A 70,676-nucleotide genomic window follows, 5' to 3' on the forward strand; every position below is an offset into this window, starting at 1 on the left:
CTGCCAGGCTCCTGTGTCCCCTCTTAGAGCCCCTTCCAATCCGACAGGGGACCAGTGCTTTTTCAGTCTTTCGCTTCATTCTGGCCCAGTCCACAGTGCCTCCCCAAGGCTGGATGCCCCCTTGGCTGGGCTCCTTCTGCATTTGAACTGTTCTCCCAGTGGCCACCACTTCTCATAGGCTCCAGACAATTGGCTGTCTGTCTGCTATGCCCTATTAAGCTGATTAGATCCCCGGCACCAACTCCTTTCATGTTAGCACAGGGAAACGTGTTCGCTTGGACTGTATTCGTAGCCTGTCTGAAGTTTTCCCCAGCCAACCCCCTACAGCAGCACCTCTGTTGCCGTCTCAGTCTGGTTCTATCTGGTTATTTCTTTTCCTACGTGGCCCCCGTCACTCTGAACTAGATCACTATCGCAGAATGCAGTAAGGTGAACGGGGGAAAGGCTCTGGACCCCTCTGCAGGGCACATGCCTTTGTTCCGGCTGTGTGGTGGGAGGCCCATGCACACTCACTCATCCATCCCTGATTGACCAGCAGCACAGAGCAGCAAGGGTGGCCTGGACTCTGAGAGCCACTGATAGCTTGAACCCCACACACTGATCTCAGCAACCTAATGCTCTAAGCTCAGCTCATTCACTCATTCAAAACAGCATTAGTGTTAGGTGTGTGCCTAGCTTTGTCATAGCCACAGGAAGAGTTATGGAAGGCTGTGGTGTCAGGGTTGATGCAGGCCCTGACTCTTTCAAAAGTCTGGACTTGGTCATCTGGCCTCCCAGGGGATGGCTGAAACCGAGGCAGGAAGGCCAGAGCTTTGGGGGATCTCCCCTCCAAAGAGTGTCAGAGTTGAGGTCAGTCTAATCGAAGCCAAGGGCTCTTGCCAGGGGCAGTGGAAGACGAAGAAAGAACGGGGCCCTTCCCTCCCCCCTCCCCCCTTCCCCCCCCCAACTTTGGATAAATCAAGAACTCGGCTATCAAAATAAGTCATGTGTATTGCTAAACCCCTCTACACAGATGAACTCATTTAATTCCCAAACAAGGCGATGCAGTCAGCGTTTAGATCATCCCCATTTTTGAAGATAAAGAAACTGAGCCTCAGAGAGTGTAAGGTCTCAGAACTGGGTCAGGATTCGAAATACTTGGTGCCCACCCCACCCCACACTGTCACTGGGCCCTCTTTCCTGTGGGTCCTGGTGACTCACACTCTTGCTTGGCAGACGTTGTGGTTTTTGATAACTCGGTAAATGAAGTCATCTTCACGCTGCTGCTTGTGCTTGTGCTGTGCCCACTGGCCCCTTGTCCCTGTGCTCCTCGGGCTCCTCGCTGCTGGGCTGGAGCTCTGCAGCCAATGGTGCTGTTTTATTATTATTATTATAGTCTTCTTTGAAAGAATCTGGACTGGGTTCCCCAGGAGCTGTGCCAAGGCCATTTAAATGACATGCTCGGTTATCCGAGGAGTCTGTCTTATATATCAAGGACCAGTGTTCTTATCTCAGGGTGAGTTTCCTGCCTTCCTGGAGCCTCCGACGCTCACAGTACTTGGGGTAGACTTGCATCTTTCCATTTGAAGCCTTAAGCCTGGTATGTCAGCAGCCTGATTATCATCCCAAAGCCCTTTACCTTCTTCTCCACGTCCTCCTAGCCCTTAAGAATATGACGCCTTGGTTGTCAGTGTCAGTCTCCCAGAACCCCCAGGGTGAGTGTGCAGGTAGGAGCACGCTGTGTCCCTGGCCGGGGAAGATGTGGAGGGAAGTCATAGCAAGGAAAGCTGAAGGCGGCTAACGTAGACTGAATAACTTCTTTTTTTTTTTTTTTTAATTTTTTTAAATGTTTGTTTCTTTTTGAGAGAGACAGAGACAGAATGCGAGTGGGTTAGGGGCAGCGAGAGAGGGAGACACAGAATCCGAAGCAGGCTCCAGGCTCCGAGCTGTCCGCACAGAGCCCGACGCGGGGCTCGAACGCACGGACCGCGAGATCGTGACCTGAGCCGGAGTCTCAGGACTCCGGACTGAGCCACCCAGGTGCCCCTTCTTTTTTTTATTTTAAGTTTCTTTATTTGTTTTGAGAGAGAGAGAGAGCGCGTGCGAGCAGGGGAGGGGCAGAGAGAGAGAGGGAGGGAGAAAAATCCCAAACTCAATCCCACGAACTGTGAGATCATGACCTGAGCCGAAAGCGAGTCAGACACGTAACTGACCGAGCCCCCCAGGCGCCCCTGTACCGAATAACTTCTCTGACCTAGGGCACGGTGCCTCCACACATTGTAAGGTTTTATCACAGCAGAACAGCAGTGCTCTTGGCCTCATTTTGCCCTTGAGGAGATAGACAGAGGTTGGAGTAACCTACCCATCGAGGGCAGAGCCAGGCTTCTCTTGATCCCGAAGTGGTTTTAACCCTTGTGTCACACTGCGTCGCCCTTGAACTGTATCCATTAGACGCCGGGGAATGACCGACGGTGCCAAGCAGGAAACTAAGATGCTAAAGGAGGGTTTTCGAAGATTCATCTTACAGCAGCGGGTGGGCTTGGTGGGGAGAGAGGCAAGGCCAGAGCTGTGGGGACGAGTTTGGAGGTTACTTCAACAGTACCGCCCTGAAGCCCCTCCAGGGGGGTGGCAGGAGCAGAAATGAGGGACGGTTGCAAGGGACACCGAGCTCCTGGCAGCCGAGTCGTCCCAGATGTGAGGAGGACACCCTTCCTTCTCTCTGCTCATTTGGGGTCCCGCTGGCTGTTGGTGGCCGGTGCCACGGGTGACACCCAGGTGTCGCTTCTGCTCAGGTGAGTTCATCCGGGAGCAGAGGAGCACAGAGATGATGCGTTGCTCTGCCCCCCGGCAGGGCTGGTTGGGAGCCCTTCCTGGGCAAGGCCTACGCCTTTGAAAGGTCTGTTTATCCAGCGCGGAAGATGGAGTCATGTGTGCTCAATAAACCGTAATTGGCGGTGGTGAGCTCACAGCGTCTCTAAAGGAGAGAGTGAGCAACCGTCATTTACGAGCAAACTCCTCCCCTCAGCTGGAGGAAGGAGATGCGCCTAATGACTCTTTCCTTACTGATGGGGAAACCAAGGCTCAGAGGCCCCACAGCTTTCCCACGGTGGCCTGGAGAGCCAGAGGGCAGGGCTGGCGTTCAGATGTGCAGTCTCCGTCTTTGACCTGGAGTCCCGTCGCTTGCCCCAGCTCTCCTCTCTTTGGTGCCCGAGAAACAAGGGGAATTAATGACCAGCCTTCCCTCAAGCATGGTAGTTTACCGTTCACAAAACAGCTTCCGGCCCATGATTGCATTTGACCCTCACAGCAACTGGGTATTATTATGTTCCCTTTGCAGATGGAGAAACTGAGGCTCGAAGAATCTAAGGCTGTGCCCGTTCCTCTGTGAGCAATAGAGCTGGGATTCAGAATGAGGTTTTCGGACTCCAAGTCCTCGCCTCTTCCCAGGAGCCATGGGAATAAGGAAGCAAATGGAAAACAGAATAGCAAAGAGGAGAGAGAAAGGGGTCAGTGGAGGGGGGGGGGAGGGTGGCAGACACAGCTTAGCTGATGCCTCGGGGCCTTCGGATTAAACATAGTAAAAGCTTCTCGACATTAAAGACTGTTCACTCCAGGCGTGAGCTACTTGCGGGAATCGGTTTATCCGCCTGAGGAGTGAGTGTGGTTCTTCCTAGAGGGAGATGGACGGAAGAGGTGACTTCTGGAAAGTCTCCTTGTTTCCCACCCACGCATCTTGTGAGGAAAGAAGCAAGAGGAACAGGAAATGAATGTCAACAGCTGTCTTGTAGTGCGGAGTGAGAGAGCGTTTGCATGGATGCCCGGATGGGGGAACTGCGCATCTATCTACTCAGGTAACACCCTCCCTATCCCATGGTCCGTTGACAACTCTCTCTTCCCCTGCCCTTTAATGCATCATTATCTCATTGATGGCCATTGATGGCCATCCCATTATCTCATTACAAATGGCCATCCCAGCCCAAGAGGAAACCATAGGTGTAGCTTAAGAAGCTGGGAAGTAACTTCCTTTGTCCCAGAGGGTTGAGGAATGGATGGAATGGAATGTCTCTTCCCACCTGTCCCCTGGTTGGCTTGAAGTCTCTCAAGCCCTGCTCTGGATGAAGAGTCAGGACTCCTGGGTCCCAAGCCCGGGGGAACAGCCATCCTCCCACAGGGGGGTAGATATGGCTTTTGTGGTTGGGTTTAGAAAAGTAAAGAACCTAGAAGGGCCCAAGAGACTAAGAAGTCTACTGACTTGGGTTCCCTTTACTCTGCTCCTTCTTTGCCCACCTTTCAGAGAAACATGGCAGCGGGAGCCCCGTGAAGCTGGTGAGAGGTAAGGCCAAAGGGTTGGAGATGGTCCACATCAGGCTGTTTCTTGGCTCCGTGCTCAGCCTCAACCACCACTTCTCACCACTTGAACCAGTAAGTCTGTCCCACAGGCCACAGGGGGGTCTTGGCATAGATAACTCAGAGGTCTGGGTATTCCCACCCTGTGTTCTGGGTCTGCCCAAGGTATAACACAGCATCTGTAGATCGTAGACACTCACTAGATATCTGATGAAGGAGTGAGTGAAATAATTCGCTGTGATCTTGAGCAGATTATTTCCCCTTTCTAGATCTTAGTTTCCACACCTGTAAAACGGGGATTATAATTCTGACCCTGTCCATCCTTCCAAGCCATCCTCCCACCCTTAGGAGCAAATGAACAGATGGACGTGAATGTTGTTTATACGCCGCAGGTTTTTGGGCCACACCAGGGACGACACAGCAGTTGGCATCTGAGCCGCCTCCACTCTGCCGCTCTTGTGCACCTGCTGTATGCGAACCAGGTCGCCGCTCACCTACCCCGCTATACTCCACACCTGGTGGACCCTGTTATGCTCCCCCTTGAAATGTGGCTGTCCCATGTCTTCTGCCTTTGGGGATCCATGTCCTACGTTAACCTACCAGGGATACCATTTGCCCTTCTTGAATGCCTAATATGTGCCAAGCATTTAGAACATGATCTCCTTCGATTCTCACGTGAGTCCTCTGTGGGACTCACGAGTGAAGGGAACTATCCAAGGGGGCTCAGCATTGAGTGGTAGAACCGAATTGTATCCAGGTCTCTGTCTGATCCCGCTGCAGGGGGGCGGGGAGAGGGGGCTCTGACCTTCTGGTTGTGCTTCCTGGTGGTTGATAGCCTGTGGGGGGCGGGCACTCACTGCAGCAGAGAGAACACAACAGTTAGAGATGACAGGCCTGTGTTCAAGCTTTAGCGCATACTAAACTGGGTGTCCTCAAACAAGCTATGTCCTATGTCACCGTATTAGCTCTCCTGATCTTGTACTTGTGAGGATCAAAAGCAGGGGTGTGTTCACACCACGTAGTTAGCGGGAAAGTGTCCCTCAGATATCGATAGGATTTTTACAGATCTTCTAAATGTGTTGGTGTCGCAGAAAGAAATGGCTATAGTGGGGGGATTTCAGAGTCCATGGCACGCTGGTGTCATACTGTGGGGAAAGGTGTCTTTTAAAGTTCCTCAGATCGGGGCACCTGGGTGGCTCAGTTGGTTAAGTGTCCAACTTCGGCTCAGGTCATGATCTCACAGTTGATGGGTTTGAGCCCTGCGTCGGGCACTGTGCTGACAGCTCAGAGCCTGGAGCCTGCTTCAGATTCTGTGTCTCCTCTCTCTGTCCTCCCTCCGCTTGTGTTCTCTCTCTCTCTCTCTCTCAAAAATAAATAAACATTAAAAAAAAAAATAAGGTTCCTCAGGTCACATTAGGAGAACAACTCTTTGGTCCACCTTTTGTTAGGAAGGGCTCTGTCCTCAGTCTCCCCAAGGTCCTAACCTAGGACAGAATCCTAACCTGTGCTGGAGCCTGAGCGCAGATCCACTCTGTAAATGAATCTGCACTTCCTTTCTCCCTTGATGAGCTGGCCCACCTCTGGGGAGAGCACCCCAGCACTTGGAGGTTCCCTCCCTGCCTCCATTCCCTGCCCCCCCCCCCCCCCCCCCGGGGGCCTGATGCTGGAAAAAGAAACAGCTCAGTTATAAACTCATCCCAGCTGGGCCTCTTCATGGAAACACTGACAGACCCTTCAAGACTAGCTGCCAGCCCAGTGTGCCTTTCCAACCCCCTGGCTCTGAGCTAAATATAGTGGTAGGAGGGAAGGTGGGGTGGGTTTGCGGGGTGGGGAGGGACTCAGGAGAGGGAGGGAGAGAGCATGGAGGAGAATGGGAAGGGAAGGGTGGAGGGAGAAAGGAGGCAGCGATCACTTAGGGAGAGACAAAGAAAGAGAAGGGAAGGTGGAACAGAAGCTGAAGAGGTGGGGAGGAAGAGGCGCATGCAGGAGTTGCAGGGAAGGAGATGGAGACCTCCTCAGCTCTGTTTGGGTGAAAGGCGTGAGCGTGGGGGGTGGTTTGGGGGTGGTGGTGCACAGGGTGACACACAGGGGGCTCCAGGCTGGCGCCCGGCCCACATACCCCAACCAACCCTGGGCGACTGCTTACCTGCTGCAGCGATTAGAACAGAGGCAGCCGCCTCTCTGCATCCCTGCCTGCCGCTTCCCCACATCCTCATCCGGAGCCAGGCCTGCCATTAGCTGAACCCCAGGGCAGCACTTCAGGCAGCTTAGGGTCCCTCGGGTCTGCCGGTGGCCTTGGGTGGGTGGGGGGAGCACTTCCTGGTAATGGAGGTGGCTGGTGCCCTCTGAGTGGGTTTCCAGCACGGTTGAGCGAGAGGGTGCAGCCTCAGAGACTCTGGGGAGAAATCTGCTTCCCGGCTTCCAACACCAGCCTGGCCTTGGCCGTGGGGGTAACAGGCAGGTTGAAGCGCTGACTTGGAACCCAATCAGGAGGGTCTGACCCAGCCGAGCAGAACCAGACCAGGCTGGCAGTGTGAGTGGGGGGTGGGGGGGGGTGGCGGTGGGGGTGCTGAAGCCCCAGCACAGGGGAGCGGAGGCAGGAACTGGGGGGCTATCAGAGAGGTTTGGGAAACTCACTGCACTTTGGTCTAAAGTCCAAAACCATGCTCACATCAGATGCAACTAGGTTTGCTTTCCCATCAAGTCCTTTGGAGTCTATGGCTCTGACCCCTCGGGATGTGGAGTGAGGCTCTGATCAGGGCCCCTGACTCCCTGGGGCAAAAGGTGGATTTGGGGTGTGTGTGTGGGGGGGGGGGAAGGGTGGCCAGGGTTTGCTGCTCTAAGTGAGCAGCGCTTAATAGCTGCTCAGTAAACATTTGGGGGCGGTGGTGTGGGGCAGGCATATTGAAAGCCTCAGGGGAAGCAGGCAACAAACTCGCCCCTCTTCCTCATCCCAGTCCCTTCTCACAGATTCTGGGAGGCAGAAAGGGGTAAGGGAAGAGGGGGAAAGAGGCAAGAGGCGCGTGCTCGCGCCAGCAGGAGAGCACAGGAGGAGATAGATAAACGAGCCTTGTCACCCTTCTCCCAGGCTCCACGAGAGCGGAACAGTTCCTGTCCCCCGCGGGAAGATCAGCCATTATTTATGAGCTGTCTGGAGGGGGCACTGCAGGTATATCCAGCTTGGCTCCCCTCCCCCACTGGGGCAGGGGTGGGGGAGGAGCTGGTGGTGCCCGGAGGCTTGTGCTTTCTTAAAGGCACAGGAGGCCGCCGCCCAGCCCACACGGGAGCCCCCGGGCAGCTTCCAGTCGGAGGAGAGAGGTGAAGCCCTCCGATGGCAAGTGAGCTGACTGCTTGCGTGCAGGAAGGAGCTTGGGGGACCCAGAGTCCTCAGGGACAGCTCCTCTGGGCTCTGCTGGTGCTGGCCCCACACAGATGGAAACTCACCCGACCAACTGGCACGAACCAAGAATTGCAGGCTGGGGGGATTCGGGAAATGGGTAGAAGTCTGGGTACAAGAGGAAGATGGGATAAAGAGCGCCCTATCCCAGGAAGGGGTGGGGGCGGTCAGGAAATGCCACCCTCTCTTGGTTGGAGAGAGAATACAGGGTGGGAAGTTAGAATGGGGGGGGGTGGCTAGCTAAGGAAAAGTAAGAGGGGGTGATGGACAGCCAGAGGGACAGGCATTAATGGAAGAGGCAGAGAGTGACGGTGACAGAGCTACAGGCAACAGGCCAGAGAGGAGCCCTCCTAAGGAGCAGAAGCGAGGCAGGGGCACAGGAAAAGAACAAAAAGAGGGAAAGGCAGGTGAGAGGAGAGATTTGGGGAGTGGGGAGTGGGGAGAGGGGTGGGCGCCTCAGGCCCCAAGTCTAGCAGGGGAAGGTGGAGTGGGGGCGGGAGGGCCACCTCCCAGCAAAGCAGAGATTGCTGCTTTCATTTCAATCGCTATCAATAATACATTCCCGAGGAGCTGCCTTTGACAGCAATTAAAAAAGCATTTATGCTCCCAGAGAGAAATCAAAATGATTTCCTCCCACCTCCCTACGCTCTCTGGGCAACGGTCCCTAGCGATGATCATCTCCCTGATTGTGCGCAGTCCAAACGAGGGACACATGAGGGAGGGGCTGAACAGGGGCCAGGGAGTATTCTTCACCCCCTTCCCCAGAGGTAGAATATCTGAATGCTTTATACCAGGCTCTGGGTGTGTGGGTGGTTTGTGGGAGATGGGGGTGCAGAGGCTGGGGATTTTAAATATGGCACAGAAACCTTTCCCGATTACCCAGTCTCTGTGAGCCTGCGACGGAGGCCGGCCGCCTCTTCAGCCTGCTGGCTGCAGGTGACCCTTGTCTCTCTCTGCTGAAGTACCCAGATTGGGGAAGGTTGAGCTGTGAGGGATACATTCCAGAGCTGATTTCAATTCAGCAAACCTTTACCAAGCCTCTACCAAGCCTGAGGGTGTTTCAGAAGTGATTAAGAGGGTCTGTGTTTTCTAGAAGCCTATTACCTGGTGGGCAAGAGACACAGTGAACTCCACGAAGAACTGGGGTGTCGGGCAGATGGTGTAAGGAGTCCCTGGGAGCACAGCGCATGGGACGGGAGAGGAATGGGGAGGGCAAGAGGGCCGGTCAATGCGGGAAGTTCCTTCCCAGGCCCGGGGAGCAGGGGAAATGGTCATTGCTCTGTCTCCTCGGTACCTCCATGAGCCAGGCTTTGTGCCGGGCGTCTTGCTTACATTGTCTCTCTTACTTGAACCCTCACAGCTACCCTGCAAGGAAGCCAACACTTTAACAGACTAGAAAACCAAGGGGTAGTGAGGTTCCGTTATCCTTGCTGGAAGTCACACGGCCGGTAAGTGACAGAGCCAGGGTGAAGGGTATCCGTATACCGTTCACCAATCTATTCTGCTTCCCGCTGCTAACGTTGAATTCCAGACCCTTCCTTCCTCGGCGACTTTACCTCTACGAATTTATCCCACAGGTGTCCTTGCAAATGGGCACAGTGACATTACCTAAGCAGTTTCTGGCAGCAAGAACCTTTTTACATAGCAAAAGATCGGAAACAACCCAATGCCCATCACGGGGGACTGGTTACATGGATGGGTAGACCATACAATACTGTGCAGTCTTCGAGAGAAATGATGAACGCTTGATGTATGGATACGGAATACTTCCCAGAACACAGTGTTCAGAAGAAAAGACAAGCACGGGGCAATGTGTGTTAAGATCCTGTCGTTTTTTTGAAAAAGATAGGGGAAAGAATATTCCAGACAATGGGGGTTATTTCTGGGAAGAATAACTGCAGCTTATCAAGAGCGAGAATGGGAGGAAGACTTCATCGAATACGCTTTTGTCGTGTGTGAGTTTGGGGCTTTTTGAAGGCACGACCCATTCAAAATAAAGGAGTAAAATGAAAAATAAGTGTTCTGGTATAAACCTGTTGGATGAAACTAATGTGACATTGTGTGTCAACTATATTTTTAAAAAACGTCCTGATCTAGGCAAGCAGTCTTTTTTCTTTTCTTTAAGTTGCTTTATTGGGGCGCCTGGGTGGCGCAGTCGGTTAAGCATCCGACTTCAGCCAGGTCACGATCTCGCGGTCCGTGAGTTCGAGCCCCGCGTCGGGCTCTGGGCTGATGGCTCAGAGCCTGGAGCCTGTTTCCGATTCTGTGTCTCCCTCTCTCTGCCCCTCCCCTGTTCATGCTCTGTCTCTCTCTGTCCCAAAAATAAAATAAACGTTGAAAAAAAAAATTAAAAAAAAAAGTTGCTTTATTTATTTTGAGAGAGAGAGAGAGAGAGAGAGAGAGAATCCCAAGCAGGCTCCACACTGCCAACGCAGAGCCCGACACGGGGCTTGAACTCAAGAAACGTGAGATCGTGTCCTGAGCCCAAACTCAGGAACCTGAGATTGTGACCTGAGCCAAAACCAAGAGTTGGATGCTTAACTGGCTGAGCTCCCCATCCCCCGCTCCCCAGGCGCCCCAGTGAGGTGCAGTCTTAATGGGTGGACAGGTGGCCGTTCGCGGGAAGCAGGTCGTGAAGGGGCTGCGGGGGTATCGGCTTTAGAAGGACTTACATTTCGATCTGCAGGCTGACATTTAGTAGCTACAAGTCTTCCCACAAGTTACTTAGTCGTTGAGTCCCAGCCGACTCTAGTGGAAATAGGGATTCTCCTTCCTCCCAGGCTCTTCTAAAGAAGTCACACGGTGAGATAGAGTGTCCGTCTGAGCTATATGCTCAGGCTGTGGCAGCTGTGACCACTGTGGTCACCAAGAGAAGGATGCTGGGTGCTTCTCGTGTCTGGGTGTCTGGTCAAGAGTGAGGATGCCTTGCTGGGGCGCCTGGGTGGCGCAGTCGGTTAAGCGTCTGACTTCAGCCAGGTCACGATCTCGCGGTCCGTGAGTTCGAGCCCCGCGTCGGGCTCTGGGCTGATGGCTCAGAGCCTGGAGCCTGTTTCCGATTCTGTGTCTCCCTCTCTCTCTGCCCCTCCCCCGTTCATGCTCTGTCTCTCTCTGTCCCAAAAATAAAAATAAACATTGAAAAAAAAAAAAATTTAAGAGTGAGGATGCCTTGCTGAGAAGGCCTCTCAGATCACCCCTGAGTGTGTCCGTGCTGCTTGGCAATCTGCTGTCGTCCCAGTTGCTGGTGGCTGGGAGGAAGCATGGCGCCTACTTGACCTCCATCAGGGACCTGCAGGCCCCACCCAAATCTCTGGCTGGCCTGAAACCCAGAGAGCAGCACTGGGTCTGCACAGACGCGAAGGCTCTCTCCATTTTCTTTCTTGCAGAGAGCTTTGGATTATCCTCAGAGACCTCTCTATCCAGCCTAAAGGCATCGACGCCTTTCCTGGAGGCTGTGTTTTGTGGCATCCAGCGTGGGAAGGAGAGAGAGCCAGAGGGGGGGTCAGGGCCACCTGGGGGACTCGAGTCAGAAGGCCTGTGTCCTCAGCCTCAGTTTCCTCATCCGTAGAATGGAGTTGCAGCTGTGTTAGCTGTGGACGCAGGAAAGCCACACGGAGCATGCTTTCATTGTCTTAGGATGGTTGGGATGCAAACACTTGGGGAGACCGGCAAGTGAGTAGACAAACCCTCAGATCAGGCCCATCAAGCCCAAACAGGATCAGCCAGGGGGTTCAGAGCATGAGGAGACTGGTTGGTGCTGCTCCTGCTGCCTGGAAGGGGCCTCTGGGTGGGCCGGTGAGCAGTGGGGGGAAGGGAGGCTGAGTGGGTTGGCCGCAGAGACTTTTCTGGGGCTTTCCTCTAGTCACTCAACAACAGGAACGGGTGCCCCTTTGAGTGTTTCTACTGGGAGATTCTGAGAAAAGATAAGACATGGGTGGCCCCATCCTCGAGAAACCCTCAGGCGGATGCGGTGGTAGAGCTCATTGAGTCATTCAACAAACACTCACGGAGCCACTTGTGAACATGTAAAAGATGCCCAGGATGGGTCAGCCATGGCCCCTGCTCTCTAGAAGCTCATAGTGGGGCAGGGAAGACCATTCATAGCTCACAAGGCTCTCTTTTCACAAGAGGAGATTGTGCCAGTTGATTGTGTAAGAACTGAAGGAATGTGGGGGGGGGGGGGTCCGCGCTCAGGGCCAGGGAGGCTTCCTGAGGAGGACGGGGCCCAGCCAGCGGGACAAGAACCAGGAGGCCCGCTGAGAGGGGTGCGGGTGGCCCGTGCAGAATGCGGGAGAGCAGGTGTCCCTTTGGGACTGTGATGTGCATGTGATGAGCTGGAGAAAAGAGCGCTGCTGGTGGGTAGGCTGGTGCCCTGGGGGTGCCGGGGGTTCTCTCCCCAAACTCCCCCAGCCAGGCAGCTGTGTTGCTTCCTGCACGGTAGGGGCTATAAACCTTTTATTATTCTCTCCGTGGTCTCAGCCAGGGACTTCGTCCTGCCTACTGCCAGAGCAAACAGGAACAAAGCTCAGGCAGGGGCGGGAGGAGACGCCCCCCACAACACAGGGAGCAGACATCAGACGCAGGAACTGGCCAGCCCCTGGCCCAGCCTGAGTGCCAGGCTCCTGGGTCACCTGCTTTGTGTCTGGGTTACAGCCTGCCCATGTTGGGGATGGGGACCCTGTCTCTGTCTGCTGGCAGGCCTGGTGGATTCACATAAATACTGATTGTCTGCTCGGCCATCCAGAAAGGGAGAGAGAGAGAGAGAGAGAGAGAGAGAGAGAGAGAGAGAGAGAAGTGGGGTGGGAGGGGCATCCCTAGCAGGCAGCCCTGGGTGAGTGGTGTCCTGACGCCGAAGACTGACCGAAGGACCTCTTTGGCCTGTTCCTCATGGAAGAGGCAGGGATCCTAGGGTGAAGAATACTCTGGAGGGTGGTAAACACCAAATCCCAGAGAATGGTCATCTTAGGGAGGAAGAGGAGAGTGAGCAGGGCCTACAGTGGTATTCACAGCGGTTTATTTATGGAAGCCAAGAGCAGCTACGATGTGTATTTGTGATCCTGTTCTTTATGTTTTCTGAATGTCTGAACAGTTCATAAGGCGGTTTGTTTAGTGACCTGGAGAGCTCATGGAATCCTTCCGCCAGCCTCGAGGCAAGACCTCAGTAATCCCCTGGAAACTGGTCATGTTCTAAGGCTAAAGGAGTTCCCAAGACCACAGCACAACGTAGTGCTAGGTGCCCTTCCCCCAGCTCAGGGGAAGGTGTTCCTTCTGTGTGTGAGGAGGGAGAGCCTCTGCAGGGGGCTCTGGGCAGCGGCCCCTGTAGGTTCCTTCAGTGCCCCTCAGACTCCTCTGGGTCATGCTGGTTCCTACCCCCGCTCCACTGGCCCCACTGTGTGACCAGCCAGCAAGGCAAGGGATGTCTGTGGCCTTTTGGGGAAAGTGGGCCTTTGGGAGAGAAGGCACAGCCGCCAGATGACCTTCTGACCACCCTCTTTTCCTAGTTTATTCCCATCGTCCCGAGACAATGCCCTCATGAAAGACTAGGGACAGAGCAGATTAAGAACTTCCATGAGAAAATGTCCCTATCTGGTGGATCCGGATCAGGTGACCGAGAAAGAGTTTGAGATCCCCTCTGTCCCTGTCAGTGACTTGGGCATGACTCCGAAGCAAAGGGACAGCTATTTCCACTGTAGGAGGACCCTATCGGCCTGGAGATTCAAGACGAGGCCGTCAAACATCAGAGGAACTCTGGTAATCCCAGCCGCACTGTAAACTCTGTGGGGGCAGGGACCTCCTCTATGATGCTGCTGGGCACACAGCAAGCACTTAATTAATGCTCGTTGTCTTGCTGGGGAAGAAGTCAGCCTAGGTGAGCGCACCTTCACAGCTGGAGAAAACTGAGGAAGCCTGCTGCAAAGTGCACGAGCTTTGGAGTCAAACTTGGACTTGAATCTTAGCCCTGACGCGTCTCAGCTCTGTGACCTGGGGGATGTCACTTCACCACTCTAATCTGGGGTTCCCTGATCTGTAAAAAGTCATTAACAATAGTGCTTACCCCCTAGGGGTGTTACAAGGCTAACGGGTCCAACAGAATGCCACTGACCTATCACAGGTGCTGAAGTCCCCAGCCCCCCTGCTCGGACACTTGAACTTCCCGAGAACACTTCCTGAAGCTCCAGGTGGAGGGAGATGTTCTTATAGTTTCGTCCCGGTCTTGGTATGTGTTTCTAGGCCATCTAGTTTCTCATTCTGTCATAGCTCTTTTTTTTTTTTTTTTTTTTTTTTTTTTGGTCATTCCTCATTTTTCCCTTTTTCTGTTTCTCTTCTCCTCTTACCTTTTCCGCAACATTTTCTGCTGTCTTCCACTCCACGCTTTCTCGTCCTCCCCCCTTTCTCCTTTCTGACGCCTGTCCTCAGGCCCTCGGAGTGTGTGGCCCTCCTCCCTGCTCTCTGTTCTGCCGACACTGCTCACCTTGCTGGCTCTGTTCCATGCTCCTCTGTTCCACGGCGTAGGATGACTTTCCTCAGGGAATTCACGGAAATGAGTGAGAAGCATCTCCCGCCTCAGAAACCAGCTGGGGAGCTGCTCTCCACAGAGAATTACAGTCATTTCTGGGCAAAGCTTTTAACTCTTGGAGCCAAATCCATCGGGGTCTTCTGCAAACCCGCAGCAGAGGTCTCGAATATCGTGCTGCCCAGACAGCGGACGCCCTCTCCTGAGTCTGCTCCCAGGACAGGATTCGGCAGGACCCTGGAGGGTGGGGACACTGTTGTGAGGATCAGGACACCCCCATCTCATGGGGGAGACAGCACTCACCTGAGTCAGACCTAACACAAGCACAGACAACAAGCAATAGATAGAAAGCGGTTTTCTTCCGGGGTGCTTAGGAGCCATGACATTTAGAACAGAACAGGTGGAATCTGAGAAGACTTCTTGGAGGAGGCAGGTATGGGACAGAACCTGAGAGAAGGTGCTGGGAGGACATCCAGAGAGAGAACAGTGGCCTGGATCCTTTCAGAGGGTGGGTCGGGGTACCCGGGTTGTGTTGTACTCAGGGACTGAGGATTTAGTTCGACAGGCCAGAGCCAAGAACCATCGTGAAGAAATGAGACCTGTTGGGAAGGGGCCGGAGAAAGACATGTCTCCCCCGAGCAGCCGGGTGAAATCCAGGGATGTCAGGCTGTCAGGCTGTGGCAGGTGAAGTCAGTTACTTCCCCATGGCTGGCTGCTTTCTGGAAGAAGCCCACCTTGCAGGAGGCAGGGACAAGTGGAGTGGGGTGGAAGGTGTTTGATCTCCCATGACTGTCTAGTATGTGGCAGGGTGTGGGGGGGGGGGAGGAGGGGGGAAGAGGGGAGGCGGGAGGGTACGTCAGGACCTGAAAGTGCATGTCCCTGCTTTTATGAGGGTATATGTGTCTTCATACCTGCAAAAGATGTGCTTTGGCAAATCTGTGTCAATGGGTGGGCATGTGTGGGTCTATACACATGTATGTGTCTGTCCCAGGGCGACCCCCCTACTGTTTTTATTAACAACCCCTTTTGGTTATGCCCAGGCTTTCTCTTTCAAGGCCAGCCCTCCAGCTGAGCATGGGGTGGGATCTGGGACCTTGGAGCGGGCCAAGCCCAATTGCATTGCTCTGCTCTGTAAGGCCTCAAATTGGCCAAATTGGCTGCCCAGAGCACCAGGCCCAGATCAAATCGAATAAATCATCGAATGGGGAGAAGACCTGCTGTCCTCTCTGACTAGGCTGGTGACAGACAGTGTCTGCAGGAGAGGAGGGCCCGAAGGATGGGTGGTTGTTTAGGGATTGATTCACCAAAGCTCATCCAGCGTGCGTTTTCCAAAGCTTCTTTTGTGACCGGTGCAGGAACTCCTTACATCTGAAATCTCCCTGGCTCTCTCTTGAATTTGCCCTTTCCAGAGGAGCTCAGCAGCCAGGCCGGGGTCCCCAGGTTTGCACCTTCCCCCTTCCTCCCCATTCTTCTCTGGGTCTCCCTCCGTCCCTCCCTTTGCCTTCTGCCCCTCCTACCGCTGCAGCCCGGGCTGGGTGGGCAAGCACTTTGGCTCGGGGAGGGAGGGGGTGGGCTAGCCCCGTAGCAAGCACCAGCAGCCCAGCAGCCCACTCTGAAGTCAGAGGAGGCTTTGGTTGCCCTGGATGAGAAGAGTAGTCTAAGCAAGCTTCTGGCCCTTTGCCCTGAGGGAGCCTTTGGTTCTCTGCAGGCAGCAGTCTCCGAAGGCAGAGACCGGAGGTCTGAAGCTGTCCTCCTGAGTTTCCCCATCTGTTCTCTTGGGAGAGGAGAGCTGTGGCCCAGGGGGTGATCTGTGGATTCTTACCGATGGAGCCAACAGGCTGGGGGTCGGTGCCCAGGAGCAGGCTGGCGGGGGGGCGGGGGGGGGGGGAGCTCGGGGCTGTGTGCTCACATCTGTTCCCATTCCTTGCTTTTGCCCCCTCCCTGTCCTATGCATGGTCCACAGAAGAAGTGTAACTATATTTTACTTGCCGTTTAGGGGGCTGTGTGTCATTATTATTTTGTTTTGTTTCCCGGTGCCTTTCTGTGCTCCCAGACCAGAAACTGCCTGAGGGCGGAGACCATAAGTCTTCAGAATGGAGCTCCCTAAGGACTACTTACCTTTTCCCTATAACCTGCCTTCTGTCCAGGGGCTTCATCTGGTTTTGATGCTTAGGAAACTTGCCTCCTGCCTGGAGTCCCCGGGGTTGGCAGGAAGGTGAGGAGAGAACATAAAGCATAGCTCTTCCTTCAAAAACCTCCCAAGAAACCTCTAAAGCACTTTATGAAGAAGATCTACATGTCTTCCTATGATGTCTGGGAAACCGGAGGACAAAGTCACCCTTTTTTCTCCGTCAGGGTAGGGAGCCAGCCCCTGAGAAACCCAGAAGTTTAGCCAAACATACAACCGGGGAGTAAGAAAGTCCTGGCTCGACACACAGCCCTTTTGTCTCCAATCGTCAGCTTGCCCCCCCCACCCCCCACTCCTATTTGGTAGGATGTTATTAGCAAGTTAGGAAAATAGCTCAACGCATCGATAAGATACTTAAATAGCTCACCCAGCCCTCATCGGTGGTTTTATGCAGTCAGTTCCCTGGCTGGCTCCTGCTAATGAATAATTCAGTCTGGCTGTGTGGGGAGACAGGTCAGACAGGGGGCTACATGCATACAGAACAGAAGCACTGGTCTGGCTGAAAACAGGTTTCCGAACACTGTCAAAGGAGATGGACCGATAGAAGAAAAGGAAAGGGGAGTGAGGCGGAGGGGCAGGGGCAGGTAGAGAATGCTGTCGAAGGGGCCACGCGGTGACTTGCAGGGGCCACTGCAGGGAGGCCACTGAGCCTAGGGATGGACGGGTCACTGCCATTTGAGACCAGAAGGCAGCTGTGAGGCAGGCCGGCCACCAGAGCAGCCGGTGGGGAGAGAGGGTCAGGTGGGTTACAAACAGCAGGGCTGGCATGGAAGGAGTGATGGGGCCTCTCCAAGGCAGAAACTGAAAGATCCGGCAGAACAGGTCAGGGAGGGCTGGTGGGGAAGGGGACTGAGGTGTCCTTGGTCACTCAGTCTCCGGCTTCTGACACTGACATCCCTCAAGGTTTTAGGAGTAGGGCCGGGGAGGGGAGAAGTAAATTGATGCTGATGAGGATGGAAACGGGTGGTGGGGGAGGGACAGAGGGAGCCCAGGAGAGGCACTGTGGCCCTGTCTTCTGGGGCTCTGAGCCAAGTCCTGAGTGCACCCCATGGGGATCCGCTTTCCACTGCTTATCATGTGTCCACCTTCACTTGGGGCCCAAACTGGGGGTGGTTTCCAAAAATGGAAGAAGGTGGCATCTACTGATTTCTTCAAAATGTCAACTCTTCTCTCCCACCCTCTCCAGGAAGCACACCCCCCCCCCCCCCCCCGTCTCCTTGACACCCTTCTTCCCAAAACAAGCCAAGGCAGCCCTTGGTCTTACTTTCCCGGGGAATGGGGACAACAGTTGCCTGCACCAGAAAGAACTTGTTAAGTGATCGGAATCCCCCCGGGAGGCTGTCTTGTTCTGCGAGCTGGAGCTATTGTTGGATCACATTAGAGTTTAAGCTTGCTGTTGTCGGTATCTTTAAAATCGATGGCAATACATAAAGGCTTCATCCAAATCAATGCATACATCTGCGGGTGCTAAGAATTCATGTGGGAGAGATCCATTAGCAGTAAATGAAGAGCAGAAAAGGGGCAGAGAGGAGGCCGGGCCTGAGATCAGATGCCAGGACCCGGGACAGGCACAGGGAGAGATCCTTGGCATCTTGTCTGACGCCTGCCACATGGGGCCCTTGGAACTGCGGCCAGAGAAAAGCAAGAATCAGGGGCCTAGCCGCGGTCACCTTGTCTGTCGCCGTCTCAGCCACGTCTGCATAGATGAGACACTTGCACTGATACCTGGGTTTCTCAAGGACACCCTTAGGGGTGGGACAATCTGAATTAAAAGCCTAAATGGGGGTGAGAGTTTGCCCCCTTCCCTAGCGGAGGGCGAGATGTGTAGTAGCTCTCTGAATCTGAAGCCAGAAGGCTAGAGCGATGCTCTTACACTTTGAATTTTTATGAATCTTATTACGATCGGTGATGTTATAAATGATTAATAAGGCATCTGAATTGGAGGTATTGTCCAGTGGAGACAGGGAAGGAAGGAAGGAAGGAAAGAAGGAAGATTAATATTTATTGAGTGGTGACATACATCAGGCTCTCTCTGCTTAAAGCTTCCACACACATTATCTCCTTTGCACTTAACCCAGACATCTGCAGTCCTTGCCTCCCAACTTCTCCCTGTTTGTTTACTTTTCCTCTGTCTGGGACTATTGGAACTCAGGTCTGTAGCCCCTGTGACTTTCTGTCCCCTAGGGCAGCATTGAGGGAACAGGTTGTCAGGACCTGTTGGTCAGCATTGACTAAGACTCTAAGCCAGGAAGGGAGCAGAAAAGCCAGTTGGAGGCTTATGGGGCAGGCTGGGAGAAGGGAGGGGGGAGGCACGGAAGAGGGAAGGGGGAAGGAGAGGGCCTAGGGCACTCAGCACTTCTCATTTTCCCCAATGGACACAGGGGCCCTGGCTCTTGACAGGCCCTCTGGGAAGGATGCGGAGCTGGGGTCACAGCCTGTGCCCAATCTTTCCTCTCCTGGGTGCTGACTGGGAGGCTGGGGGTCTGGGGTCTAGTCCCCACTCACTCCTCACTCACTTTTCCTCTGGAGGCTTCATTTTCATCTCAGTGGGAGCCCAGGAGCTGTCTCCTCAGGCCGGGGCCAGTTCTGACCTTCTATAATCAGCTTCGTGGGAGCAGGGACTTGGCCTGTTTTGTACGAAGCCGTGCCTGGAACGGTGCCTGGCACACAGTAGGCACTCAGAAAATATTTGCTGAGCGAGCCCGCTATCCTTTCTTCCCTGGGAGAGACATCGTTTTCGAGGAAGCCCACATCTCTCTGCCCTTGGACTTGCTCCCAGCTGCAGTGTGGGGAGCAGGTGGAGGTCCTGGCTGTTCTCATATAGCTTCCCTGGGGTCCTGGCTTCTCAGCAGACTCAGTAACCTGCTGTGGAAATACCAGCCTGTCCTTTCCTCCGGCGTAGCAGAGCGGGGTCGGGGAGAGAGCTCTTCTTGGCAAACTCCAAACACAGGTGCTCCCTTGAGGCTTGGCATCACAGAGGATGCGGTCACAGGAGGAAGGGGGTGTGGGGGGCAGGCATCGTGCTGCGTAAGGTGAAGGGGCAGGGGTTTGAGAAAGAAGGCAGAAAGGGACCGAGGAAAGCCTGCCCTCTTCAGTGGGAGATTGATTGATTGATTGATAAAAAGATTTTATTTTAAGTAGTCTCTACACCCAAAGTGGGGCTCGACCTTACAACTCCAAGATCAAGAGTTGTACTCTCTACCAACTGAGCCAGCCAGGTGCTCCTGGTGGGAGTTTTAAGTTATTGCAAACAAGTGTTTCCCCTGAATTCCACAAAGGCTTTAGAGACAGTTGGGCTGTGGTATAGGACGCCTCTTCTGGAATGACCATGGTTCCCTCCTCCCCTTGCCCATGTCATGCTGTGAAGTGCTTTAAAACTTTAGAAGTCCCAGGACCCTTGGGCAGGAAGAGTTCCCCTGAGGTCATCTAGGTCATCCCTCTGCTGCAGGCCCCCTGGGTGTCTCCAGATTGGCAAGCTGGGAGGGAGATCAGGGTCCACCCTGGTCGTTCAATCTCCGTGCTTTCCTTATAAGGAATTCCTCTCCTGGCTCCCCCATCTCCCCTTTCCTGCCAGGTCAGGACCTGAGTGAGGTTAAAGGTCCATTCTTTTAACCGGGAGAAGCTAGCACGCTCCTGGACTTCTGGTGACTTTGGGTTCTTCTTTATTCAGAGGGAACGCCTAAAGTCTGGACCCTACGCTTTGGCACGGAACAGCCCGTGGGGCTGGGTGCCAGTACCGTGGTCAGAGGCCAGAGTCTGGGCAGGAGCATTCCCGTTTGCTGATGGCAGGCTGGATTTTCCCTGACAGATCGAGAATGAACCTTCTTGTAGACGGAAAGAAAACATGCCTGCATTCTGCGTGGTCTTCTGGAAATGCTGCCCGAGAAGGAAAATCAATGTTGACTCACTTCTCCTAACATGGCACCCATTTCATACCAAAATTCAGGGAACTGATTATGGGTCCTGGAATTTCCCTGTTCATTATTAGACCCCTTCCCCCATGGTCTTCCAGGTCACCCAGTGGATCCAGCTCAGAACTCCAGGTTGGGAAGCTTTCCCTAGGGGCGGGGGGACTGGGAGCTTCCATCATATTAGCCATCTGGTCTCTGGGGCAACCCCCTCACGAAGGCCACAGGTTGGGAGCTGTTTTCTGCCCATTTGGGATCTTTGCTTGGGTTCCAGAGGACAATCATGTTATTTTCATTAGCTCTGGCTCACTCCTACCCATCACCCCGTTCCTTCCGGGGGCTTCCTCTCCTTCTTCCTCCTTGCACCTCTCATCTTGGTGATTAGCGGAGACTGGAAGGGCACCCTGCCAATAGACGGCCAAAAGGCAGAGCAGGCAGCCGTGGCAGTGGGAGTGCCAGCAAAAGGACGGGCGATTAAAACAAAATGATTCATCTTGGGAATGAGTGCAAATCGCTTTCCATTTACAGGAATCGGGGCTGGGCTCCAACAGCCTCTGTGGGCTCATGGGGGAGATGGGAGTCTGGGCCATTGACCGTTAAGTAATGAGCTTTGCTGAGTGCTCCCTGCTGACTCTGTGGAGAGGGGATCTGGCCGGTAGTGTGAGCGGGTGAGCTAGGGAATGGGCAGGAGAGGCCTGAGGCTGCTCAGCTCAGTTAGGACACAAGGAAAAGTGGGGCAGGGCTCTCGCAGGCGGTGACCCGGGAGATCCAGAGTGGTCCCAGGCACCCTTATTTCTGGAGGCCTCTGGAAACAGGGTGGGGCCACCTAAACTGTTGCTTGCCACCAGAGATTCAGGAGTCCACAAGGCTATTTGAAGAGAATTGTCCGGTGTGCCAGGCACTGGGGCATCAGGGATGCCTCCGGGTGGATTGATGGTGGGGTAGCAGGTGGAATGGGGAGTTAACGTGGCCAAAGAGAGGAGTCCGAGGAAAGGGCGGATGAAATGCCTGTTTGGAAAGTGCCAGGACTGGAACAGCCAACCGTGGCTGAGCTGGGGGTGGGGAGGCAGTGCAAGCTGAGAGGGGCCTGGGGTTCAAGTGCCTGGGAACGCCATGTGAGATGGAGTTCAGACTGACCCTAGAGGCGGTGGGGAGCCGTTGGAAGCATTGAGGCAAAGATGTGATGAGGTCAGGTTGGCATTCGTCAGCAACTTCCGGGCACCCTGGGTTTTTCAATCATATCCCATTTAAACAAACCTACTCTAGTCTGAAAAAAAAAAAAAAGAATCGGAAATATGTATCTCAAATGGTTAGCATTTATCTTAAAAGGGCAGTGGGCACATGGGTGTACGTTATTTTATTCTCCGTGCTTTGCTTTGAGTTTTTCGATTTCAAAGTTAATCCTGGATTTTCGTACATGACGGCATACCACACAGCGTTGAAGAGTGAAGGGAAAAATCTGTCCTCTGTCGCGACTAAATGCCTGCAATATGATTTTTAAGTCGCAAAACAGGCCGCACAATACAATTCCATTTTGGTGACAATCACAGCAGATAAAGAAATAAAATGAATCTGGAAGGAAACCACTGACTATTAACAATGGTACAGTTACCCCTGAGGGTGGGATTTAGAGGCAGATAGAGAAAAGGCAGAATTTTCATTTTTTGTTTGGTGCCTTTTAGAATTGTTTGATGCTTTCCAATGTACCTGTGTTCTTTTCAAACAAAACACTTGTTTTTTGCTAACTCTTTATTTTGATGCAATTTCAAGTGCATAGACGATTTGCAAGCATGGTAAAGGGGCTCCCCTGTAATCTTTACCCAGACTCACCACTGGCTGACTTCTTGCCCCACATCCCTCCCTTTTTTAAAAACCAGCATCCACGACCTCCATTTTGCAAGTCCCAGTGGCCACCGTTCAGTTCAGTGTTTACCTCCTGGACTGTCTCCTGCTTCAGACCCTCCCTGCTGTCCTCTCCTTCCTTCCCCAACAATTCTGTCCTTGGCCTGGGCCCGCTGCGTGGCTTCGTGTGTTTTCTTTCTGTGAGAGCCCATCCACTCTCATTGACTAAAACTATTATCTCCCTGGGGATGAGGCTCAAATTATGTCTCCAGCCACCGTCTCTTCCTTTAGTTTCAGAGGCTCACATTCAAATGCCTGTGTCACACACATGCCTTTCAACGGTTCACAAATACTCGAAATTCACTTGCCTCAAACACGCCATCGTCTCCCTGCCCTCCCACTAACTGTTCTCCTCCTTCTGTGTGATCCGCCTCAGGTAAGGGCCCTGCCATCTTTCACCTTGACAACCCCAATCAACTCCTAATGGGTCTCCCGGACTGCTGTCTTCCTCCAGATAAATCCTTCTCTCACACTACAGTCAAGTTGACGACCTTAAAAGGCGTATCCTACCGTGTCATGCCCCAAGAAAACCTGTCAGTGGCTCCCAGTCACCTGCAGTTCCCGGCTCCTCAGCTGGGGACACGTGGCTCCTGTCTCTCCAGCTCGTTCCATGTCCGGGCCTGCCACATTGGCCCATGTCCCCGTGTGTTTGCTCAGGTTGTTTCCCTGGCAGGAACCCACTTTCTCCCTTCTTGCCTTGGCAAACCCGTCCTTCACCAGCCAGCTCAGTGGGCACCCCCAGCCCCCAGGCTAGGAGAAGCGCCCCATTAATGTGTTCTTGTATTCTTTCTCATACATGCCTCTATACATCTACCAAACGGTTTTTAAAATCTCGGTTTTTGTGTCTGCCTCCTTAACTGTTCTGTAAACCTTGGAAGGTAAGAGGTTTACACATTGAAAAAAAATTTTTTTTAATGTTTATTTATTTCTGAGAGAGAGAGAGAGAGAGAGAGAGAGAGAGAGAGAGGAATGAGCGGGGAAGGGGCAGAGAGAGAGGGAGACACAGAATCAGAAGCAGACTCCAGGCTGTTAGCACAGAGCCTGACGCGGGGCTCGAACCCACGAACTGTGAGATCCTGACCTGAGTTGAAGTCCGGCGCTTGACCGGAGCCACCCAGGCACCCTACATATTTTTTATGCACAGTTATATACCTTTATGTCCTTAGTGCCTTACCACAGTGCCTGGGGCAGAGTAGGCACTAATCAGTGGTTGCTTAACTGAGGGAACCACTCACTGCTGACTTAGCTGCGTCTCTCTGCCTCCCGCAGCAAACCCAAGCACATACCTCCAATTCCACGGTCAGTACGTACATTCCCGCCCGTGGCTGGAGCCCCCCGCCCCCCCTCCCCCGCTCTCTGTCCCTGTCCCTGTCCCTGGGCTTTGCTCCTTCTTCTTCTCTTCTGCTTCTTCCCTTCTATTTTCAACAGTTCTCACTGCCTTTCCAGATGCTTCTCTCCCACTCTTCTCCCCTGTGGGGGCCACTCAGGGCAGTTCCAGCCCACTCCTGGCCCAGGTGTCTGCAACAGGACTTGATATAATTACCTTCACAATGGGGCCTAATGACGGTAAAGCATTTTCATCTCAACCCACCTGATTCCGGATTTACAGCGACTAAGACCTGGGTACAGTGGAACACGTATCCCATCAGGCCTCTCTTTGGAGTTTCTTTTGGAGGACGTACCTTCACCTGCCGATAGGCTTTTTTCTCTGATTCCTCTAACAAGGACCTAGCTTTGCTCCTGGGCTCTCCTCGGCGCCCCATCTCTGTAGTAAGGACCCCACTTTTTTCACCACACTCAGCCAGGCCTCTAAGGTGTGGTAAGCTGAACTTCTTACAATGCGAGGAGCCTCAGGGACACACATATGCATTCAGTCATGTGCTCATAAACTTACTGAGCTCCCACGAACGCTACCCACTAGAGTGGGGACAGAGGATACAGACAAGAGGTCCCGGATGAGGGCGCCCTGCTGTGAGATCCAAAGGAACTCACAGTCTGGACAGGAAGACATACCGGCAAACAAATCTTAATACGGTAAGAGAAGTACCAGGTGCTGTGGGAACGCAGAGGGAGCGCCCGAGCTTGCCTCAGTAGGAGGAAGGGCTTACAGAAGAGACATTTGAGGAATGAATGGGAATTGATGGGGCAGATGAGGCGGGACAGCGGGGAGGGGCTTTGTCATGTATGTGATTGCCCAGGATCTGAACCTCCTTCCTGTTTCAGAGGGATGCCCCGTCATATGGGTCTCAGTGGAGATGGGACTCCATATTCGACACCACATGCTGAGGAGGCAGATTTTTGGTCTCCAGGTGTTCCCCGAAGCACAGGCACGGGCAGGGGGAGGGCGGAGGGAGGGCAGAGGGAGCGTGGGCCCTGGAACTTGAGCCCAACCAATCTGATGCCCCCTTTGGGGTCTTTGGGACTTCGAAATTCCGGAGAGTGACAGGGAGGGCAGGGACAGTTGGCAATCAGTCATAGCAATGGTGGCTTGGTCTGGAGTTTTAGCAGCAAATATCTAGGCCGGGGGCAGAGGGATATAGTCAGGGAAGGGGCAGAACCGGCAGGCGTCTCAACCAGATGCCCCCTGTCACCGACCTTCTCTGCCATCCAGCCTCCCGTGGTTCCTCTCTGGGGGGAGCTGCTGTTTCAACCTGCCCATCCATTCTTGAGCCAGGATTTCACTTTCGGAATATTCCTTATCTGCCGAAGCTAACGCGAGCTGGTTTCTCTGGTTTGCAACCAAGTTCCCTGCCTGGCCTGTGCTGGGAAAAGTGTCGAGGAAGCTGGAAGAGAGGGGTTTGGGGAAAGCTAGGTGGGATGAGGTAGCTGGAGTGCAGTAGGATGTAAAGAAAACAGGTTAGCCAAACCTGGAGGAGGGGCAGGGGTTCATGGTCTTGTCAACCAGGCAAAGATATCTGCCTTTCCCCTCATAGAACACTATTGAAAAGTTTAAGCCGGGAAGGTCACGGTGAGACTTGTACTGTAGGAAGATCCCAGGAGATCAATGTGGGGCTGGGAGTAGAGCAGGGCCACTACTTGGGGAGATTTGGCAAGATGGCACCTCCTCCAGGCAGCACCTATCCTACGGGATGTACTGCTTGGCTTGCAGAGTGTGACTGATTTCAGCCCCACTTTGCTTGCTCCGTGGGGTACCCTTGTGCGGGGCACAGGTGCTACACCGTTCTCAGTAGCCTGGGTTGTGAGACACTTCAGTATCCCTGATCCCAGGGGGCTTACGGTATTGCCTCTACTTTGCTTTCTTCTCCTGACAATGACCCTCTTCTCTCCCGGCCAGAGATACCGCCTCTCTCCGTCCCTGGATCTCGGAGAAAACAAAGCCACTTTCTTAGCTGGTTCTCAAGAGACACAACCCTTCATTTCAACCAGTACCCTAAGTGGTTGTCCTAGCCTCTGTAATTCCTCTTCCTGTTCCCAGAACAATTGGGGTTTTCCTTAGGTGTCTACTCACAGTCCTCCAGGAAAAGTCATGACCAGGCCACCTGGCTGATTAGGTGAAGGCCGGCTGCATCAGTGAATGCAGAGCGTGGAAGGAAGGGTCCGCCTCTCTGCCCTCAGCCCCTGGGCCATCATGCACCGAGAGGGCCTGTTGCATGCATAGACTCTGAACCATGGATTTGGGAATCTTCCTGCCAATAGAGCCGCAGAGGTCATTTGGCCCAAGCTCTCCCTCAAAGCAGGAGCCTCCTTTACAGCAGTCAGTGAGCACCCAGCCTCTGCCTGAATACCTCCAGCAATGGAGGACTCACTACTCAGGGTAGCAACCTGTGCCTTGGCTGGACAGCTCAAGTCACTGGCAAGTTCCTTCTCTTACGGTGAGCTTCGTCTTAGTTCTGGGATTTGAGAGGTACTGAATGGTCAGCTTCACAGCCAGTGGCCCTTTACTAAGTTTTTTTTTTTTTTCTTCTTTTTTTTCTTTAAAAAAAAATTTTTTTTTTAACGTTTATTTATTTTTGAGACAGAGAGAGACAGAGCATGAACGGGGGAGGGGCAGAGAGAGAGGGAGACACAGAATTGGAAGCAGGCTCCAGGCTCTGAGCCGTCAGCCCAGAGCCCGACGCGGGGCTCGAACTCACTGACCGCGAGATCGTGACCTGAGCTGAAGTCGGACGCTTCACCGACTGAGCCACCCAGGCGCCCCTCCCTTTACTAAGTTTTATTGGCTGGCCTCTGCCCTCTCCGTACCCCAGTTCACGTCTGGAACGTCTGGAGTGGCGGACGCCTGTGTCCTCTTTCACAGAAGGTGACTTTGAGCGGGTATGGGAATGACCTTCGCAAGGTCACACACCCCTCTGACGCTGTTGTGGAGCTTCTGGGTCATTCCTGCATTCCCCTTTGTCCCCTTGGGGTGCCTCCTCCCCCTCTGGCCCTCAGGTAGCCTGACTTGTCAGCTGTTTCTGCACTGACCAAGCCCAAGGGGACAGGGAGCTGTTGCATTGGGTCGAATGCCCCCCCCGGGGGGGGGCGGTGGGGCAGCGACACAGAGACACGGGAGAAGAGCATGGCGACACAAGTGGTTCTCCTGGGGGGGGCAGGCAGGGCGGGTTGTCCCCCCCCCACGCCCCCCCCCCCCCATTTTGTGTTTCATCTTCTCTCCTCCCGTTCGGTTGGCCGGGCGGTTGGAGCTGAGGCGTGTGTGGGCAGCGGGAGCCTGCGAGTGTGTGTGCTTGTGTGCGACGTGTGGGAGGGCATCCGTGCAGGAGGCAGCAAGGCAGAGCGGCCTCTCCTTGCCCGCCGACGCGGGCTCTGGCAGTGCTCCCACCGAATAGACCTTAGAAAGTTTCCCGGGTTTGACGGGAACAAAACAGAAGCCGCAGATAGGCTGCGCGGTTTCCGTGGCAACCTGGAAACACGGGTGGGGGAGGGGACGGTGGGAACCAGAGAGAAGGGAGTCGTTCGGCTCCACCGCCAACTCCAGCCAGCCCCCCTCTTCTCCCCTCAAAATAGCTCAGGATAAAATGTTGAGCTGGTCCCAGCGTTCTCCTGGGAAAGCGGGAGGGAGCACAGGCAGCAGTGAGGGAACAGAGGTGCCCCTCGGAGGAGGGAAGCAAGAGCCAGGCTCCAGAAACTTGCCCTCTGGAGGAATCTGGCACCCCTGCTTCTCCTGTTCTGCACGGGGGACTTACCTCCCGCCGGCGTTCCCTTCCCTCACCTTCTTTTCCTAGCAGCTGCAAGGACCCCCACCCCTCCTCCCCCCCAAACCGACCAGAACCCCGGACTCCCAGGTTCTCCCCTGCACTGCAGGGAAGCGAGGAGTGGGTGCCTCCCCGGCCCCCCACCTGTGGAGCCTCGGGACTGCTTCATTCCTAGAAAGCCGGAGACTATACCGAGTCGGAGGCGGAAGGTGGAGTCTGTTCATTAAGAACAAAAGACGTCTATTAGTAATTAGTAAAACTGTCTTCCCCACCGACGACGGCACCGTCGGGAATGTGCTCCCGGCATCCGCCCTAGAACCAGCCCCCCAGGGCTCCGCAAGACCCATGCCCAGCGATCCCCTGACAACCCTGTGGCCTGTCCTGAAGTGTCAGCCTCTGGATCTGATGAGCCCCTTCCCTGATCCCCGGTCCCTTGTTTTGGGGGCTAGAATTCTTTTACTTGAGGACTGTGCGGGCGCCGAAGACATTTTTGCATGCACTTCCAAAACCAAACGGCGCCGATGCAGCCCTAGCCCTGCAATTGAACTTCAGTGGTGGCCACCCAGGCTGCCCTTGGCACGGCCCGGACCCCAGGGAAGGGGACCTTCCTGTGCTCAGGGAGCAGCCTTTCCTGGTCAAGATGTTGGATGTGCACACGGAGCAGGTGGAGGGCAGGAGGAGAGCCGAGGGGCCCTACGGTCCCATGCGCTCCCAGTCTCCCCTGATGAGTCAGTCTGGAGCTGGAGTGGAGGAAGGTCCTGGACCGGGAGTGACGGAGGCCAGGGTTCTAGTCTGGCACAGGCTCCGAGCAGCTGTGGGTGGGAGGAAGACAGCCATGCGTCTGGTAGCCACGATCCCAAACCGAGCACTGGGACACACAGTCTGACAAACACTTGGGGGTGGGCAGGGACAATGAAGCAGATTTGCAGTGAAACAGATGGTTGCCATGACCATGATCCTTTCGCTGAGTCTGGTCTTTCCCTTCTCCCTGCGTGCCTGCCAGGGCCCACACCTCCCAGCATGTGTTTGTCAAGATTTGCTTAGCCTTCTGCCTCCAGGGAATCAAAGGTTCCAGGACACGGTCCTGCTGCCCTTCCCCACTGGCTGCCCCTTCACTCTCAGCTCCCTCCCCCCACCGTCTCCCCAACCTGACTCAAGCCTGGGGGAAGAGAGGACGGGGCTGCCCTAGCAGGCAACAGAGCTGGAAGCCCACCAGGGAGAAGAGGGAAGATCGAGTCTTGGGACAGCCAATCTCCCACAGCTCTGAGAAGCGGGGCAAAGCAGCTTTGAGACTGTGATAAATGTGAGATGCTCCAATGGGTGGCTGAGAACTGCTTACGAGGAGGGCAAAGTGTCCTTCAAGAAGGAATAGAATACGGGAGAGGGAGCGAGAATGACTCAGGGGATCCACTTATTCCTAGGTGGTAGTGTAGTCATACGGGTTGCCAGCATCGGGCCCTTTGTCTACTCTAGAATGTTCTTTCCAAACATTGCCTATGCACAGACACCCCATTTAAAGGAAGGAATCTTTCCCGGGTATCTTTATGGGAGGAACTGGGGACAATGGATAAAATAGTGCCTTCTCCACATGGATGCCATGTTTTGGGGGTTCTCTGAGGTCCCTAATTTGAGTGCTGGGATCTTAGTTTCTACTGGTTTTGACCTCCCTTAACCATCTGCCTAGGGGTTTCCTGCTTCTCCCAGGCCAGAGAGGTCACTGGGTGTTTTCTGTGACCGGCCATCCCTGGTTGAGAATGAAAAGCAGGCTCTGGAGGTCAGACAGGCAAGGGATCTGTCGTGGCCGGTCACCTCTCACACCGAGCCTCTGAGGGAGGGAGTCTGGGAAGGACCAGACAAACTGAGGCCAGAAGACGCGAGCAGACGTGATGGTGCAGAAGGGGGCAGGCGATCCCCAGGCTTGGCCTGAGGCTCACACTGAGTGGGTGCAGAGGGCAGTTCAAGTTGGAGCTTGTATGTGCCTGGGTGGGGAATGAGGGAGCAGGAATGGCGGGGGGTACAGAGTAGAAGCTCTTAGTTCTGAAGATGCTCCGCTGAGAGGCCCTACAGACGCTAAAGTTAGGGCCATTAAACTAGGTGGTACTCTGGGGCACTTGGGGCACCTCTGGGATTCTTCGGTCCAACTCCCTTGTATTGGTTTCCTGGGGCTGAAGAAATGATTTACCACAAACTTGGAGCTTAAAAACAGAAATTTATTCCCTCATAGTTCTGGAGGACAAGAGTCAGAAATCAAGGTTCTTTCTGGAGGCTCTGAGGGAGAATGCTCCATGCCTCTCTCCTAGCTTCTGGTGGCTGCTGGCACTCTTTGGCGTTCCTGAGTTTATTGATGCGTCACCCCAATCTCTGCTTCCGCCTTCACATGGCTTTCTCCTCTGTGTGTCTTCTCCTTTTCTCATCTGGTCATCAGTCACTGGATATAGGGCCCACCCTAAAATCCAGGATGATTTCATCTTGAGATCTTTAATTACAAAGACCTTATTTCCGAATAAAGTCACAGCCCGGGGTTCTGGGTGAGCCCACAGCAGCCCTTAACTCCAACCTTACGCCAGAGCTTGAGAACAGGCGAGCAGACCTCCACAGGTTTGTTCACCACCCCACGCATTGAGTCACGGGTCGGGTGATCGGGGGACACATCAGAACTTAACCCAACCTCCCCAACCTCCCCCGCCTCCTTGTTATCCTGAACTTCCTAGAAACTGACAAAGCAAAACCTATCAACCCGCCTCCCCATCTCGGACAGGGGTGTTTCTCCTTCATCGAAAAGAGGGGCGGATGTCCAGATGTTTCCTTGGAAAATAACGTCCCTCCTGCACTGCTTCTGGGTAGCTGGACAACTATCTTTTTTAAGCCTTTCTTAATCTACCTTGCAGCCTCTCGGCCATATTTCCTCTTGCTCTGTCCTTGAGGGTGATGTAGAACAACCCCGTCCTGATCTACTGCTCTGCTGATGCTCAGGTCACATTTATTATCATGTCTTTCCCTGTTTCGGTGGGGGATGTTTTTGCCTGGAGAGGATGTGCCAGAGGCATTCAGATGAAACAACCCACCGAAACGCACAGATTTTGAATTTTCTCTGCCAGCCATCTCAGCTGACTATTATTTTGCACCCCTCTCTGCCCTCATGCCCCAGGGTTGGTAACAAGCTGCGCAGTGACTCTCTTCTCATCTCAAAGCCCTCAGCCACCCCCACCTGCCACCACTCTGCACGACTGCTCTCTAGTAAAGAAAAAGCTCTAGGTGGCACGGCCATCAGTCACCATGATGCTCTAGAATCAGCAATCATTACCGTGACAAATGGCTTTGGAGTCCCCATCAAGTAGTGCCGCAGAAGAAAGTCAGATTTAGACACCAGCCCCCAGCTCATTCGTCTCCCTTTGGCATTTTTAAGGAGAAAAGGGGCCAGCCCTGCAGTATTGTATTTCCGTCTTCAGAGAATGAGGGCGGCCAGCCGTCAAGGGGAAGGAAATACTGTAATCTCAGCGTGGGCAACTCTCAGCGCGGTCTTACTCTATAGGATCGCCGAGGCTATCGTGCTTGGGGGTCCCATGGTAGGCACAGCTGGTACTCAGGAGAGCCCAAGAGTGGGTGAAAACCGAGGAGACTGGAGCAGGGCTCCGGGGAGAGGAAGTGAAGAGTGAGGGGCCCGGTCTCTATCACAGATCAGTGTCTAAACTGGAATGAGGGTTCAGGCCCTGGCTGCTGTAAATCCCTGCCAGGGCCATGAATTTCACCAACCAACCAACTGCTATTGTTTTGAGCTTGACGCACTAGCTAATTGAATCCTTACAACGCCACCGTAAGTGTAGTTAGGCATACTTTATTGGCTGGAGAAATGAAGCTCAGAGAGGTTATTTGCCCAAGGTCACACAGTTGCTGGAGTTTGGATTTGAACTCAAGGTTGTCTCGTCTCAACGTCAGCAAGCGCTCACAGGCAACGCCCAGTCCAGCCTCCTTTTCTCCTTATTTAAGGGCCAAGCCGAGGAAGTCTGGGACTGTGAGATGAAAAGAGGGAGGGAGGGTGAAAAGAGGGGGGGGTGGGAAGCAGGAGTCACTGGGTCAGGGCAGTGGGTAGGTTCGCTGATGTCCGAAGAAGCTTCCGGTGACTTGTCCTGGGCACCCATGCAGCAGGAGAGGGGATCTGGCTGAGTCCCCGACATCAGAAACTTGTGGACATTGGAAATGTGGAGTTGGTAATTGACCGATTCAAAGTCCACCTCCTGCTGGAGCTCAACTTTCTCCCCACACAGAGGGACCCCTTCTTCTCTTAGATAACACAGAACTAGTCATATTCTTTTTTTTTTTTTAATTTTTTAAATGTTTATTTTTGAGAGAGAGAGAGAGAGAGAGAGAGAGAGAGAGACAGAGCATGAGCAGGGGAAGGGAAGAGAGAGGGAGACACAGAATCCGAAGCAGGCTCCAGGCTCCGAGCTGTCAGCCCAGAGCCTGACGCGGGGCTCGAACTCATGGACTGTGAGATCATGTCCTGAACCGATGTCGGGTGCTTAACCGACTGAGTCACCCAGGCGCCCCGGAGCTAATCATATTCCTTAAGTCATTGGTCTGTGGAAGGCCTGTGTTGTCTTCTATTTTATTATTTTCCCTCATTCCTGTTAGCCCTTCACTGTAGACGCTCACCCCAGTGCATTAAGTCTTTATCTTTCGAGCCCGCCTTTCCTACGCTGATGTAGGTCTCCACGTATTCTTGAAAAAAGATCTGTGATAGGAGCGCGCGTGTGTTAATTGGTTCTGTGCTCTACAGCACGCTGTTCACTCCATGGCAGTTATTGGAGTTGTTAAGTGGGCTTTCCCAGGCACCTCAAAAAGCATCTCGGAAGCAGGGCCTCAAAAAGCATCTCGGAAAAGCCCTCGTATCCACCTGTGGGCGGTTCCTCTGGAACAGGGAGGCTGGGCCACAGGAGATGTGGAGACACCCCGGTCTTCTCAACCTCTCTTGGCGTTTACCCCCTGTGACCCACGCTCCTTACTACGTGCTGGTTTTTCATTACTCTTTAGGGCTTCGTGCGTGCATGTCTTACTTCTCCTGCTAGATCATAAGCTCTTGAGGTCAGAGACCATGTTTCACCAATTTTCACGTTCTTCACAGAATATATATCTTGTACATGGTTGGTGCTTAAGAAAACCTTTTTTTTTAATACATTGAATTACCGTCCTTTCCCACTGGGACGTTAACTTCTGGAGAGTAAGCGTAGCTGTGCTTTATTCAGCTCAACCAAGTTCAGAATCTGACCCTCTGTAAACTCATCCTCCTAAATATCACCATGGGGCTTCCTTTGATATAATGCGTGACTTTGTCAGACATGGGAAGACAGCACAGCTCTGAGTGAACCAGATTGGGAGTTAGGAGGTGACCAGCTTTCCGACCTTGGACGGGGTGAATTTCTCCTCTGAGTCTCAGTTCTCCCAAGTGTATGACGTGGGGGAGGTGTTTAGTGCCCTCCTGGCCCTAGTCTGCACTCTGGGAAATGATGAGCTGTTAATGATGAGTGTTACCTCCATCTCCTGTCTGAGAAAAACTGCTGGAGGAGATGGGGGGCTGAGGGGAAGACCGGTCCAGGCACATGGCTGGGGGGCACCGTTCTTCCCCTTTCGGCTTTCCGTCATGCGGTTTGGCTTTACCCATTTCAAGAATATTCATCACTGAAGACTAGGGTCCCGCAGAGGGATTAGGGCTCTCTGGGGGAAGAACCAGGATATGAACCAACAGAGAAAGAGAAGCGAGGGGTCAAAGGAAGGTTAAAGGCATACAGTAGTAACTGGGGAACAACTGGAATTCACACAGTGCACCACTCCTGTGCCACCAGGTTAGAAGACAGAGGAAACGGGGCCAACCTGTAGCTCCTTGTCACCTCGGAAGTGGGCACAGGGACTGATCTGGGGATCCTGCCACGGTCTGTCTCGAAATATGTGTTCAAGGAGGGGTTAAGGTGGTAGGGGACAGAAACAATGCGGATTCAGGCTACCCTAAGAGAAGTCAAATGGGACATCTGTGGCAAGTGCAGGATTGGATGGGTTCCCAATGAGGATGCAAGAGAATCGCTCCTGGGGGGGGGGGCGCGTTTTGGAAGTGAAGGCTACCCTGGCAGAAAAGGTCTGCAGCTCTGGGAAATGGGGCTGGTGGGGGAGGACACCAGTACTGGGGTCTATGGTAGCCTATTTGGGCTCAACTGAGAGATGCTGGGATCTCAGTGGTGGCAAGCTACAGGTGATCAGGATTGAAGATAGGCCTGCTCGGGGCTCCAGGAGACCTAGGAGGAAGTCCCCAGTCTCCTTAAAGGCTGGGCCTGGAACTGATATAACATCCCTTCGGCTGTATTCCATTGGCCAATGTAGTCACTGCTTCCTCATGGGTAGGGCATCAAAGAACTCCTGGTTGTCTTTATTCTCCCATTCGTGTTACAATAAAATTCTCCACTCAGCTCTTTCCCCCCGCCCATTACCTATTCCTAACTTGCAGTCATCTGCCTGAAGCTCAAACTCCTCCCTTTGATCTCTGTGTCCAAGCTCCCTGCAAGGTCATTACCACCCTCCAATGTCTACCCCCCCCTTCCCTGTCCCCCACCTCAGTCCCTCTGCTGGCCCCTTTCACAGGGCCATTTGCACCCCCTTCTATTGTTAACTCCATCTCAGATGATCCTTCCCCTCCCTTTCCCCAAATGAAATTCAATTTTTCCTCTGATAGACCAGGTCTTTCTTGGCACTTTCTGAGGGCAGTGGCTGCTTCTGTCATGAAGAGGGCTCAGCTTCCTCCTCGCTTCCTCTTACAACTTCCAGACTCTGCACACAACAGTACATAATTGAAATTAGATTATTTCATTAAAGTCTCTCAGTGCAAGTGGAGACTGAAGGTAGATACAATTAATCAGTCAATAAACATTTATTGACTGGAATGCCCAGTCCAGTGGGGAGCCAACTACATAACAGATCATCAGGATACAGTGTGCAACTGGCAAGTATGAGAAAGTAGTAGCTTGCACCAGATGGTGAGTTCCTTGAGGTCGGGGGCCAAGTCTTACTCATTTGTTTCCTTGGAGCCCAGAACAATGCCCAACAAATGTTAAGTGCATGAGTGAATGGGTCAATGAACGAATGATTGCGTACCTATCATGGATATAAGATTACCCATAGAAAGTCAACTTCCCTTGGATTAACAAGAATTTACAAGAGCCACGTACAAGTCTCTGGAGGGTATTGGCGATCAAGAATTAAGATTTCTCTTTAAAAATCTTTTACATCTGGCCATCTGCTTATCCTGGCTTTTCCCCACCCTGGCTGATGGTGCTCATAACTCCGGACTTTCTAAATGACCTCAGCATCTGACTCACACCGTGAGTGCATACCCTGCCCTCAATCTCAGTAATTCAATATCTATGTATAGCTCTTTCTTTTTCTAGCCCCCTGATCTAATCATTCTTGACCTTGCCCACTTTTTCGTGTGCTCCTGCTAGCTCAGCTTTCCAGCCTTACCTCTCAAGAACACTTTTTACCACACCCTCTGCTGTCAGATTAGGTGGTCTTCTTCCCCAACATAATTATTCACATTGAATGGGCACCATCCCCCTGAACCAACATCCCACCCATACTTCACACAGTTCAGCTCCGTCGCTACCCTCTTCATAAGACTTGCGCTGATTCACCCAGCAAGATATGATCTCTTCTTTCCTGAAAATTGTAGGGAATCTCAGTTGTCCTTCTCTTACGGTACTTGTCATCCTCTGCTGTCTCTGTCCGTTCAGGCCGCTGTAACAAAAAATTCCATTCCCTGGGTGGCTTAAACAACAAACATTTATTTCTCACGGGCCTGCAGAGTGGGGGGTGCAAAATCAAGGTGCCAGCCAATTTGGTGTCTGGTGAGATCCTGCTTCCTGGTTCATGGATGGTGGGTTCCAGCCATAACCTCACATGGCGGAAAGGACAAAGGGAGCATTCTTGTGCCTCTTTTATAAGGGAGTAGTCTCCAGGTGGGGAGTAGCCCCACCTCCCAAATGCCCGCCTTCTAGTATCATCCTATTGGGGGTAAAGATCCCAACACATGAGTTTGGGGGGACACCGGCACTCAATCCATAACATCGGCCTTCTGGTGGGGTTGTATGTGTCTTTGCCTCATCTTCCCTACTTTGTCATAAGTTCTCACGGAGAGGAGGCTGTGCCCACCCATCTTCTCATCACGCCTTTTCAATAGCACTCAGAGCAGAACACTGGATATACGTTATTAGAGCAGAACACTGGACGTACATTATTTTTTCTTCACGGCATCCATCTTTTTGCTTTTAATTTATTTTTATTAAAAAAATATTTTTAGGGGCGCCTGGGTGGCTCAGTCGGTTGAGCGTCCGACTTCGGCTCAGGTCATGATCTCGCGGTCCGTGAGTTCGAGCCCCGCGTCAGGCTCTGTGCTGACTGCTCAGAGCCTGGAGCCTGTTTCAGATTCTGTGTCTCCCTCTCTCTCTGACCCTCCCCCGTTCATGCTCTGTCTCTCTCTGTCTCAAAAATAAATAAACTTTAAAAAAAAAATTAAAAAAAAATTTTTTTTAATTTTGTGTGTAAGAGAGAGAATGAGCAGGGGAGGGGTAGTGGGAGAGAGAGAATCCCAAGCAGGCTCCACTCCCAGCGTGGATCCTGACGGAGGGCTCGATCCCACAACCCTGGGATCATGAGCCAGGATCATGACCCGAGCCGAAATCAAGAGTTGGATGCTCAACCAACTGAGCCACCCAGGCGCCCCACAGCATCCACCTTTTTAAGGACTCTTCCTCCCTCTACTTCTGGATGACCCAAGTGGGGCTGTTAAGCATGGTGTCTCACATGGTGCAAAGTCAGTCAGATACAGTCTGGCCAATGAAAATATTCCATCTCCAGCCTCCGAGATGGCACATGACCCGAGCAGAACCAGTCGGAGTCCGCCTTGAGATTTGCTACATGCATACACAGAGAAAGCCTTCTTCCTCTGAGACTGGGAACCGAGAGGATGCTGTAAATTGGGGTTTCCGTGGCCATCTTTCTGGGTCACATGGAGGAAACTATCTGCAACGAGAGAGAATGAGGCCTTCTCAAAAGAAGCAGAGACAGAAACAATAAAGGCTGGCGCATTGGGAGCTGACTTTGTGCCAGAACCTACCCCAAGTGCGTTGTGGAGATAATCGTATTAACTCCTCGCAAGAACCTATGAGGCAGTCACTATTGTTTTATCTGTTTTACAGGATGAGGAAGCAAGGGCCCTGAGAAGGTAAGCAATTTGTTTAAAGTCACCCAGCTAGTTAGGTGGCGGAGCCAGGACTTGAACTCAGCCTGCGGGAGCCCCAAACCGTCACGCCGCCTTATATATGAGCCGGGATGAACATAAATGAGAGAGAGATGAATTTATTCATTTATAAGCACGAATAAGACAGAGCTGACAGCATCATTTGAGCTCTGGGATCTAACTGTGCCTGCAGCCAGCTGACTCATGTGCTTTTTTAGTTAAAGAAGCCAGTGAATTCCCTTTTTTGCTTAAAATAGTTTGCGCATCAGTCACTGCAACCTCCTGGACTCACTGAGGAACAATGGGTCTCAGAGCTCCAGCACGACTTTGGGCTTTGCAGCCAGGCCCCACCCCTTCCTTGCCACCTAAACTTGGACCAATTACTTGACCTCTCGGGGGCCCTGCAGGTAAAGGACCCTGACTCTCAGGGCTGAGGGGACCGTGACTGGAGATGAGATTACACGTAAGTGCACTTAACACTCTGCTAACACAGTTTAAGTACTCGATAATTGTTAGATCTCATCTCTTCCCCTTTCCCTTATGAGGACTAGCTGTTCAATAAACATTTGTTGAATTGAATTAAATCCTCAAGAGGCTGCAGGATGTGGCCGGAGCTTGAAAGCAGCTGGATTTACAGAGTCTCCAATCGGGGGAGGCTCCTCAGCCCGAGGGGTCATCTAACAGCTTCATTTGGCCATTAAGAAAAAAAAAAAAATCTGCCCTTCTCCCATCGCCCTGACGGCATCATCCTTTCTGGCTTCCAGATCTCTCCAACCAACCGGGAGAACAAAGTCCGTCTGGCCCCCACCATGTCCCTTTCTCCTCGTTCTTATCGTTCTTATTGTCCCTCCTTATCTACCCACTTACCAGGTGCTTCTGATTAACCTTCGAGATCTTTCTCAGACCTGCTCTCTCCTCCTCACCCCTACGGACAGGACCCTCGTTCAGACCTTCATCACCTTGCTGGATGTTTGCTTCAACCTTCTCCCTGGCCTCCCTCCCTGCAGCCTGCCGGCCCCAGGGCACTGCCAGGAACACTCTTGTTCAAGGTGATCAAATTACTCTTTGCCTGAAAACCGCCATTGCCCAAAGGATAACAGGCAAACCCTTAGCAGACACGGAGGCCCTCTTCAGCTGGAGGCTACCCGAACCCCACCCCCTGGGTCTCCTGACTGGAGACCATCCTGACGCTGTTCCCTCCAGCGGCACCCCTGTCACCACACCCTCCCTCCTCGGAGCCCCCTCCCTCAACGCTCCGTCATCCTTTCAGACTCTGATCAGTGTTTTATTATTTATTTATTTATTTATTTATTTATTTATTTTTTTTTTTCCTTCTGGAATCTTCCCTGAACTTCCACCTCACTCCCTGGGCCGAGTGTTCCTCCTCGGTATTCCCACCGTGCCTGTACATCATTCTGACTTCCTGAGTTTCATTTTACAGGGATACGATCCCTTTCTGCATCTGCTTTGAGAACTTTGAGGCCAAGCGGTTTGTGACCCTGGCACCCAGTAGGCCCTCACCTGCAAACGTCACGAAAGCCGATGCCAATGGACTAGAGAAGCCATTACATTTCTTGCAGACAAATCCCGACTGGCGTTTGTTCCCATGGTTGAGTTCCTTGATCCCTAGGTTGGAGCCAGCGTTTCTTTCAACAGCAAATACGACAGCCCCAGGGTTTAATTGCTTGGGGGAGAGAGGCCAGTGTCTTACCTTCAAAAGTGGGCAGGGGTGCTCTCTCCACTAGCGGTGGCAGACAAAAAAGATTCTTCTCTGGGCTCCCATGTGGTTGTAGGATTGTTTGTGAAACTGCGTAATTCTCCATACAGCTTTGCATGTATATGGTCCACGAATAGGTAACCTTTGGCTGCCTTAAAATAGCCCCCGTCTCAGTTTTAAAAAGGAGAACGTTATTTCATGACATCTAAATATAGGTGGAGTCTGTACCGCTGCATAACTTAAGCAAATCCATGCAAATCCCTGGCAGACTGGGGAAGGGGGTGCCTGGTGAGATCCTCCCTGCAGGTACCTCTCAGCCCCCGCCCCCCCCCCCTGCTCCCCCTCCTTTCGCTGCTGACCTTGAGCCATCCCCTGATCTCTCAGAGTGTTAGGAGGCTCCCTGACCCAGTGGGCTAGTGATTCCCATCAGCCAGCCTCGCAGGGCCAGTGGGAGGACGGAACGAAAAACAGACAGTGACGGGGCTGTGCACACGGAGGTGCGATCCTGTGGCTGGCAGGAGGGGACCTGGGAGGGGTGCGGGGCAGGCCTGTCGTGGGAGGCCACGCTGGGCAGGTGTCCAGCTCCTCCGTTGGGATTTCTGGGGTTTCATTCCTCTATAATTCTCATTTCTTCCCCCCCTCTCAAATCTGTTTCCCATTAAAAAGAAATGTGTTCTCCCTCCCTCTCTCCCCGAGCTCTCAGAACCGGCCGCATCTGCTCTAGCTCAAGGCACCCATTAATTCCAACCAAAGAAGGCGGGAGGCAGACTGGCCGTGCAGCCTGCGCCCCTGCTCCCGCCCCCGCCTTGCCCTTACTCCCGCCCTTCTCCCCGATGGAAAAATCGGCCTCAGACTGCCCTTGTGACTGGAAAAAGCAGGGTCAGCTCATCAAAGCAGAACAGGGGTTGTTCGCTGGCTTTCCTCTTTCAGAGGGTCATTAGGAAGGCTTGGCTTGGGCAGGGAGGTTGCCTGGCCTGGCTGGCCCTTCCAGAAAGGTGGAGGTACGTTTGAGCAGGTGGGAAGTCCCACCAGGGGCAGGGGGAGTTTGCTAGAGGATGCTGAGAAGCCAGGGAGGTTGGGGGCAGTGGCCGTGGAAGGGAAATGTGTGCTGGTAAGAGGGTCGCTGTCCCCTCTGGGCCCCGCCAGAAGGGAAGGGACTTGTCCTAGGTCGGGCCAGTTGTCTCTTAGCAGATGCTGAGGCCAAGCCCACCGCCCCCTCCTCCCGGGTTGAGGGAGGAAGAGGAAGAAGTGTGTGCAGCCGTGAGGAGGAGGGCCCTGGATCTGAGAGGGGGCCCGGGTGCTTGGGAGTCCAGTGTTCGTGTCCCAGTAACTGCAGGAGACACCCTCTTTCCAAGGGGCTGTTGTGATATACCGCCACTCAGGAAAGTCTGAGCTCCCATTCTGAGTTGGGGATTCTCCAGCGGTATGGGGGGGCCTGGAAGGGAACCCGGGCTGAGAATGGAAACAAAGAGACTGGCTGGGAGTCCCCTGACTTGAGGGACCACAGAAGGTGGGGTGGGAGGGAAAGCAGGTGCATGTGAAAGCTCAGTGGGCAAAGGCTGAGGAAAGAAGATTGTGGTGTCCCCCAGCCCAGCACTGTCCCCCGTTCAAGTGCCCCAAGCTTCCCCATATTGCTGGGTTACTTCGAGAGATCTGGGGGGTTTGGACTCTGGGAAGTTCTGGCTCTGTGTGCGGGGAGACAGCAGAGTAGCACAGCAGGGCGTGATGAGGGCCCCGAGACATACGTGTTCCTCCTTTCAGAATTTCAGTGGGGCAGCAAGGCTAGATCTCCCGGCTTCCCTTGCGGCGAGCTTCAGCCTTGTGATGAAGTTCTAGCCAGTGGGACGGGAACGGAAGGGATGCCTGCCACTTCTGGGTGGTGCCCTCACGGGAAAGGCGAGAGAAATACACCTCTCTCTTGGCTAAAAAAAAAATTTTTTTTTGATGTTTATTTATTATTCAGAGACAGAGAGAGACAGAGCATGAGCATGGGAGGGGCAGAGAGAGGGGGAGACACAGAATCCGAAGCAGGCTCCGGGCTCTGAGCTGTCATGTCGGCACAGAGCCTGCCGTGGGGCTCAAACCCACAAACCGTGAGACCGTGACCCGAGGCGCAGCTGGACGCCCAACCGACCGGGCCACCCAGGCGCCCCAACACCTGTCTCTTGGTTAAGCCACTGTGAGTATAACTTTTGTTACAGCAGCTGAACTTGTATCTTAACTCTACAAATGACACCACCCACTGTTCCGAGTGTTTCCTGTGCGGCATTGAATCTGATCACCACAAGCCAATGATTTAGTGAGCAGCGTCCTGTCCTGTCTCCTCTCTCTTTGCCATCCTCGACCCAGGCAAGGCCAGGGTGCTGGGGACAAGTCCATGTACCCGTCCTCCAGACCCTCCCTCGTCTCGGCCACATACCGGGTGTTGGATGGTGCACGCACGAAGGACCCACACCTACGAACCAACTCCAGCCGAGCCGGCCCTGCCCGCCCCGACTTCACGGGGAGGCAACACGGCCCGCGCCTTCACGTGGAGGAGTGGCAGTTGCTTCTGGATGGCAGCACGCTGTTTGCAGTGGTCTGTGTTCTAGTTCTAACCCCTCCCCCCTCCCCCCCTTCCCCCCATCCCCCCCTTCCGTGGCACTGCCACCCCCTGCTGACACGCGGGGGGGGGGGAGAGGGGGAGGGGGTCAGAATGATGTGATGGAGGGTTTAGTCTTGAATTTGCTCGAATTTATTTTTCAAAAGGTAAATTCCTCCAAAAGCGTTTCGGGCACCGTTAGTAACAGATCTCTTTCTTCGCTCTCACACCTGACCGCCGTGGACCTGGTTGTCCTGACAAGTGCTGTGGAGAACTGGCCGAGAGGCTGCTTCGTGATCGGTCAGGTCTGCGTCTGGCCAGCCTGCCCACCCGCGGTCAGCAGCACCAGAGGGCGAGGACGGTGGCGTGCCAGCTCTTCGGGATGGACAGGACACCCAGACGCCAGGGGAACAGGCATCTGCTTGTTTTGCCTCCCTGAGCATCCCTTCTGCCCTTTTCTGCTCCCAGCACCTCGCTTGGCCTCCAGGGAAGTACCTGCTTACTGCTGTTCCATGTGATTAAGTTCTGTTCTCCCCACCGATTAGGCACTGGACCCAAGCCCGACCTGAGCGTCTCTCCTGGGCACCCAGTGGCGCGTCCCAGGCGACAAGATGGATGGCGGTTAGGACTGGCTTGTCTTGAGTCATGCGTTCTTCCTAATCTGAATATTGGGCAGGGTTTACGCGACTAATCAGAACAAATTCAAGGTTATCCTTAAAGGCCGTCACTCTCTCTCACGTTGAATGTACATTCTCGAGGTGAGAGAGGAATTGCACCAGCGTGAACAGGTAGGAAACTGTGCCGCTGGGTGGGGATGGCCCCAGGTCCTCTTCTCGGGTGAAGTTGCCCAAATCTCCCTCTTCCTTCTGGAAGCTCCCCTGCAATCAGAGCAGTGACAGTGCACGACCTCAGGGGCACCATTCACATGCTCTCTCTGGAGTCGTGCAAAGAGGTGGCCTTGCCCCCAGCCTTCCAGTACGCTCTTTGCTGTTGCTTGCGTTAGCCCAAGCCAATTTGTGCGGGCGAGGGCCAACGAACCTAACCCGGAACGTTAGCCGTTCTTGTGCCACTGAGTACACAGCCACTGTTGTCAAAACTTCCAGCAGCCGGACCTGCTTCCCTTTTCCCTGAAGTGCCTCAGGAGTAGGGTTGTCGATACAAATTGTTGTAAATACAGATATAAATATAAATGCGCTATTTTTAGCATAAATATGTCTGATGCAATGTTTGGGCGCCGGGGACGAAAATGAAGTCACACCTTTTGGGGTTGGTTTGAAGACACTCCCCTCCCCCTTTATTTTGCTGCCCCGAACCCCGACATGTAAATGGCTTCTTTAGGTGGGGGCGTATTATCTTCCCTGATGATTCACCTAAGACGAGCCATCTGATACAAAATGGATCAGTCAAGGTGGCTCCCCGGGAATTTTCAAACAGAAAGTAAGAAAGAATGACATGTTTTCAGGTGTTGGAGTTTGGAAAACACTAAGCCCAGGGACAGGACAGTTTCTTGCCGGTGGCCAGGACTTGGTGTTTATTGGGAGAACGAGTTGGATGATGGGGCGCAAGCAGAGAGAAGAAAGGGAGGCAGTTGTGACCGTGTTCAAATTCCGGGTTCCGGCTGTTCTTGAGGCCTCCTAGCCCTGGCCATGTTTTCATTTTTGATCCTTTCTTAGATTCTATGAACCATTAGGCTCTTTTTTGCCCCAGAGATGAAACCAAATTCATACTTGGTTGTATTGGAGTAAGCTGGGAGCGTCTATCTTGCCAAGATGTGAGTGGGAGCCATGTCTTACTCATCTAGCCTCCCCAAGCTTTTAACCCAGCCCCTGGCACGGAGTAGGAGCTCTATTATATTTGAAATAAATGAATAAGTGATGCCACGCACTTGGAGATCAGTAGCACAATGTACACTTGACAGGTTTCATTTAAAAAATTTTTTTAAAAATGGTTTTATTTTATTTTTGACAGAGAGACAAAGTGTGAACAGGGGAGGGGCAGAGAGGGGGAGGCATAGAATCCGCAGCAGGCTCCAGGCTGTGTCTGAGCTGTCAGCACGGAGCCTGACACGGGGCTCGAACCCATGAACCACAAGGTCATGCATGACCTGAGCCGAAGTCGGATGCTCAACTGACTGAGCCACCCAGGCGCCCCTGACGGGTTTCATTTCTTAAAGGAAAGTCACTGACCCCAGGTACTGTTCTCAGCAGCTCACTGTAAGCCTTGAGACTTAAGAGTGTTGACTCCCCCCGCCCTCCCCCACCCCCCAAGTGGGCCTGCGTGGGGGAAGGTACGGTCGGCTTCGTGCTTTCGCCTGGGGAGGAGAGTAATGAAGCCTTGATCGTGATGGAGAGTGTGGCTGCTGAAACAGCCTGACTTCAAAAGCTGGCTTCCTTGACTCCGCGGTTCTTTCGATTCCCTTCCAGATGGATGAGAATGGAGTAGGGGCAAGTCCCGTTGGACCTTTCTTTTTTTTTTTTTTTTTTTTTTAAACTTTTTTAACGTTTATTTATTTTTGGGACAGAGAGAGACAGAGCATGAACGGGGGAGGGGCAGAGAGAGAGGGAGACACAGAATCGGAAACAGGCCCCAGGCTCTGAGCCATCAGCCCAGAGCCTGACACGGGGCTCAAACTCACGGACCGCGAGATCGTGACCTGGCTGAAGTCGGACGCTTAACCGACTGCGCCACCCAGGCGCCCCCCGTTGGACCTTTCTAAAGAGGCCCTGGCAAGATGGCCCTGGCTCACCTGGCTCGTCCTGGTTCCAGGACGGCTCCGTCAGCAAAGAAGCAGAGGGAAGGGTTCCCGCAAGGCTTGCCCTTACGGTGTCGTCAGCAAGGAACTCAAGTTCAAGCGCTCAGGCACCACATCTGCTGTCACTGAGCTTCCCGCCTGGGCTCTGGCCCTTGGAGGCCCATTACCCAGGCTCTCTAAAGCCCTTGAATTTAGTTGTCTGGCTTTCAAAGTTCTCAAGTTACACCAGAGGCGGGGCACCTGGGGCACAACCTCCACCCCCACCTACCCAAGGCTTTCAGGAAAGAGCGGTTGGCTTTCAGCCCAGTGGCCAGCTCTCTGGAAGGAGGCTCCAGTGAGTGCGTCACCTTCCTTAGACAGCGGTGGACCACCCCCTCCCCATGCTGTGCGGGAAGACAGTTCTTTCTGACAATGGAAGAAAGAACTCTGTCCCCTCCTGCACTCGAGGAATTCCGCCCCCCCCCCCTTGAATTATTTATGTCAACCATTCAAGCAGAAGGAGAATTTCAGAGCTGGGAGAATTTGTTTGTATTTTCGTGATTTATAATGCTCTTTTTGTCAGCCCAATTTGCCTATAACAAAAGGATGGCCTAACATTCAATTATGGAGAGAAGGAACACAAAAAGCAAACTAAGGCTTTGCAGCGTCAAAGTGAATATTATCTTTGGCAAAATGTAAAGAGATGTGGGAAAAAAGGCTGATCAGAAGGTTCTGTTAATAATGGGCTTGTCAGCTGATTCCTGAGGCCTCTTTCGGAGCTAAAGTTCTAAAGGCTTAGATTCTTTCCTGTATTCGTTCTATTTTTCTCTGGTTTTGTGCTCTCATGGCGTTTCCTTATCCACAGTCTTTGTTGCTTCCTTGCTCATCACATTTGCATGCTGATTTTTGTAACAATAGTGAGAAAAGCCTCTCCCCAGTGGAAATGCTAGTGCAGAAACCTTCCTCTTAGCTGTCTTGTCTCCAGGACTGTATTCCTGCTGTGAACTTCTCAGTTGTTGGTCTTTATTCCTCAGAAGAATAACCTGGTCACTTACTGACCTACAGACCTACAGATTTGATAGCTATCACTTCTTCATCATCAACTACGGGTCACTTATCATGCCAAGTGCTTGAGATACATTATCTCACTTAAAATTCTTTGCGATCCTGTTAGGACATATTATTATTCCCATGTGACAGATGAAGAAACTGAGTCTTGACTGATGTCACACAGCTTGTGAGTGTCCAAGCCAGGGTTGGGACTAAAACCTTCCTGACTCCGGAATCTTTGTATCTTTTTTAATTTTAACTTCTATTTTTTTTTTTTTTTTTTTTTAGAGGGAGAAAGAATGTGTGCATGCACTCACCAGCCACAGAGGGATGGAGAATCCCGGGGTGCGTGGGTGGCTCAGTTGGCTAAGCATCCAACTCTTGGTTTTCGGCTCAGGTCTTGATCTCGCGTCTTCGTGGGTTTGAGCCCCGCGTCCAGCTCTGAGCTGGCAGCATGGAGTCTCTTAGGGTTCTCTCTCTCTCTCTCTCTGTACCTTCCCCATTCGCACTGTCTCTGTCTCTCTCAAAATAAGTAAATAAACTAAAAAAAAAAAAAAAAAAGAAAGAAAGAAAAGAGAGAGAGAGAATCCCAAGTAGGCTCCTCTGAGTGCATCTTGATCCCATGCCCCTGGGATTATGACCTGAGCCAAAATCAAGAGTTGGGCTACTCATTGAGCCGCCCAGGTGCCCCCTGACTCCAGAATCTTAATGAATTTATATAACTGGCTCTCCTCCCTGATCCGCTTTCCTCCACTGCTTCTCTTATCCTCTTCCTCTTTCCTCAAGACATTCCAGGGTCCCTGTGTTCTCCAATGGAGGGGTCTTAGTCTGGGCTTGAAGAAGAGCTTCAGGGAATCCATGAAAAAAAAATCCACCTTTTTTTTTTCTTAATATTTATTTGTTTTGGGGAGAGCGCCAGTGGGGGAGGGACGGATAGAGGGGGACAGAGGATCTGAAGCAGGGTCTGTGCTGACAGGCTGACAGCAGGGAACCCGACACGGGGCTCGAATTCACCAACCGCGAGATCATGACCTAAGCCAAAGTCGGATGCTCAACCGACTGAGCCACCCAGGCGCCCCAGAACACACCTCTTCTGTGTAGATGTCCGTGCTCATGTTTCTGGGAAGAAACACCACGTTCCCAAATGAGTACGAGACCCTGAGTGCATGAGGGAGTCGGCTCATTCCAAAGAGCCCTAGCTTCAGGTTCTAGGGCAGAGGTTCCCAAACTTCAGTGAACAGCAGTCTCATGCTGGGAGCTTGTCAAAGTGCAAATATATTTGGTGCATTTGGTAGATCTGGAATCTACAGCCCAGGAATCTACATTTTAGAAGTACCTTTTCTCAGAGATGAGTTACTCTGTGGTACCCACTCGGTTTCCTGGTGACCTTAGGTCCTGTAGTTATTACCACAACTTTATTCTAGTAATTGCTTTGAAAGGGATCCAGGCACTTCCCACTCCTCCCACAAAAAATGCTTGACCCTGTCCATGAATGTCAGGGTTGTAGTCCATAGATAAAAGAGGTCCAGAGAGTCAGGACAAATCAAAAGGGATTTCAACAAATTCTCCCTAATGGAAATACTCAAATTGTTGGGCACCCCAGGACTGGTGCCATCAAGACACTACCTACTCAATATTAATCTTTCCCTCCAGCAGAGAGTTTCTCAGACTGTCATTGTCCCCTTTCTACCCTTCATGGACACAATTACGATGGCTGGAGTTCAGGAGTGGCTTTGTGGCTTGGTGGGTAAAGGGTCTGACTCTTGATCTTGACTCAGGTCTTGATCTTAAGGTCTTGGTCTCAGGGTTGTGTGTTTAAGCCCCACATTGGACTCCATGCTTGGTCTGAAGCCTACTTTAAAAAAAAAAAAAAAAAAAGATGGCTGGGGTTTAAAAAACTGCTTAGGAAGCAGCCTCAATGTGGCAGATTCCTAAACTTTCATGGCAGAAAGATGGGTCAGTTGGTCTGCTCTGCCCACACCTGTCCTAACCATTTGTGTCTTCTTTTAATACTCTAAGCGGAGCTGGTGACGTACGAACCTCCCTGACCCTCGTCGTTGCCTTTTGGACCAGGCATGGCTAGAGCGGCCACCTGACTCATGCTAGGTCAATTAGATTGCTTCCCTCAGGATTTTGAAACAGGGGGCTCAGAGATGCTAAACTTTCTGGAAGTGAGAAGTTACGTAAGTTGAGGTCTGAGGTAGCTGTGTTTGGTGTAATAAGCAAGTGGAATAGAAAAGGTCTATTAGGGAGTAGGACTGGGAGAAAGAGAGAAGTTGCCAGTTCCCATCCTCTCTGAGGCCCACTTGTGTTTCCTGTTTTGTTTCCTTGGTTTTATGAAACTCCTCCATAGTCTTTCAATAAATTCCTCTTTTTTTTTTTGCTAAGTCTGAGTGAATTTTACTTCTTACAATCAAATGAATTTTTACAGTGCTTCTAGAACTTTACCGCAGATAGAAAACACTAATACCCATATGGCATACTCTTAGACCACGGTACAAGCACACTTGTATCGTTCATGGCGCCACATCTGGGGATCTGTGCTTTACTAAGACATCAGGTAGTATAAGGAAGAGGGTTTGTAATCAATGGACTGACGAAACACCGAATGGCTGTGGAATTGAGGGGGATATGGGTTCGTGCTGAAGTGCAATGGGGGTGTGAACATCCCTTCCTTCCAGGACAGGTGACCAACGGCCTTGAGTACTGTCACTGTTACTGTTTTGGGACCTAGATGTGGTTTGGATCCCTGAGGTCAAAGCTTTGGAGGACTTCACAGCTGCAAACACTGGACTAACGGATCGTGCTGGGGTCTTTCTTGCAGTCATGCACAGAGTGTAGCAAGAAAGGGACAAACTCCAGTCTAGGTTGTCCAGCTGAAAGCACATGGGGCAATTATGTACTCACCCCCTTTATGGGATGCCCTTTCTGTTGTGCCAGTATCGAGAGTTCTGAGCTGTTAGGGGCCATATCAAGAAATTATTAATTTACTTTGCCAAATTGCAACAGTTGACTTCTCTGCCATGCCCTTTCTGGGCCTCAAGTTAGTGCCTTGATTAGAAAAAGAGAGGGATCCCGACAACTAGAAATGCATATAATTGAAAAGTAGGGGACTTGGGCCCCTCCAGAGAGCTTTCCACTGTATACCCTATAAACAAATGTTATGATGCATTCCATTGTAAAATGCATTCTTCTATTGGGACGTCATAAACAAAATCAAAAGACAAGAAGCAAACTGGAAAAAAAAATATTTGTAGCATGTAAAGCAGAGAATAGGTTACCATCCATTCTATGTAAAAAGTTTCTGTAATGAATAAGAAAAAGTCTAATTATTTAAAAAGATAATTTATGAAAGAATACAAACAACTTAGGAGTACCTGGGTGGCTCAGTCAGTTAAGCATCCAACTCTTTTTATTTTTTTTTAAGTTTATTTATTTATTTTGAGACAGAGAGAGAGAGAGACAGCATGTGTGGGAGGGGCAGCGAGAGAGGGAGAGAGAGAGAATCCCAAGCAGCCTCTGCATTGTCAGCACTGAGCCGGATGTGGGGCTCCATCTCATGAACCTTGAGATCATGACCTGAGCAGAAATCAAGAGTTGGATGTTTAACCAACTAAGGCACCCAGGCGCCCCAAGCACCTGACTCTTGATCTCAGCTCAGGTCTTGATCTCAGGGTGGTGAGTTCAAATCCCTCACTGGGATCTGTGCTGGGTGTGAATCTTGCTTAAAAGAAAAAAAGAGAGCACACAAACAACTTGGAAACTCATCTCACCAGCGAACTAAACTAAGACTGATTTACTATTTTCTATTCATCACATTCACTAAAGTTAAAAAGCAAAATGATTTATAATTAACGCTTTTGAAAAATGAGTGATTACATATATCATTGGTGGGAATGGAAAGGTAAATAAATACCGAGTTTTGGGAAGGCAATACGTAATATCTGTTGCATTATAATTCCATTTCTAGGAATTTACACTATAGAAATACTTACCCATGTACAATCCTAAGTAATGGATGGGTACAGGATGTTTCCTTTGGCAGTTTATAAGAATAAAGAACCAAAACAAAACCAGGTCATTCCCTGTTTCTGTCACACCGTCTTTCTTTGAACCGGGTACAACTGATTAAGTTTACCCTCAACAAATTACAATTTTATTTTTCTGAAATTACGCCCGATCTATGCTGATTAGAGTCCAGGGTGTTTCTAAACTCTTGAGTCACACTTTCCAGAAACCATCTCAGTTTATTCCCACATTCACTGTGTATGAGTTTTACTATTTTCACGGTCAGAGGGCAATCTTATTTTCTAGTACCCTTGTAAGAGCAATCAGAAATTGGGTAAAATGCCCATGAATTCAGCAGAGAATTAACCCTCCTTTTGCATTTTTGAGCCAAGAGGGCTGTTGCTCTAACAGACTCATTGTCTTGTTGCTGAGGCAGAGGAATCCTGGGTGGAAGGTGTGGACGTGGGGGATCCAGAAGAGAAGGGAATCAAACCATATTCAGTTACTGCTAAGTGCCCGGCACCATAAAAAGCAGACAGTCACACTCGTGGGTGATTTTACTCTGCAAGAGACATTTGGGGACATGTCCCCCACGTATGGGGACATTTTTAGTTGTCACAACCAGGAAGCTGTTACTGGCATCCTGTGAGTAGAGGCCAGGGATACTGCTTAACAGCCTACAATGCACAGGACGGGTCCCCACAACAAAGGATTATCCAGCCCAGAATATCAGTCACCCCAAGGTTTGCTCTTGATATAAGGTGATATAAAGCATCTTACATGGATTATCTCATTAATATTCCCAACAACCCTATGAAATAGGAACAGTAGAAAGTCTCTTAGTAGACTTGCACTAAATTAATTCGCTAACCCAATTAACTGTTGTTCTCTGTTTCCTCCATAAAACATAATGAGTGATGAGCATGGAACATAAAATGCTCAAGGCCGGCCACTGTCTACAATGCTCTACACTTCTGCTTTATCAATAGAGCTGTGCTTACCAAATTGTTTTTGTTACTGATGCTCGTAATTTTCTTATCATTGTAATTATGTCATTTAGTCACATATTACATAAATCAGAGTTTCTCAGTCTTGGCATTGACGAAAAAATCAGAATATGGGTGCAAAGATAGAAGGAGTTGTTTCTGTGATAGTGGATATGGCAGAGGTTGCCTAGCCCTTACAAACCTGTCTCCTCTGATTCCTGGGTAAAAGCTGGACTGCATTTCCCAGATGCCTTTGCGTTGGATGGGGCCATATTTCTACTTCTCACCAATGGAACGTGAGCCAGATGATACTCATCTCTTCTAGGCGGAGGTAGTTAAGGAGTAGGTGTGCCTTCATCACCCTTTCCCTGCTTCTCACTTGAGTCATCCCCAAAACAAGCCACGTGCTGAAGATTGCAGAGCCAAAAATGAAGGAGCTTGCATTCCTGAATCATGCTTGGAGGAGAGTCATTCACCAGTTAGGAACAACTGTTTGGTCTTTATGTGAATAAGAAATAAACTTCTATTGTTCTTGAACCATTATACATTTCTGGGTTTGATTGTTAGAGCCAATAGTGTTTCCTTGACTAATACAACTGGGTTGAAGACTTTGGAAATTCTTGTAAAAGTGAGTCCCTCAAAACTTGCCATTAAATTAGGTGTGAGGGAGACAATGGTAAAATCTTAGAAATAAAGTCATAAGCATCTCAAAGAATTTTATAGTCATATTTCTTTCCAGGAGTCTTTGAGTTCTTGCCCCATTTTGAAGTAAACACTGATTATGCATTGCTAGCATGGTTCATGCAAGAAAATTATCTTGGAATCCAATCAGCAAACCCCAAAGGCCTGGTCTTACATCAAAAGATTGGCCTATACAAAAAAAGAGTTGGGGGTGGTGGTGTATGGGTGGCTTAGTCAGTTAAGTGGCTGACTCTTGATTTCAGCTCAGGTCATGATTTCACCATCTATGAGATCGAGCCCCACACTGGGCTCTGTGCTGGTGGTATGGAGCCTGCTTGAGATTCTCTCTTTCCCTCTCTCTCTGCCCCTCCCTGACTCTCTCTCTCTCTCTGTCAAAATAAATAAACTTAAAAAAAAAAGATTGACCTATACCGGTCCTTAAAATAAACATTTAAAGTAACTATGTATTGTTTTTTATGATTTCTTGCTTATGCTGACCACTTAAGATAACTTAATTACCACTAGTCTCAATGCCATCTAATGAGAGGACTTCTAGTGTTCTACCGTTTTACAAATGAGGCAAGTAGGGTTCAAGAGTCCCAGATCATATGGCTATCAAGTGGCAGAGTCAGAATCCACTTCCGGACTCCCAACCGTCCACTGTCAGACGTGTGGTGGCTTTCTTTCCTCTTGAGAGCTCTGAGATTGCTAAGCCAGACACAGGCAGTGGTGACCTCTCTGTACAAGGGAGAAGCCAGCTCTGGCTTCAGAAGCTTATTACACACCATGAGTAGCAAATGTTCCCATGGAGTTTGGTCATTTGACAAAAGCTTTAGCTATAGGGTATTTAACAGCATGGAAAATGGAGCCCAGAAGCACAGGCCCTGGCTCCATGTCAGAGCCCTCAGCCTCGGCTCCCCACAATGTGACTGGTACCCCTGTCCTTCCAATGCTATGGCTGTCAGTCCTCAGAAGATACTGAGTCTTGGGCTCCCTCTCACTGACACAAAGCTTTCTTTACAGTTTACATGTTACCTTGGTTAAGACTCTCAGCCTGTAAGGTAGGTGGGGGGCCGATTTAACTTCATTTTACCGAAGATTGAGCCTGAGGAGGGTTTAATAATTTCCTGAAATCCCATGGCTACTGAATGGCAGCGATATAGCTGAGATACAAAGCCAGGCCTGCCCTTGCCAGTCCCATGATCGTTCTGCCATCACAACCCAATCCCATTGACCCAAACCCTGCGTCTCTTCAGTGGAGGCCACTTGGTGACAGTACACCTTGGGAGGCGGCCACGCCTGGATTGAGGCAGGGTTCTCTGACTCTTATCAGCCTGAGCGGCAGTTTTTCATCTTCTGCATGGGAATGGAGAATCTTATCAGCTCATACATGGCGTGGGGAGGGACGTGTGTACATTTGGTGAAGGCCACAGTTTTAGCGCCTGGCTCCCATTAGGTGTTCCATCACTGCTCGCCCCTCACCCACATGCTCTCTATAGTTGTCCCGTGTTTGCCCATAACGGAGTGTTGGGGTCTGCACTGTGCCTGCTCCCAGCATCCCACCCTCACAACCGGCTACCCATGAGGCCTTTTATACCTGCCTGGAAGTTTCCTAAGAGCAGGGACCATGCACCCTCCACGACAAATGCTGTGAAGTGGCTCATGTCGTTGACCAGGAGCCAGGAGATTTCGCTTCCAGTCTTGGGTCACTTCCTCTGAGCTTCAATTTTCCCATTTGTAAAATGAGGGGGTTCGACTAGATGATCTCTCAGATCCTTTAGAATGAAGGTATTCTACGGTTTTTAGATCTCTCATACAGAATGGGATCTCCTGAAGATAGAAGAACTGTGGCTCCCCACCCCCCCCATACTCTCTATACCCAGACAATTGATGAATGTTTGGGTGAGCTGAGCATGGTGCTATAATCTTGAAAGAGACTTAAGGAAGACAGAACAGCTACGGCTCAGGAGTCTTCTCTCCCTCAGGAGTCCCATGCACCAGACACATTGAAGAGACCAAACAAGTAGACATGGTAACACTGGGGACCCTTTGTTCAGGCCCTGGGCCTCTCTCCCTTGGGGGAATACAAAACAAACGATCTTCTAACAGATCTCCTTGCTTCTAGCGTCGCCCCTTGCTAACTCATCCCCCACATGGCTGCTAGGTATACAAAAGCCAAATCTGGTCAATTCACTCACCTGCTTTGAATCCTTCAGTGCTTCCTTTCTTTCTAGAGAATTCTGAATTCATTACATGGTACCAAACCCTTTGCCATCTGATCCCTGCCTGCCTGGCAGGACTCCAGTTGTCATCGCTCCTCATTGGCAGCCTTCACACTGGTCATTTGGAACCACCTGCTCCCATCACCTTCCCTGGCCCCTCCCCCAGCATGCTGGAAAACCCCTCAGCCACGGTGACTTGCTTGACCAGCTTGGGTACAATCCGATCACATTTCTTTCACTTATCTCAACATTTCAGCCTAAGATGCCCTTATCAACAGGAATTCCAGAATGTTCCTCTTAGGGCTTCTCCTCCCCCACTCCTCTGCACACAATTACCTAACAACCTGGCAGAGAGTCCAAAGAGATTAGTGCGTGAGAAAAAGCAAAGTATAGGAAAGATCAGAGCCATGCAACATAAACCAAGACAGGTTTCCTGGAGAAAGAGAACTTTCATCAGGATTTAGAAATGGACCAGAACTTGGGCAGGTAGATTGTGTTGGCGACGGTGATGGGAGGGCCCTTGAAGTATAGCAGCAAGAGTGAAGAGGTGGAAAAAAAGCAGCATCCCTGGATCAGAATTCAGCGACTTGAAGTTGATAAATTCCAGTCTGGTAAGGCTTTCAGGAAACGGGTGCACTCATTCAATGCTGATATTGTTCCAAATTGGTGCAGTCCTTAAGAGCCATAAACATATTCATGTCTTTGACAAGTAATCCTGCTCACGAAAATTTAATGCTTAAGGAAATAACTCAACAGAACACCAAAAGCTCTTTGAACAGTAGTGTTCCTAGAGGCATTCTTTACAGTAGAGAACATTTGAAAGCAATCAAAAGTTCAACAATGGGAGCTGGTTAAATAAAACATGAACCGTCCGTATAATGAAGTGTAAGGAAGACATTAAAAACGATATTTCAAATTTGTATTATTTGAAAACAATTCAGCGAGTGTTGATGGGGGGGTACATATTGGTCCACTAAGGCTGCCGTAACAAAGTACCACAGACTGGGTGGTTTAAACAACAGAGAGTTCTGGAGTCTAGAAGTCTGAGGTCAAGGTGTTTGCAGGCCTGGTTTCTTTGGAGACCTCTCTCCTTGGCTTACAGGTGGCCGTCTTCTCCCTGTGTCCTCACATGGTCTCCTTCCTGTATGTGTTTGTGTCCTGATTTCTTCTTCTTAGAATAACACCAGTCTTTAAAAAAAAAAAATGAAACAAACAAAACAAGAACACCAGTTTTATTGCATTTGGACCCTCACTAATGGCTTCATTTTAACTTAATTACCTATTTAAAGATCCTATCTCCAAATACGGTTGCATTCTGAAACATGATAGATTAGGACTTCAACCTATGAATTTGGGGAGTGCATAATTCAGCTCATAACAGGCTTATTCTGGGTCTGGGACTGTGCTATGGGTTTGGGGGACTGATGGGAAAAAGTCCTAGCCACCGGTTGCCAAACATCTGTGGAAAAGACTGGCTTTAATGGAAGGATAGAACTCCATCAAGGCAAGGGGGTGAGCTGGGCAGTTTTCACAGGGAACAATTAAGACAAAGGTCCAGAAGTAGAGCTCAGATCACATTTGGCCTCTATGAAGTGGGACCTGGATGTAGTATACACAGGACCCAAGGGCTATAATCACAAAGTGACTTTATTTTGTCTCCCCTTTCACATTCATTCAGCTGGGAAATTTCCTGCTTTGCTCCTGCACAAAAACTCTTATGACTTTCTGATCACTTTGAGGTAATAAGTCCTTTGGGTCATGATGTGTTATTGAACTCTGTCCCAATTTAGAAATTGATATAATAGTCAAAGCTTCTCCCTTAAGTTGCAGCTCCCCCCTCCCTGGCTGGGCCTGCTATCGGTGGGCTATCTGGGGTGGGGTGGGGGTTGGTAATGTTAACCTTTTCCCTCTACTCGTCCTCCCTCTCTGCCTCTGTTTCTGGCCCCTGCTAGCCTGGAGTTGAGGAAGAGAAAAAGGATAGACCATTCCTGTGCACACATCATCTCCATGGATAGAGGAAGATTGGCAGGCTCTCATTTGGGGAGTGGTAACACTTACTGGCTGTGGAGGATAGAGTGTCCTACAAGAGGGTTTCACCAGGTATGGACCAGTCTGCCAAGAGCAGGAAGCGTAGAGGGTCATCACGCAAGGTCTCTTGGCTCCTAAAGAGGTGACACAGCCTGGTCTGTGGTTTCTTTTTTTTTTTAAAAAAAAAATTTTTTTTTTCAACGTTTATGTATTTTTGGGACAGAGAGAGACAGAGCATGAACGGGGGAGGGGCAGAGAGAGAGGGAGACACAGAATCGGAAACAGGCTCCAGGCTCTGAGCCATCAGCCCAGAGCCTGACGCGGGGCTCGAACTCACAGACCCCGAGATCGTGACCTGGCTGAAGTCGGACGCTTAACCGACTGCGCCACCCAGGCGCCCCTGGTCTGTGGTTTCTTAAATGGCCACCTTAAGTTCAATCTGCTCCAATCACTAATTATCTTACGACTGTAGCTAGCTCTCTGAGAACCTTTCAGGGCAAGAAGCAAAGTCACTCCAACAGAAACAGCAATGGAAATTGGTTGGGCTTCTGGGACTATATATGGTTTTCCATTCTCCATGGAAGTGGTAGGAGAGGTCAGAGGTGGTGACACTCGTGGAAGAGAAACAGGTTCAGACTTTGTTTGAGGTCTCACAGGGGATAGGAACCAGACCTACAGACCTCTGACCCCTAGAGTTGCATTAGTTGCTCAGATGAGACAGCATGGTGTTAAGAGCGTAGGCTTTGGGGCCAGGCACCTAAATTCTTACCCCATCTCTATGTTCATTAGCTCTGTGGCCTTGAACGAGTCACTTGGCCTCTCAATCTTATTTTATCTAGTAGATAATAAGTTCTCACTGACAGAATTGTCATGAGGATTGCAACATATGAAATATACAAAAGCATCTACCCTGTACCTGGTCCATGAAAAAACCAGAATTAACATTATTTTCTTCTCCTTCTCTGCTTAAGGCTGACATGCAACCTTCTCCCTGGTCTAAATGAAAGACCACTGAGACGGGGCTGGGTTGATTCCCCAGGATGCCAGATCATATTTAGAGTTCCCAGGACCTCAAGTCACCCAGGTAATACCAGGGGGAAGGATGGATTAGGAGTTGTGTAGGTAGTGATGATGCTCAAAGAATCCCTATCGAGATGTTCCTGATGTCTCATCTCAGCCCTCTCTTACCCTGAGGAGCAAGGGTGTGACCCACCTGAAGAAGGGGCCGCGCATGAGTGCTGAGCCCCTCCTAGGTTCTGTCTCGAGATCCACACTCCGCGTTGCTGTCTCCTCTGTGGTGAATTTAGCAGAGCGTGTTCTGGCTCGTGCTGCTTGGGGGTGGAAGTGGGTCAAAGTACACTTTTCAGAAAAGTGAAGACCATTACTTGCATGCAAATATAGAACGAATATGTGTCAAAGATCTGTTTAGCTCATTAAGGAGGAGACATTAAAGCTGGTTCTTAAGATGAAAAGATTTACATAGCTTGGAAAGGAAGACTGAACGTTTATTAAATTAGATGCACAGCTGGCTAGTATCCTACGGAGGAAAAAACTGTGGCCCCTGCAGTTATCTTTCCCTCCAAAGGAAACCATTTGCATCTCTGTTAGACAAGGATCTGCACACTGACATGTACTGTTAGTGACTGTTAATGAATCTGGGCCCTAAAACGTAGTCAACAGAAGTCAAGCAAGGACTCGTTTCTCCTAGAAAATTCAATAAATCTTGGTGGGGCTGTTAGACAACTGTCCAGTCTAACATTGGGAGGACAAAGCAGTCATGTTTTGCATTATTTTCAAGTTTTGTATGAGCCAGGGTAATTTTTGACAAGGGTAACTTCCGTACTGGGGGCGGGGATAGTAACAAGCATGTGTGAATATTTTGTTAAAATAGTGTTTTGCGCTCCCCATCTTTGGAAAGCCTGGGTCCATCTCTCCTCAGGGGTGTTAATTTTCGGCCTCCCTGGTGGCCCAGACCTTGCTGTCCCACCCTCCCAGGCTAGGAGGCAACAAGGCTCATTCAACTTTCAGACTAGGAAAGCACAGGAGGAAACAGACTTACTCATTTTCGGCTATAAATTTGCGGAGATGCCAGTTTAATAAACAAAATAAATATCTCTTCCCAGCATTTTCTCCCCTTGTAAATATGCATGAGCTCTTAGAACTTAGGGAAGAGGCAGCCTTCTAGGGACAGCTCCTGGATTTAAACGTCCCTAGACAGAGAGTGGCAGAGGGCTTGGCTGCTTAACCTTCAACTCTCTGCTCTTCCATTCACTTACTAGGCCTCTGAAGATGCCGAGGAGGACACAAGAGGAGGTGAATGGCCATATGATATAATCAATCGCTAAACACCCAGTGAATGCCTACTGTATGACAGTCACAGAGATAGGACCAAGATGCATAGTCCAAAATGACCAAGACGTATAGTGTCAGTACTTTGCAAGTTCATGGTCTCCCAGGAGGGAAACCCAGAGACAAGCAAATTGCAGGTGCAATGTGACAAATACAGCCACAGAAGCCTGTGTGTGGCAGAGGGGTTTGTTTATAAGGTAACTCACCGTAGAGAGAAAACCTAGACTGTGTAAGCAGGCACACCTATTTTCAAATTTCAGCTTCATCACTTAGTTAAATGTTTTGGACAGCTCATTTATAAAAGGGGTCGGTGCCTTCCTGTGTTTGTGATTATTGAAAGTAATGTATTTAAAGCACTAAATATAGTAAGCAGCACCTTGTTGGCACTCAGTAAATTATAGCTATTAATAAGAAGCATCGATCTTTTTTTCCCCCCGTAGTTACAACAAACAGCTCACCAGAGAATTGCCCTTTGCAATGTATGAAACGCTTATCCATCACCTCAACACTGGGAAGGAGGTATTTGGGGCCCCATTTCACCAAGGAAGGATCTGGGGCTCAGAGAGGTGAGGTGTCTTGGTCAAGGCCCCAAAGCTAATGCAGAAATGCTAAGAAAGAATAATGTTTAGTGACAACAGAAACTAAGGGACCAGGTGTCACGCAGAGGGATAGGAACTGTTCTGCCTGAGCCGTCTTTTCAGGCCCAAGTGCCAAGAGGAGAGACTTACAGGGGACAGGGATCAGGGTGGTTTGGGCTAACGTAGGGATGGTCAGCTGGTGGTGGAGGTCACGTAGCCCACCTGGGGAAGTACAAGCAGAGGACAGAAGCATTGGGGCCCCTTTCTTTTCTTACTATCTTAGAAAAGAGCCTCAGACAGGAGAGGCCAGACTACCTGAATGCCCACAGGTTTTGGGAAGCGTTGTCACTTTCCCTTGCTTGATAATTTCAGCCCCATCCTATTCCCATAAGAGATGAGCAGTAAAATACTAATAAGAGAAATCACTCTCTGCATAATTTGGGGGCAGCAAGGAAACAAGAACTAAGGAGACAGCATCCTACCCCATGGGAAAAGGGGAACCCCGAGGGATGCGTGGGTGGTGGCAGCTTTTCAGCGGAAAAGGAGGCAGCCTCTGTTCCAGAGGCTGGGAACGGGAGGTGAGCAAAACACCAGAGGTAGAGCCAAAAGGAGTCCTGGGGCAACACAGTGGAACAGCTGCCTGGACGTCCCCGAGGTCTTCAGATTCCAGACTTGTCATCACACCATCTGCCCTCATACAAGTGCTCCATCTCAGCCACCACCACAGGAGGGAGGGGCTCAGAAGCAGAAGACCTCTGGGAGTTTCCAGAAAAGTTCTGGGAAGGGCGGCGTAGGGGCTGAAGAATGTTCCCTTCCTCCCTTCTAGGTTCTTGGGCTGGTTTAATAGTTAAACTGATATAAGACAGATTAACAGGAGAAAAAGAAATTTGATTTCATTCGTACGGGACCCCCAAAGTTATGAGAGTCCAGGAGAGTTGAGGCTCATATGCCGGCCTAAGCCAGGGAATGGGGCAGGAGACTGGGACTTCCAAGGGGAGGAGGGTCATTCAAAGGATGATAAGAAGTGCAGGTGCTTGGTAACGAGATATTTGCCTTTACAGACAGGTCCTTCAGATAAAGAAAAAGTTGTATCTGCTAATAGCTCTCTTTCTGGGCCAGGCCCCCTATCTGGATTCTTTCAAGCAGTCAAGGGAGAGGTCAAAGCTCTTCCAGGGTCTTTGGGGCCTTGATCGGCTTTAGATCAAGGTAATCCACGGGCCCAAGTGGCACATTTCAGGATGGCATAGTGGAAAAGTGGGGTGTTGGCTGGATCTTCTACTGGCTAAGAGAAGAGATGATAGCCCAGAGAAGATGGCCCAGAGGTTTGCAGCTCAGAGACGAGGTGCCCAGTGGCAGGTGTCTATCTGGCTGCGAGACCTTTGGAAGAACAGTGGCGTCGGGAGCCTCCTGGGTCCTGGTGCCGCCACTGCCACTGACTAATCTATGCTGCTCATTTACACAGCTTCTCCAGCCTCAGTGTCTCCATATGTAGATTGGGGACAAATATTTCCAGCCCTAACCATTCCATAGTACTGCTGAACAAGAACTGACAGAGGGGATGGATATAAAAGAACACCGAAAATGGTCACCCAAGTGCCGAAGTGCCAGGGGAGAATTTTGTGTATCCAAGATTTTAATTAATTAGGTTTTTTTTTTTGCTCACTGTCTAACCCACCAGTGGGGTGCCTGCCATTTACTGCTGATTTGGATCTCGCTGATCCTCGGTGCTCCAGGCGTGTGTCTCCATCCAGAATGCGCACGGGCAGAGAAGACCAAGTGTCATACTTCTCCATTTTTCTCCCAGCCCTGTCCCACCCCTGCCCCCGCCCCAGCAGCTCAGCAGGACAGCTGTGCCACAGTGGCTGCTGAGTGGCCGACTGATAGTCTGTCAGGAGGGACGCCGAGGCATCCAGTCCCTGCCTCCTTGTGTGTTTCCAGGCCTTGGTGGGGTGGGGTGGCCGGTGAGCGGTCAGTTTCCATGCCAGCCATCGTCAAAACAGAATGGCACCTGCTTCCTCTGCAAGGGTATGGATTTAGGCTAGACTTTACACAGATTAAGGTAGCTAGAAGGTGTGATGACCGAAAAGGGAGAGACCATGGGTAGTTTTGAGGATTCTCATTGAAGACTTTTTTGGTCTTTTTGATTTTTTTCCCTTAAGCATCCTGGAGTAGAAGACAGATATTACGATTTTTCATTTCTAGATGTTTCAGTTTGCACGTGCAAAAAATTAGGGCATTTTTGATGACGGTGATGTCGGTGGCGGTGGCGGTGGCGGTGGCGGTGGCGGTGGCGGAGTGTTTGTAAACGCAGGCAGCTCTTTGGGGGAGGATTTGGATACCGCTCTACTCAGAGGCAGGAGAATGGACCGCATACGTTCTCTTTGCATCCTTCCTGGCTTTCGGAGGCTGCCATCTCATGCCCGGCCAGGGTGTCCCCACGCCCTCAAGGAGGTGGTGAGGGGAGCAAATGGGGGAGCCGACTCAAGGGAAAGGCCTCTGGTTCTGGGCCTCCCGGCCCAGCCTCTCCCTGAGGCCCTTCGTACCCACTGCCACCAACACCACTTTGTCTCTCACTGAGAACCCTGAACCAAATCAAGTGCCAGAGTGTGGGACCCAAATTGCAAATCAATGAAGTCTGAATTAGATATTGATTTTCCCCCCTTTTCTTTCACGGAAGCTTCTTTAGAGTAATTGCCTTGCTGGTTTTGTTTCTTACTATTTAATTTTTCATCCTGATCTTTAAACACTGTAGTGCTGAGAGACTAATAATCCTGCAAGGCAGAGCTCAGTCCTCCCCACTCCCACCCCACCCTCCTCCCGACCCTCCTCCCTTCTCCTCTTGGTAACTTTCCTCTGCGAAGATGGAATGCCGGGAAGTGGGAGATACGGCTCATAAAGTATGAGTGTGTGCCATCAGCCCACGAGGCTGTGCTGGGCAAAGGGCAGCCGCCCCCACCCCCAGCGGGCCTCGGTGTGGATGTCTCTTCCCAGAAGGGAGGGCAAGGCTCCAGCCCAGGCCAGGGAAGAAATGCAGACTAAGCCTCGCAGGTGCTTGACTTCGCTGGGATCCACTAGGCTGCTCGCTTTATCTCCCACATCCCCGTGTCACAGAAAATGAAATATAAGATTAATGAAGAGCAAGGAACTCCCGAAGAGTTCTGATTTTCCCATAATGACGACGAGGACGTCAAGCAGGGAGTCACTTGGGTGTGATTTGGGCACGCTTGCTCTGCTGGGATTCCTTAAGCGTCCAGAGCGCTGGGTGTGGCAGCAGGACAGGCCCACATCTGAGGGGAGGTTGGAATCCAGGCTCCTGTTGCCTGGTGGCCTTTGGTCCTGGGGGCTCCTCTGACCTCCCTGCAGAAACTGTCAGTCCCAGGTTCCAGGGGACATGGAGAGCTTCCCCCAGCCCAGACCCCGCCATCTTGCCTGCTGTGTTCCAGCAGCTCCTGGGGCCTCCAGCGCTTCCAGTCAGCGGCTGGCTCCGTCAACCTAGCAAGAAAACAGCCAGGTCCCTATTCCCGGAGGACCTGTCTGGAGGGGAGGCTGTTCCAGGACGAGCTTGTTAGCAGAGAAATCTAATTACCCGCCTGCTGCCAGGCTGAAGGCTCTGTTTCTGTAGCACCTCCCTCCCGAGCACCCCAAAGTTCTTTATGAGCTGGTCTGTGGGCCTCAAGGTGAAGGAGTGGAGGATGGAAAGATGGTGACTGGCCCAGGAGATTTCAGAGTCACCCCAGCGGGGAGAATCCAGCCGTGTGCTCCTCCGGCCCTGCCTCGTTCATTTTGCTAGAAATCCCTCGGCCTCAGGAATGGGCCACCGTCACAGTCTGAAAGGCAGACAAAGCCTTCATCCACGAAACACTTGTTGAGACCTACTGTGTGCAGCAGCGTTAACTAAGATGAAGGGATACGGAGATAGAAAACACAGCTTGTGATCTTAAAGACCCTGGTCAGGGAGACAGACACCTAAGCAATCCAATAATGTGTGCGGAGTGCTATGGAGGGTCCATCACGAAGGCGCATAACAGGGACACCTAAACCCAGTGTGGGGTCATGGGGTGGGTGCTGGGGGCCAGGGCCGATTTTGAGCTGACTGTTACAAATGGGTGAGCCAAGCCAGGAAAGGCTGGGGGGATAAGGAAGGGTGTTCCATGAAGAGGAAATAGCATAGAGCAAAAAAGGGGGGCAGGGTGCTGTCTGGATTGGGGTACCTGGGGCCGTGAGAGATGATGGAGGTGTGCAGGTAGGCCTGGGAGTCAGACTGCCCGAATATGCACCCACGTCCCGTGATCTTGAAAAGTCCATAAATCAGGGCCAAATGGGACCAGCTTTAGGACATTTGGGGAGGTAGTGAGTAAATGAAATGATCTCTATGAAGTGCTTAACACAGTGCCTAGCATGTAGCTGGCAGTCTATGGTGCTAGTACCGGTGAATTGTATGACCTTGCAAGTTATTGAACGGCTCTTATCCTCAGTTTTCTCATCGGTAAAATGGATTTTTTAAAGGAGTCTATCCGGTCGCGAGCAGATCGAGGGCCTGTCTTACAGACTTTGACCCCCTGGCTCCTGGAGCGGTATACGAGTGCCTGTCTCTTTTCCTTCCCTTGCTCTTTCATTCTTCCAGCCCCGCTTGAGGCTGAAATACTTGAAAAACAGTAGCGGCTACTTGTTTTCCTTTCAGTTCAGGGTACATTATGCTTTATACTCACCTTCCAAAAATAGATCTGCCTCCAAGTTCAGCCCTGATTCCACTAAACCCAAGTTGCCACAACATATTTTTAGTCTAACAGTGACGTATGGATTTTTGCCCGACAAATTAGCAATGCGTTTAAAGAAAAATCCAGTGGTAGTAAGAATACAGAGCAATGGGCACATTTACGCATTGCTGGTGTCACGTGCTAGATGTAATATACAAACTGCTAAGCTCCTTTAGGTTAGATAACTGACAATATGTATCAAAACGCTAACTTAGTCTGAGTTATGTTTTCCCCAGTAATTCTTGATTTTGACAATCAAACCCAAGGTAATAATCCTAAATATGCATTAAAAAAAAAAAAAGCTTGTTGCACAAATATATTTGTTGCTGCGTTATGGATGCGAAGAAGAAAATTGGAAATAACCTATTTGATCAATCCCGAGAGAACAATTAAGTGAAGTATGGTAGAACCATCTACCCAAACTTATGCAACTATGGGCTACCTAGAGTCACCGAATTCAGAGAGACCGGAAGTGGAGCGGTGGCTGCAGGGGCTGTGGGGAAGGAGGGAATGGAGAGCCGCTGGCTAATGGGGACAGGCTTTCAGTTTGGGAGGATGAGAAATTCTGGAGACGGATGGCAATGATGGCCGCACATCACGGTGAATGTGCTCCAGGCCACTGAACAGTACACTTAAAAATGGTTATAACAGTAAATTTTATGTTATTTCTCACAATGAAAAAATGCATTGGGGGCACCGGGATGGCTCAGTCAGTTGAGTGCCCAGCTTTGGCTCCGGTCAGGATCTCACGGTTCGTGAGTTCAAGCCCCACATCGAGCTCTCTGTCGTCAGCACGGAGTCCGCTTCGGATCCTCTGTCCCCCTCTCTCTCTGCCCCCTCCAGCTCTCTCTCACGCTCTCTCAAAGGGAAAAATAAACGTTGAAAAAAAAGCCCTAAAAAAATGCATTGAAGAACACTAAAAAGACATCAAAAATTCTCTTTTCTAAGACCCAAATAGAACTTGTCTGGAGTCTGGAATAGGAGCCAATGAATGAGACCAAGGAGAACATTCGTTCATTCATTTGTATCGTGGAATAAATACATATGCACCGGGCACTGTGCTGGGTACGGGGTGCACAGTGAGGCACGACAGAGCTGGACCTGACCCCATGTGCTACTCAATATTGATCTGAACTGGCGGAGTTGCAGTTCGAGGGAACCTAGAATTTAGTTAAGCTGAGATAGATAGAATATCAACTCTGTCTTGCGTGCTTTGATTTTGCAGGTTGGGGCTGGGTTTCTCTGCCAGCTAGGCAGCTAGGTCTCAGGTAGGTAAGGTGGGCCAGGCCATTTCCAGTGAACCTCTCTGTGATGTCCCATCCCCAAGAAAACTCCTCTTGTTGAAGATGGCAGCTTCTGGCTCACTTAGGTTTAGGCTTTTGAGAGTAGGTGAGACACATGGGTTGGCTAGGCACGTAAATCCAAAGAGAAACACTCTGGGGGACTTCTGGGTTAGTGTCATGGACCCAAAGCCATGAGGAGGGCGTGGCCAGCATTCATGACCTAGCCAGAATGCAGGAGGAGGGATGGGAGGGTGCTCTCCCACAGGCCAGGGCCTCCGGCTCACCGATGCTTGCTAGAAAAACATTTTAGAACATCCCCAGACTCTGGAGTCGGAGGCGAGATACGATAAAAGAGGGGATGGGTAGTGCTAAAGGTCATAGGAGGGACGGGGAGAGCACGTGGAAATAGGATCCCGGGGACCTTACTGCTCCAGATAGCCAATGACGCGTGCGAGGCACAGGGGGCGGCAGAAGCCACACAGGAAAGGGGTTTAAGTGCAGAGAGTAACGTGGGGTCCAGTTCGAGTCCTTGATCTGCCACTTAGCCTTTGGTCAGCTCGGGCCGATTCCTTAACCAGCTGTGACTCAGTTTCCGCATCTGCAAGAGGGGGCTAAGAATAACATCTACCTTGTGGCTTATTAGGAGGATGAACTGAATTTATATTTGCCAAATGCTCAAAGCAATGCTCGGCAGGTGGCAAGCACTACATGTGTTTCTATGAAATGAGGTTCAGTAAGTTACTGGCTCCACAGAGCTCACAGAGAAAGAAACTCTTACAGCCCAAACACCAAGCCCCGGACTCAGACCTGTCCGTTGCCCCACCCTTCTCCCTGTATCCTTTTTCTTTCCCTCTCCTTCTTTCCAACCCTCCTCCCTGCCACCACCCACCCCCCCCCCCCCCAGCCTCCCCAGAGATTCCCTTAGCCTCCTCCCAGCCAGGCAGGAAACTTTCATCCAGATCAGTGAAAGAAGGGGGTGTTGGGGGCTGCGGAGCCTGCAGAGGCCGGGAGCGGAGTGAAGCCAGGCTGCCCGTTTTGGCTGGCAGTCCCTGCTCCTCGTGGCGGGCTCCAGGGGAGGTCATGCCAAGAGCAGACGGATGCGGATCGAGATTAATATAATCACTATATTACCAGCCCCGCTCACTCCCCCACTCTTTCCCTTAATGGTGATGATTATACTTATTAGAGGCTCAGCTGCCAATGGTTACTGATTCCCCCCGCTGCAGCATTTTAATCGGAGATGTGCAGCTATTGCTGGCAACACAAGTCTCCGAGGACCCCAGGACAGGTGTGGAACTAGGCACCGGGACCTTTTCAGCCAAGGCAGGCGAGGTCCCTAGGGTTCCAGAGTCATGCAGAGCACTTAACTCAGAAACATCCAGCTTCAGCCTGGTGGCAGCGAAACGGGGGGTTGGAAAGGGCAGCGGCCCCACCCTGGGCTTCTCTCCGCAGAGGCCGATCGGCAGTGTTTTCCAGCTGGGGCGTGGCTGGCGCTGGCTCTGCCGGATGGACGGTCTCCTCCCCTGACGCATGGGCCTTCTCTTCCCTGCATCCCTTCTTGACCATCCAACTTGCTCATTCGCATCCCTCCCAGCTGGTGCAGAGGGGTGGGCTGAATGGAGCTCGGGCGACTGCAGAGCCAGTAAGGAGCAGTGATCGTGGTGAGGTGGGAGTAGCCATGACACCCTGGCCCGGTGTCTGGGGTTAGGGGTGAGGGTGAGAGAACGCACATTGGTTGAAGTCCTACTATGCGTTAGGCACGGTATTAGGAGCTTTGCCCCTGTTATTGTCTTTAATCTTCACATCACCCTTCCCAATGGCACGTTACTAAACCCATTGTACAGAGGAAACTGAAGCTCAGAGTGTCAAAGTGACTTGCCCAAGGTCACTCTGCTAGAAGGGGCAAAGCTGGGCTTGGCCTCAGGTCTTCAACTTTGTAGGTGAAAAAAAAAAACCAACATTCTTTCACAGATTGGTGGTGGTAGAATCTTCTAGATCTTGGTGGATGTCAGTTCTGCTCATCCCCACCCTGATCTGGGCAGGCACCGAAGATCTTTGATGAGCTTCAGACTCACCACACACTTGAGCCCAGGTGAACGGAACCTGTCCTGTGTGCGGGCCGCTGGCCTGGGCTCTGGGGTTGGGCAACAGCCCTGGCTTGCCGAAAAGAGCTCGTGGGCCCCCCCACCCTGGGCTTCAGCTCTGGCTCCTGGTGTGCCCTCCAAGCCCCCTTCTGCACTGGTGTCCTGTGGCTGAAGCCCTTGTCCCTTACCGCCTGGGGGCCTCTCACGGTCCCAGGGTCCTGCTGCTGGCTGGCACCTATCGCTCCCCCACCGCTCAGGATGCCATCCTGTCTTCCGGCTGCCTCTGTGCAAACCACGGCCACGTGAAGCTCTTGAAGCAAATGCAGAAGGGGAGAGGGGCCAATAAATGTCAAGTGACAATTCGATAAGTCAAAAATATTAAACAATATGAAAACGGATTTCATACACCCACAAACAAATGAATGTATAATGTGACCATCTTTCAGTTCAAGTGAAAATGTTAAGTGAATTAGGTGTTAACGGTTAAAAATGATTGCAGGCCTTTGTGGTTGGCGCTGGCGAATTCTGGGTCCTTCTGGGGGCCTGTCCAACCGCTGGCTTGTGCCTGAGGGGCCAGGACTAGGCAATGTCCCAGGCATAGTGTTGCTGAATCCTGGAACTGGAAATGTCACAGAAACCCCGTAGCGGGGATTTGTCCTGGCACACTGCTATGCTTTGGTGCTCTTTTGACACGGGGGCCTCCCTACTTTCTGAGAAGGTGGGATGGAGGAGGGAACATAAATGTCTCCAAGCCGTGACCCTCCACCCCACCAGAGGGGTCCCTCTCTGAGCTCCTGCTTTCCTCCTTGTCTCCCTGCCCCCGCCCCCCTCGTCTCCTCTGAGAGTTGCCTCAGAGCCTGGTGCACTGGCAGGCCCACGCTGCTATCTCTGACCTCCCGCTGCAGGCGACTTCTGCGCCTCGGACAGGATGGCCCACGTCCAGGGCCCCTGCTCCACTGGGGGTGGCTGCGGCCTTGCAGCCGAGGCTGGGTCTCTTCGGCGCTGGGGCCCGCCCTGTTATTCTTGTTATTACTATTTTGATTGGTCTGTGCCTCTTTCTCTGCCCACCCCCTGCCCCATCTCTCAGAACACTGCACACGCATCCTAGACCCAGCTCCCCACTCGAGGGGCCTGGGGTGTTGGTTGGCCCCGACACCCTCCTTTCCCCGCAGGGTGCGGCTCCAGGCCTCTGCCGTGCAGGCCCAAACGCCACCAGCTGGACCGGCCCACCGAGCTTCACCCTGCTCTTGTCCGGCGACCTCCATCGTTCCCCTGCCCGAACCCCCTCTATGCTCGTGGTGACGGTGCATTCTTCCCGAGGAGGACGCAGCTGGGCGAGCAGAGGGGCAGGGCTGGAATCCCGCGGATCAGCTGTGGGTCATGCGGCAAAGCACATCAGCCTTCTGAGCCTTAGATCTGGTCAAGGGTATGGATCAAATAAGCCCCTCGCCTGGCATCTGGTACACGGTGCCTGAGTCCGTCCTACCTCTCCAGTCCCCTTTCCTCTTCCAAGTTAATTTATGTCCTTCTGGCATCCGGTCGGGATGGGGACGTGCCAGGCCTGGGAGTCACTCAGCAGCCAGGGCGAGGGGTGGGGGGCTGATAGTGGCTGGAGTGCTGTCACCTCGGCCTCACCTGCGTTACCTGAGCAGGCCTCAGTTCCTGCTCCTAAGAAGCGACGTTTCTGGAGCCACCCAGCCCCGGTGGCTCCTGATGCGCCCTGAGACTTGGCGCGTGAGTCAGAGCAAGCTGATACCACAGAAATGAAAGGAGCCAGCCCTGTGATCTTGCTGTGATAATGAGCATTTTATGAGCTTCTCCCGTGGAACTTGGAAACGCATCAGAGAGGCAGGCTGCTCTCGGTCCCTGCGCTGGATGCTTGGGATTCCAGCACAAAGGGCCTTTGTGAATTTTCCCTCCCCTTCCACACACCTGCTGCTCCTAGGCTATTGTAGTGGCACCAGGGGGGAGGTTGGAGAGTCCTGCGAAAGCAGCCTTTCAGGGGAGGGGGATCTGGCCCCCCCCACCCCGTTCGAGAACTGTCCTGTGGTCTCACAGAGGCCCCAGAGCAGCCCCTTGGGCACCACGACTGCTGGCTGGGTTCTAGGGGTGGGGGGGGAAGGTCCCAGAGGGAGAGGTTAGAGCACGTCATATTTCTCTCACGGCACAATTAACAATGGCTTCTGTTCGTCGAGTCCCGCGCGCCAGATAACGGCAAGCACGGTGTGTGCGTATATTAACTTAATCCTCGTTAAGAACCCTGAGAGGGAGCGGTGTCCCCATTTTACAGACGAAAGAAAGGAAACACGAGAAAGGTAGCTTACCTGGGGGCAGAGCGACGATTCGAGCCCAGGTTCCCCTCCACGAGTTACCCAGACGGAGCCTTGTCCCGGGGACTATATGTGGTCTAGGGGTAACTTTTCTCCCTCTTTCCTCCTGCTGGTGAGGAGAGCGGGGCCTACTGTGTATGAGTTGGGGTGTGGTGGGAAGGAGCTGGTGTCTATAACCAGGCAGGGCGAAGGGAAACTGGCGAGGGGGTGTGTGGGTCAAAATCCCCTGAAGGGACGCGGAGAAGAGCCACGATAATCCTCGGGCCTAGCGGGGAGTGTGGAAAGCGGAGGGATAAGGACCCTCAGCCTTGTCCCCCCCCAGCAGGTGTCCAGCAGCTGACCCCGCAGGGGGGCTGGAGGTCCAGGGAGCCTGGCTGGTGGTGCCTCAGCAGCCAGTCTTCCGGGCACAGGGCACAGAGCAGGGGGATGCGGTGGAGGGAGCGATGGAGACTGTTGGGCACGGGGAACTTCTGGAACTTTCTGAGAAATGCACGCTGCTTGATGTTCCAGGACGCCAAGAAAGGGGTGGGCCGGGAAAGCAGATGGTGCTGGTTGGCCAGCAGGTTTCACCTGATGTCCTGGGTACGAGAGTCCTCGGGGAGGGTCCCAGAGGGGAAGAACAGAGGCCTGCCTGAATGGAGAGGGGAGCCCGCGGAGAGGGGAGGAGTCGGAGAGAAGATGAGGGGAGGGAGAAGGAAGGGAGAGAGGGAACAGCCAAGGCAAGCCCACCCAGGAGGAGGGCTTCCTGCTTTGCACAACTTCAGAAACACTGTCAACAGTCACTCTTTCTACAAATGTGCCCCGCACTCTGACGGCAAGGCCGTCCCTGCCATCTTCCTGGGCTGCCTGGCCCACGAGAGCTGGCTTCCTGTGTGAGCGAGGAGGAGACGCTGCCTCTTCCAGGGAGTCTTCCGCTGGCTGACCACAGCCCGAGCCCTCCTGAGCGTCTGTGCTCACGCAGTTAGCATTGCTAACATTACTAACGTTACTAGTTAACGTTACTAACTAGCCTCTTCAGGCTGCAAACTCTCTAGAAGGGGGTACGTGTTTGATTTGCCAACATAACCCTCACGCCTGGGAGTAAGGGAGCCACAGGGGGTTGAGAGATGTTCTGTGACCCTCCCCTTCACCTTCAGAAAAGAGAACTCTGCTACCCAGCCAGTAAGGTAGGCCTCTTCCGTCTGCTGGCCAGGTGATCCCAATAGGGCCAGCTGCCTCCAGCCCCAGGCCCTCCTCCCCCAGGGCCCCGCATCTACCTGCTGCCGGCAAGGGTGGCCCCCATGACTGTTTCTTTGCTCCCCCTCCCCCCCAGCACAGCTGATGCCGAGTGGTGGGGTTGTGGGGGGGGCAGTGGTAACCCGTTGGCATCCTTGCTGGCCTGTGCGTGCATGGATGGGATACCTTGCAGCCCGGAGGCCTGAACAAATGGCATGCGAGGCCTGGGGGAAGAGTTGGGGAAGCCTTACCCATCACCCCTATGGACCACCCAGCCTGCCTGGCAGCTCAGCTTCCAGAGAGATCACTGCAGCTCTACTCTACCTGGAACCATAGAATGGAGTTCTGATCGGATCGACTTCCAGGAGATGCGTCTCTCCCTCTGCTAGCTGCTGGCCCCGGTGTCTTTTAAGCCTAAAGGAGTGAGGTGGAACGGAGCCTGAATCCATTGCAGGAGAGCCGGGGGTTGGGCCCGTTTCTGGGGCACTGGCACAGGGAACAGGGCTCAGCCGCTGGGTAAGCCACTCCTCAAAGCACCCCAAGGCTTTCCAAATCGATGTCCTGGAAAAGAGGGAAGAGATGATCTTTTGGACCCTTGATGGCTCACCTTGCCCTCTCAGCTGTCCCCAATCTGTGTCACCTGTGTCACAGAACTTAGGACCTGGTTGGAGAGACAGGCCAGGGGAGATGGCTGAGAGAAGGAGCCAGTTCCCCACTGCCCCCATCCAGCCCCTGGGGGAAACTCTCTTGTGTCTGAGTTGCTCTGCTGTCATATTTCTCTCTGCTCAGCCCCACTGCCCTGGCTGCCCTGAGCAGCCCTTGCCTGCTCATCTCTCATCCTGGCTGCAGGGCCCCGAGTGCATCTCGCAGAGAAACCTTCCTGCCCTAGGCCTCCAAGGAGATGGAATTAGCTGTCAGAGAAGAGAGGGGTTTCCGAGGGGTCAGCGCGCCGGGCCCTGCAGGATTGATACATTATGAATCATGGATGGCACATCCCACTCAGTCCCAGGGCTCCACAGCCAGAGAGAGGGTCCCTGCCTTCCTTCCCCGAGTCGGCCCCTTCTCTCTGGCGTCCCTTTAGCGTGAACTAATTTGACAAGTAGGTGCATTCCTTGTTAATATTACTTGGTTGCTTTTTTTAATGAATGGGGATTTTGTGCCCACCTCTCCCGTTAGAGAGCTCTCTGAGCAGGAGGGTCGTGCATTTTCCATCCGCTGGAGCCAGCCTAGAGGCCTGGACTGCCAAGTGATGCTCAGCGTGCAGGCGGCACTGTGACTGCTGATGGGTGGCGGAAGGAGGACCCAGGGGATGAGGGGAGAGGCGGTGCGAGCCCAGACTGCTCGCAGAGCACTTGGGCTGTGCGGTGCCCACACTGGCTCCACGGGAGGCCTGACCCCTCTCCTTCCCTTCTGG

At 51.9% G+C, this 70,676-nt stretch overlaps 1 long non-coding RNA gene across 2 annotated transcripts; it reads left to right on the forward strand.

The window, feature by feature from the left end:
• Positions 1 to 4,275: 4,275 nt before the first annotated feature.
• LOC147572526 (uncharacterized) lies at positions 4,276 to 9,730 on the forward strand. 2 transcript variants are annotated; one of them, XR_015246353.1, is made up of 3 exons: positions 4,276 to 4,401; positions 9,084 to 9,171; positions 9,301 to 9,730. It is a non-coding gene; the product is annotated as an uncharacterized LOC147572526 (long non-coding RNA). The 2 variants fall into 2 exon arrangements; XR_015246352.1 differs by lacking the exon at positions 4,276 to 4,401 and adding an exon at positions 7,995 to 8,130.
• Positions 9,731 to 70,676: the final 60,946 nt, after the last annotated feature.

Source organism: Puma concolor, chromosome E4 (genome assembly GCF_028749965.1).
Source record: "Puma concolor isolate L17-30 chromosome E4, mPumCon1.1.hap2, whole genome shotgun sequence".
Taxonomy (NCBI): Eukaryota; Metazoa; Chordata; class Mammalia; order Carnivora; family Felidae; genus Puma; species Puma concolor.